The 72,089-nt window shown below is 28.4% G+C and overlaps 4 protein-coding genes across 4 annotated transcripts in view; 2 read left to right on the forward strand and 2 right to left on the reverse strand.

The window, feature by feature from the left end:
- Nucleotides 1-1,268: 1,268 nt before the first annotated feature.
- On the reverse strand, nt 1,269-4,315 carry LOC136090602 (uncharacterized). Its single transcript, XM_065817394.1, has 2 exons — nt 4,215-4,315; nt 1,269-3,788 (listed from the first exon to the last, which is right to left on the reverse strand). Exon 2 carries the CDS (start codon nt 3,780-3,782, stop codon nt 2,856-2,858), a length of 927 nt encoding a protein of 308 aa, XP_065673466.1. The 5' UTR covers nt 3,783-3,788; nt 4,215-4,315; the 3' UTR covers nt 1,269-2,855.
- A 15,125-nt stretch (nt 4,316-19,440) lies between these two features.
- On the forward strand, nt 19,441-22,263 carry LOC136090612 (uncharacterized). The gene is made up of 2 exons (XM_065817399.1): nt 19,441-19,522; nt 20,028-22,263. The coding sequence occupies exon 2, from the start codon at nt 20,034-20,036 to the stop codon at nt 20,958-20,960; it is 927 nt and encodes a 308-aa protein (XP_065673471.1). The 5' UTR covers nt 19,441-19,522; nt 20,028-20,033; the 3' UTR covers nt 20,961-22,263.
- Nucleotides 22,264-40,522: 18,259 nt separating this feature from the next.
- On the reverse strand, nt 40,523-41,552 carry LOC136091034 (putative nuclease HARBI1). The gene is made up of 3 exons (XM_065818018.1): nt 41,396-41,552; nt 40,871-41,108; nt 40,523-40,712 (listed from the first exon to the last, which is right to left on the reverse strand). The coding sequence occupies exons 1-3, from the start codon at nt 41,550-41,552 to the stop codon at nt 40,523-40,525; spliced, it is 585 nt and encodes a 194-aa protein (XP_065674090.1).
- Nucleotides 41,553-71,850: 30,298 nt separating this feature from the next.
- Nucleotides 71,851-72,089, forward strand: part of LOC136090607 (uncharacterized) — a 10,893-nt gene continuing 10,654 nt past the window's right edge. Inside the window, exon 1 of the mRNA XM_065817398.1 lies at nt 71,851-71,989. The gene's annotated coding sequence lies outside the window, so the exon portion shown is untranslated. The remainder of the gene's footprint in view (nt 71,990-72,089) is intronic.

A 72,089-nucleotide genomic window follows, 5' to 3' on the forward strand; every position in this document is an offset into this window, starting at 1 on the left:
ACGTTAAATACTGAAAATGAAAGAGCGCATTGCTATTTGTAGACATGCTGTGTGTAGACATTCCTTATCACTTTATATTTGATGATAAAAATTGTAAATGGAAGGTTAAACAAAGGGATGGTAATAAGGTGATAGTAAGAATACCTAAACATGTCAAACAATTGATGGTTTGTCCCAGGCTAATACAATCTTTAAAATGAATCAGAATCAATACATAATCAAATTATCATAGCCTAATACTTCTTGTATGGCTTCCAGTTTCATCAAATTAAATAAAAATTTCTCGCTTACCTTTAGCTGGTGGTGTAGCGATGTAATAAATCAAGTAAAACGAGGATAAAAAAATTTTTTCTCAATGTCGGAAAAACTTTTTTATACTTAACTTTCGTTACAAAAATAATATTTAAAAAGAAACCATTGATAAATCTAGTAAACCTAATCTACTTCCCTTTCAGCTAAAGTTAACTGTTATATTTAGTTTTGCTTAAGAGATAACTGTAGTTTGTAATCTTGCCCCATTCGTCATCTTTCCCCATGTTCCCCTAATATAATTTGTTTATATAATATAGTTATTAATAAATATATTATTCAAATTAATGATATTATATATTTATTAATATATTAATAATATATTTTATATATTATTAATATATATTATAAATTATAAAGGGACAAGTTTGGCAAAAGGGACATTTTGTCCAAGCCGGCAGATGTCCAAAGGGAGCTAGAGAAAAGGAAGTTATCTAAACAAAATAAATAAATAGGTTCTTTCTCTGAAATATAGAAAAATTTTGAGAAATAGAGGCGCCGACCTGGTTTTTCTGTCCCAGGTGGCGGAAAGGCCATCGACACCCATGCTAGCTATTTAGACTTAAAATTTAGTCGACTAAATTAAATTAGCTAAAGTGTTAGTCAACTATTTTTAGTTAGAGTAAAAAGTTAGTCGACTAATTTTAGTAAGTCTAAAATGTTAGTCGAGTAATTTTAGTTAAATAAAAAGTTAGTCGACTAATTTTAGTTAATTAAAAAGTTTGTCGACTAGTTTTAGTTGCAGTTTTTTTAGTTTAGTTAGTTACAATTTTCAGTTTTGGTTACGACACTTGTAATAATCCGTTTCTACTGAAATTCTGTAAAATACGGTTATGTTTTTATCAGCGTTTATTATTAGGTTTAGTGTGTTTTTTCTTCCTGTTTTGTCATAAACAGTTATGTTGTTAGCTTCCACCATTTTAACAATAATAACTAAAATTATTATTTAAAACACAAAATAAAAAATAAACTTCAAGCATTCTTATGTGATTTTTTAAAATCTTTAATTACTAGTTTATCATAAATAACGCAGAATATTTATCGTTAGTTCTGCGAGTTTGCATTTCTTCAAAAAGATTTTTCCGAATGATTCGGGTATCCAAAATATGGTTCTGCATTTACGTATGGTTCGGGTATCCAAAGAATAGTCCATATTTATAAATATCTCTGTTCCTTTTAATTTTTTTGAGTTCTTTAAAATACCAATTTTATCTTTAAGTTTAGGAATTTTATTACGATTGATCGAGTTTAATTTGCCCAATTTTTCCAGTCCTATGTGCCCTTTCGATAATAATGCTATTTACATTTAGTTTGCTTTCAAAAATACTTTAAATACGTTTTTGTATCCTTTTTTTAAATAATTAAATAAAGAATCTTTTCATCAGATTGATTCGAACTTTCAGGTTTACTCTCAGGTATTTATTCAAGTCGCAAGCATTTTCTTTTCAGTCAAAAACTACTTTTGCAACAAATTTTTTCTTCAATTTTATTGATTTTTTCTTCTTTTTCTTTATTTCTCTCATTTTTTCTACTTGAGAATCTTAGGAAAAGTCTTTGATATCTTTTTAAGTGCGTTCAATTTTTGAAACATTTGTTTTCACCATTTCAAATTTTCAAAATTATTTTCAATTTGTAAAGTTTTCTACGTTTGTTCAATTTGTTATTTCTTTCAACAGTCCATTGATTCTTTTAATTGTAACTTTTTAATTTCGATTTATAAGTTAAAGAATGTCTTTTTGCTGTTTTTTAAACTCAGAGAATATTTCTCAAACTAATTTTACAGATATTCCTGAACTTTCTCTACTTGATTGAATTTCTTTTTTCATCAGTATTTTTATTTTTTCCATTTTATTTACAAGTTAAATACCAATATGTTTTTATCTAAAAATACATATTCATGCATATATTTTTAAATGAAAGAATATATTTTTTAAATAATTCCGAAAAATAAATTTTTTTTTTCAAAAGTTCAAAATAACCACGCTGAAGAAAAACGTCCATTCACTTTTGTGTCTTACTCATTTGTGTTCATTCCATATACCGCCTGCAAACTCAATTTGAGGTAAAAACGTTTTCACTTACAGACGTTTGTGCGTAACTCTATCCAAATGGTATTTTACATTTACGTAAATTTAAATGACATATTTTTACTACATATACTTTTACATATCTCTATATAATTTTCTTATACTTCCTTATAAAAGCGACTCTTTCTTGCCATTAGCTCAATTTTAATGGCTGCCAAGAGTTCCATGTAAACGGAAAAAGTGAGCACTTTAAAGTTTAACAATAATATATATGACAATTTAATTCAAATACTTGAATTAACTTAAATTTTCGATTCAAGTCAATTATTTAAAGCAACTCAAAAATTGTTTTTAAAATTTAAATTAAGTTTTAAAAACAAAGATATAAATCAAGCTGTACTTTTCAAGAAAAAAGAAGGGACGAAAAATTTGATTTAACATTTTTTCGCTTTTAAACTTTTCGCTTTAACGAAACCCGCCACCGTTTCGATTGCATTTATAAAGTTAGTTTTAATTTTATCAACAGAATTCCCAATCTTGATGTTCCTTTGGGCGACATGCAATTATACACTTATCAAATCTTCCAAACTCGTCTCTGACTTGTCCAACAAATTCTCCAATTACGTTTCTTTTTGTAGGAAAAGGTTGACTTATATTATCTCTTTCACACAAATAAGAATCGTGTATTATTACATTATGCCTGACAAGCGGCCAAACATACAAAGATAAAACATTCTGATCATCTCCTTTTTTTACTTCCAACTGTTTGATAGGATCACGATCCATGCACTTTTCAGTACAAATTGTTGCTATTTTGATTCCTAGATCTCTGTTGAGTTCATTCCTATAACACCACATACCACCCAACATTGGTATACTATGTGCAGGATTATCTTTCATTGAATGAACCAGCTTACCTGATTCCAGCCAAACTTTAACAGCTTCACTTTCTCTTTCTAAAAGTTTTGAGTCCAAGTCTCTAATACACGCAACATCCACAGTTAAATCTGCAATTACTAAAAATCTCCACACCATTCCGTTAATACTTTCTAGATCGTCGAAGTTACTAACGTTAAAAAACTCTAAATTTTGATAACGCTCTGTTAATCTAGCAACAATAATTGGTGTTATTGTGTACTTGTCATGATAAATTCGAACTATCCAGTTTTTATATAAGCTATTGTTTGCTGCCTCTTTTGCAACAAGTTCAACATTTTGCGCATATCTATCCCAGGTATTGCCAAAAAGTGAGTAAGACAAAACGTTTACTTTTAAAATCATTCGGTTGTCCGTATTAAAGTCCAAATAGCGTTTATGTGTAATGCTGTGAATAGAAAATTTTAGTTTTTTAATTTTGAATTTTAGTCGATAAGTAAAGAAGGCTAACACCAGTAAGCAAAGAAGAATAGTCATCTTGAATATCTTGATCATCTTTTTATGCTCCATACCCTTCTGTTTATATTTAAAAAAAAAGGTATATAAGTAAAGTTTATTTGCGTTACCTTATTTACATAATAAAGCATATATATATTAATTATAAAAAAACTAACTTTTATAAAATTACATAAAATTAATCTATAATCTTTTTTAATTATAGAAACACGGTTTTTTAAATTTTGACCTGCTATTTAAAAAAGATTGGTAAGTTTTTTTTTATTTAAAAATAAAAGTATATAAATAAAGTTCATATAAGTTATATAGTTAACTATCTATTGTGGAGAAATAGCAAATCACGAGCGTAATAAGCTTATATTCTTTACCGACAGTGGCGTTTTAGAGTAAGAAAGCGTTCCGTAACTTAAGAAAAAAAAAATTGGTTCAAAGTGAATTTTACAAGCTAACTTATATTATCAATGTTATAAACGTTAAGATACTTACTGCTACTTTAAAATATTCGATCAGTTGAACTTAGCGTAGTTACAAACTTTTTTACAGCATATTTTCATACAAACAAACCTGATGCAGTTTTAATTGAACTGTGTGTGAATACTGTATACTGTTAACTATAAATGGTTTATTATTCTATGATTGAATATAATTTTTATTTTCGTAGTAACAGCTTGATTATTTCAATTACATTGACTTTTTTTATAAATTAATATGGAACCCATTTTTTAGTATGTAAAAAACAAGATGAGGAGAAACAAATACTTTATATAGTTTTTTTTTTTTCAGAAAAACTATTCAAACTGTCGATGAAAACACAATCAAAAAATCCTATTTTATGCTTAGCTTCAACTTCATCTCCATTGTTATTAAAAAAATACAAGAAAGACTGCTTTTTAAAGGATTAGTTGGTAATGTTCACTTAATGATGCAATAAAAGCCATAATGAATCAAGATTAGTTTACTTTAGTTGTTGAATGTTTAACACGGAAAAACTATACCAGGCGAGAGTTTCTGGTATTTTGTTATTTTCTAGATATTATTTGCAGTTCTCTGCGACAAGACCTAATGATCTTCTTTAGTTTTTATTTTTATTGATTTACTTATTTGTAATTTTTTTTTTCTTTTCTAAATATTGTATTAGGATAAATAATAAATATAAAATAAGAAATAAAAAATAAAAAAAATAAAAATAAAAAATATATATCAAAATTACAATAACACATAAAATTTAATTTAAGTATCGACACAAGATGAAAAACGGATAACGGATAACGGATGCCGCTTTCCAGCAAGCTGGAAAACAAGACTCTAATAAGCACTTGTTAAATAGTTTTGAGATTATAGACCACAGCTCCGGAGAACACTTCTGCAAGACAATAACAGGTATGTTGTCCGCGCCACAAGCTGTAGAAGAGTCTAGGCAGGAAATCACTTTAGATACAGAAGCTGGAGTGATACGAATGTCAAGCAATGGATCAACCTGTTTGTTGGCAATACCAGAAAGAACGCAACTAGTGGAATCAAGAGATGATATTGATGAAATGTTTTTAGCAAACAATTCAGCTTTGTCTTTAGGTGACAAAGTCTGAACCATACAAGAGAGGTGGAATTAAAGATTTACCTTTATTATTGATACTATTAAAGACTCTCCAGAATTCGCGAGAGCCTAATTTTTGGAATGAGATATAAGATTTCACGGCCTGTGTATAGCAGGCTTTGGCGTTAGACAAAAATTTTTTACAATGGTTTCTAGCAGTAATAAACAGACGTCTGTTTTCTGGAGAATTGTTTTGCTGATAAATATGGAAGTAACGGTTTCGATTGGCAATCGCAGCAGCACAGTGTGAGGAAAACCATGGAGGAGAGTGAGGCTTGACCTGGAATCGTCGAGAGGGAACAAAAGATTCCATGCCAGCCTGAATCCACGAAAATATGTAAGATATGCATTTGTCAACAGGAAGACAAAATCTTTTTTTGACATGTTATATAAGTACAATGTTTTGTCAGTAATTAATAAACCGACTCGGGTTAATAGCACTTCTGCAACTGCAATAGATAATATTTTTATTAACAATCTCTTAGAAACATCATTTGAGGCAGGAATATTTAAGACGGATATAAGCGACCATTTCCCAATATACATTACCATAAAAAATATCAAAGTTATTCCAAATGATCAACCCAAAATTTTATATATAAATAAACGCAACCTTTCAACTCATAGTAAAACAATCTTACGAACAAATTATATTTAGAGAATTGGAGTGATGTTTATAAAAGTCAAAATGCAAATGAAGCATATAATTTAATTTTAGACAAATTCCAAGAGATTTTTAAGGAAGCTTGTCCAAATGAAGTATTAAAAATAAAAACAAAAACACTTGCTAATCCATGGATGGATAAAACACTTATTAAATGCTTTAGAACCAAACAAAAACTGTATAATAAATTTCTTAAAAATAAAAGCACAACTAATGAAAAAAATTATAAAGCATACAATTATTTTTATATCGATCTTTCAAAAAAACTAAAAAAAGTTATTACAGTAAACAATTTACTAATTGTAAGCTGGATACTAAAAAAACATGGGCTGTAATTAATGGCATACTAGGAAAAAATCAAAATAAAACTTCTTCGCTATCCAAACGAATCAATATAAATAATAATGATATATTCTGTCCTAAAGAAATATCCAAATAGTTTAATACATATTTCACAAATGTTGGACTTGATCTAGCTAACAAAATTACAACACCCCTTAATTCTTATAAAACCTATCTAACACCATCAAATGATAAAACGTTGTATGATTTCGACTTGACATTAAAAGAATTTGAAACGGCTTTTTCTTCGATAAAAAATAAAAATTCATCAGGATTTGACGGTATTCCCAGCAATATACTAATTTCAAATAAAAAAAAGCATCAGTAGACCATTGTTCTATGTAGTCAAGCTTTCACTGGGCCAAGGAATATTTCCTGATGTACTAAAACTCGCAAAAGTAACTCCAGTTTATAAAAATAATGATCATGCAAATGTTTCTAACTACAGGCCTATATCATTGCTTTCTGTATTTTCAAAGATATTTGAACGTGTAATTTATAATAGAATCTTTGACCACTTAACAAAAAGCAATTTTTTTTATCCAAAACAATTGGGATTTCAAAAAAATCTTTCAACTGAACATGCGATTATTGAATTAGTCGATCAAATAAATAATGGCTTTAATGAAAATAAATTTACCTTAGGTATATTTATTGATCTAACTAAAGCTTTTGACACTGTTGATCATTCCATCTTGTTAGAAAAATTAAAGTATTATGGGTTAATTAATAAGGACTTCAATTGGATTAAAAGTTACCTTACTGATAGAACACAATATGTTCATAAAAAAGAATACGGAATTCTTAAAGTCCCCTGTGGAGTACCCCAAGGATCAATACTAGGCCCTCTCTTATTCTTAGTTTATATAAACGACTTAAGTAATGCATCAGTGAAATTAAACCCAATTATGTTTGCTGATGATACAAATCAATTTTCTTTCCATCTATAGTATCAAGAAACTTTATGCTGACATGAGCTTTGAATTAAATAAGATAAATGACTGGTTTCAAGCAAATAAACTCTCATTAAACGTTAAAAAAACAAAATATACATTATTTTATAAAAAGTCGCAAGAAGTAAACCTTCCCCTCAAACTGCCAGATCTTTTTTTAAATAATAAAGAAATAAAACAGGAAGACTCTTTAAAGTTCTTAGGGATACTTGTGGACAAGCATTTATCTTGGTTTCCCCATATTAAATATTTACAATCAAAAGTTAGTAAAGCCATCGGCATGATGTACCGAGTTCGTCCTTATGTTAATATTATATGTCTTAAATTAATTTACTTCTCTTTAATTCATTGTTTTATCAGTTATGCCAATATTACATGGGGCAGTACGCAAACTACTAAACTTAAAAAAATACTTTGTGTTCAAAAACATGCGTGTAGAACTATATACGAAAAAAAAGAAGGGAGCACACGAAACCCTTAATGCTTGACATGAAAATGATGAATATTTATGAAATAAATATTTATCAACACCTAATTTTTATGTATAAGTTTACAAATAACCTAACTCCAGTAAATTTTAATTGTAAGTTTAAAAAAAATATAAATGAAAAGTATTTCCTTAGAACAAACTTCAAATTTCTTTAAATTGCCTAAGAAACTAAACAAGTTTACAGAGTGTTCAATAGCATTTCGCGGACCAAAAATATGAAACTATTTAAAAAAAAAAAGAAGCTAAAAAAGATAATATGGTAAAATCATTAAACTTATTTAAGTTGCTAGCAAAAAAATACATTTTTAATTCGGAGGAATAACAAGAACTCCGTTAAGTTTTATCAAAATAGTTTTACTTTTTTATTCTTTGAAAAATTAATTGCACATATCTTTTGTAGTTATTTATGCAATGGTGTATATATTTTAAATCCTTGAGTATTTAAATTTAAAGTTTTTACATCTTACTTTTGTCTGCAGTTTATTTGAACATTTTGACAACATTTTATTTTTTCAAGGGGCTCTATGAAAAGATTGTGGTGGTATTGTATCACCCATATCTTCTTTGAGTCCCGGTCTGTTTTTTAAATTGTCTTATTTGTTTATATATTTCATTACGTGATAATCTTATGTAACTTATTTTATTAAACAACAAAATATATTCTAAACTGAAATAAAAAAAAAAAAAAAAATCTTTAACAGCGTGTTTCGCCATCAGGCTCATCTGGAAGCTTCCTGCAGAAGCCACATTTTTTTGCCTATGTGACGTCACTTTGTGACAAAAAACTAGGAAAACACTCTATAATAAGATTTTATTTAAATTTTTAAAAAAAATTCCTTCTATTAAAAGTATATGGAATATATTTTTATGGGATTTATTCTAATAAAGACAAAAACTATATTTATTACTATTGTACTATATTTGTACTATATTACTATTGTACTATATATTGTACTATATTTATTGTAACTATATTTATTACTATTGTAATAAATACAATCTCTTATCCGTAAAATGATATCACTATACCAGTTTTATATATTTTTATGTAGTTGTATGCAATATAATTAAAATTAATCAAAAAATGTCAGATAAATGCAAAATGAAACTTGACGCATTAAGGTTTATTTGCCACAAACCGACGAAAATGCGCAAAAAATTTTTGGCTTAACTTTCAGATTAGCGTTTAATAGCTGAGGCTATCATTCTTTAGTTTTTTAATTATAATCTTAAGAAAGAACTTTTTTATTTATGACTATATTTTAGTGGTCTAAGATCTTTTTAGTTCCATCTGTAGCGTTTCATCTTAGTTCCATCATATAGCGTTACGTAAAAACGTTTGTAAGTGTGTTTACACTTACAAAACGTTTTTAATGTAAACATGTTGAGTTTGCAGGCATTATGTAGAAAAAATCGCGTATTATATACCTATAAAATGAGAAAACTTTAAAATTTTATTTAAAATTATAGAAATCTTTTTTGCTATATTATTATTTTTATGCTATAAATGTACAAACAAGATTGAAAAAATTTCAAAATTTATTACGCTGAGGGGAGTTCTTAAACCCTCGAAACAAAACTGATGACAGCGCATTTAACTGCTGAGCTATCAACGAGATGCATTTAGCAGAAAAACAAACTTAATTATAAGTCTCTTATAAGCTCTACATATGCGGAAAAGGTGCGCATGTTAAATTTTTTGATCTTGAATGTTTTTTTCAGAATAGATTATTTTACTAAAAAATATTATAGTAAATAAGGAATAGGTATACAAAGACTCGGTATGGAATAGATGTTTATAGAAATGGCAGGTTTGGTATTTTACGGATCCGCAAAGCTAGGATATATATGGAAAAAGTATAGAAAAGTTCGGTATGGAATAGACTTTCAAAAACCTATATTTTCACGGGTCCGATCTTAGCTAGTTCAAATAACTATGAACGGTAGTGTATTAGAGTTTTTTTGAAACCACAATCCGTAATGATTTATATTTTGTCTATGTGAACGTAGGTCTATGCAAATATCTAACAACTAAACTTGAAGTTCTTTAAATTATTTTAAATAATTTTCCATTTTGTATATTTAATTTTACTTGAAAATTTCTTAGCGGCGATATCTACTTACCTTTGATTTATAGCATTTATATGCTACAAATTAAAGTTAAGGTTTTCTTTATTAAACTGTTGAAAGATGATATAGCATTCCAGAGTAGTTGAAGTGCTTTGCGTGGGTTCAAAAATCGCCTACACACTTAACTTTTTTTTAAAATTTTCTAGAATACAAAGTAAAACACTTTTTAAGGCGTATAAATATTACATCCATTACACATATAAAGATATTACATACTATATAATAGAGTAAAGGTTTTACATCCATACTCTAAAAACAATTTCACCTTCTTTGTTTGATTTAGTTAGAACTAAGTATTATCGAATCTGTCATACGTATTGCATATGGTAATATTAATATATTAATATAAACATATTAATCCTGGTTTTAATTTCATGACATTTTGTGTTGCAAAGTTTTTAGAATTGTTTAGTCTTTGTTTTTGCCATATTTCGTTACTTTTTGGGCACTTATAAACATTTGTTGTTTTGCTAACTTCGACTTCTGTTTCAACTATTTCATTAGTTTTACTTGGACTTATGTATGTTTCCTCTTTCTAATACCTGATTTGCATAACTTATTCTCCCTTGACTATTTGTGCCATAAATGCTGGTAGTGCCTCTAACTCCACCCCGAGTTCTACAGCTTCTAGCTCCTAATACTGGTGTTGACTTCTCTACTTTTGAAATTGCAGAAGTATCTACTTGAAAATCAGCATCATCTGATGACTCAGTTTATTCTGAGCTGTCTGTTGTTTCTTCAACAACTTCTTATCCTCTTCATCATCATCATCATCATCATCATTATCATCATCATCATCATCATCATCATCATCATCATCATCATCATCATCATCATCATCATCATCATCATCATCATCATCATCATCATCATCATCATCATCATCGTCATCATCATCATCATCATCATCATCATCATCATCATCATCAGATGTTAACTCTTCTTCACTTGATGGATCTCTATCAAGCAATGCAAACAATAGTTCCTGAGCCTGTTTAGCAGTGTATCTAATACAAACTCTTTTTTTATTTTCAGCCATTTCTAATATTTGTTATGTAATCTAAAGTTATCTAAAAATATCAAAGAAAAAGATTGAGTTACTTATAAAAAATGCCACATAGTGATTACTTATAATTCAACATCTAAGTTGTGGAAAGCGTAAGAACATTTTTGGACGTTTCGTTGTTTATTATTTTAATAGGAATTAATTAAGAATATTTTACAAATATTCTTAATTAATTGCTATTAAAATGCCTAATAATTAATATATTTTATAAACATGTTAACATAAAAAACATATAAAACTTTTTAAAAGCATAAGTTACGAAAAACAAAAGTTTCTAAGAAAAACTATGATGGGGTCCATATGGACCCAACATCATTGATGTATATTTTGAAAATAACTAAAAAAAGGAAGCAATGTTCAAAAAATAATTTTTTGGTCTTTGTACATCTTGTGATATTTAGCAGATACATAAAATTTTGAAAAAAATTTTCTAATTACATAAATATATAATGCAAAAACAAACTCTCGTGGGGTCCGCTTGGACCTCAACATAATAGTAGGGATAATGAGTTATATAATGGAAGGGTAATACCACATCAAATCATCCAGTCCATTGAACCATGTGTCTTCTTTTTGTGTTATATTTTGACACATTATTCCTAACTATAAAAAAATATTGCATGCAAAATTTCAGCTAAAAATGTTGAGCGGTTGACAAGATACTGCAATTTTAATATTGACCTGGTTTCCCAAAATGACCCGGTTTTCATAACATTCTGAAAAAACATTTTTCTTAAAAAAACAGGAAATAAAAATGGCAAAACTATGAAAATAAACATAGATAATGTTTTTTTGACGCTGAATTCAATAAATGTACTTAAAATGCTGAAATATAAAATAAACATGCTTAAAAGTTAATACAACAACTAGTTTCTATAAACCAACTTTGGGGCCCAATATCTCAAAACACCCCCGTCAAATTTTTTAAATCTAACTGGAAAAACAACTGAAACATATAAAACTTTAATTTCAAAGATGTGTTATTTTTTCAAGAAATTCCCAAACAATATTTGTAAATAAAATGAAAATAAGTTAATCGTAATTTAAAAAGTTACTTGAATAAACAAGATTTTCAAAGGTATCGAAGATGTAAGTTATTTTGACTGTGTTTGTAATAGTTCATAATATTGCTCCCATTTTACTTGTACTTCTTCTATTTCAGCATTTTTAAACACATAGTTTCTACCGGAACTAAAGCAAGCTTGTGGAACAGATAGTTTTTTCAATATGTTGGTCTTGGGAATAAAACACTAGCCATCTCTTTCAGGCCAGTTATATTAGATTGATGGACCTTTTGGGTGAAGAAATTTAACTTTAGCATCAACTTTTTCAGGTTGGTTTCAGTTACAATGCCGATCCACCACTTATCATCATAGACTACAGCTGCATAACCTCCTAAAGTAACAGTATCAGTTTGAAATATATCTTGTTTCTTTTTAAGATTGGATACGGATACTAATTATACAATTATCCATTATTGAATAATTAGTATCCGTACTACACCTCTTTGCCCCAACCCTGTTATCTCCAAGATGAATAAATTGATGAAACCTACGAGTACCAGGTAGAGTTGTTACACCAGTGTACCTTTTTTTTTGCTCTTTACGTTGCAATTGTAAGTCTAATCCCTTTATGTAAATGAAGTTAACAACCTTGATTTTCTCAATGCAAAATTCATACATAGCTTCTGAAGTGAGAACTTGGTTTCTGTATGGTCGTTTTAAACTTTTTTGTGCTGGTAATCTTGTTACAGTACCACCAATCCCATCGCATGGTGACTTTCCGTGGGACGTGGTAAAAAAGTTCCATTCCACTTTAAAGGCAAATTCGCTCTCAATTTTTGTACTGTCCTGCGCAACCATCAGTGAATAAATGTAATATGGACATATCGAAAAATTTTCTTTTAAATTCTGGTATGATTAGTTGAAATATTTTGTACACGTAAGTTACATCATGTGTAATGTCGTCTGATATAAAACAGTAAGAAATATGTTTCAGTACATCTTTATTATCTTTATAGTATATCACCAATGGGTGTAAAGAACATTGTTGGGTGTTCCAATGATAGATTTGTATTTCATCTTGGACTACAAAAGCATAATTTTCAGCAAAGTTGCCAATAATGATATTGTTTGATTGATCCATATTTTGTTTTAGTTGGTTAAGGTACTGTGATTGAGAGCGAGCAATAAAAGAATGAGCTTGTAGCTTTTTAAAGCAAGATACTAATAGTTCAACAAATGTTGGAACATCTGCTGTTAAACTCAATAGTTTTGCACGATCAGTAGTTTGCCATTGCTTGTAGTGTATCTCAAAATCATCTTCGTATTCTCCAAAAATCTCATACAAATATTTGGTAAGGGGTTCTTTACCAGGACAATTATCACACTGTGAAAGCATGCTTTCTTTGTTTTCTACTGAACAAATGGTTTTTGAAAGTAAATCCTTATACTTTAGTCCAATATTTAAGGCATCTACTAGCAATTTGGCATTTTGGTGATAAGAACAAACACAAATAGAATGTGTACCGCTTGCACCTGGCAAAATGCACCACTTTAGCCTAAGTGAAGCAAATTTTGAGTAACTTATTTGTATTTCTGGATTGTTTTCTTTGTATAATACATATAGTTCCTTTAAATTACACAAAAGCAGTTTTTTTTGTTTATGGACGTTCTTTTGAATGCTAACATAATCTTTTTTTCCAGGCATAGCTCTACATAAATCACTTGAGTCATGAAAAAATTTAACAGAATCTTTTATTTCTTTGTGTAAGACTTTACCTTTGTCCAACGGAGAGATAGCCAACAATCTTTTTTTATTAAAAATTTGTCTAGCCATTTTTGCTTGGTATTCTGTAACTGCAAAATTATTTTGTACTTCTAATATTGACCAACTTGGTCAATATTAGAAGTTCTTCATTAAAAGCTTCTAAAAAGTATATAGCTTCTAAAAAAGTATATATATTAAAATATTTAAATTCTACTTCTACTTACTTGTGATTTTCTTTGTATGTTTATGGAATGGATCACAGCATGCTTTCTGCCATATAGGATACATTTTCAAATATTTTGTAGTATGTCTTTCACATAACATTATTAAGTTTGATAGTTCAATGTTACAGCGTAATGATATAGTTATTTTTTGGCTTTTGCATGCATCTGATGTCATTAAGCCAATAGAACACATCTTATAATAAATTACTTAGTATGAATGTATTTTTTTTAAAAAAGAGAATTCTTCTTTCTTACTTAATTTTCAGTTCAAAAGAAAAAAATTTTAATATAGAAATAATTCAAACCTTTTCCGAATCCCTGTTGTATAATTTTTTACACTGATAGATATTGTTAATTTTCTTTATAGATATATTATAGTATATACAATTTATATATACATATGTCAACTTGTTAATCTGTTAATATTTGAATAAAATTTCACCAATAAATGCTGTTCTATACCTGAACTTTTTATAAACTAGTTATTATAAACTTATACAAAATATAGTTGTCAAAATATATTTTTAAAACAAATGCACATCAGTATCACACTTAATTAGTTTTTATATAATTGTTTTTATATAAAAACTGATTAAAATGTCTTTTTCAGTTATTAAGATCAAATAACTAAGTTATCATATAATTAAGACTTCCTTAAATATAACAAAGTTGTTTTTGTTTTTTTAAAGAGTCTATAAACCAAATTTAATATTTTACAGAACTCTATTTGCAAGTTTTTAAAAATAATTTATTGAAAATTCAATATATCTTTGAAACTAAAGTTCCATATGTTTTAGTTGTTTTTCCAGTTAGATTTTTTGTGTCTAGTAAGATTATAAGCAGCTAAAAACAATAACAGCAAAAAAAAAAAAAAATTTGGCGGGGGTGTTTTGAGATATTGGGCCCCAAAGTTGGTTTAAAGAAACTAGTTGTTTTATTAACTTTTAGGCATGTTCCTTTTATATTTCAGCATTTTAAGTACATTTATTGAATTCAGCGTCAAAAAAACATTATATATGTTTATTTTCATAGTTTTGCCATTTTTATTTCCTGTTTTTTTTAAGAAAAATGTTTTTTCAGAATGTTATGAAAACCGGGTCATTTTGGGAAACCAGGTCAATATTAAAGTTGCAGTATCATGTCAACCGCTCAACATTTTTAGCTGAAATTTTATGTGTCAACTTTTCTTTTTAAGATGCAACAGCCAAAGAAGTTTTTAAAAAATTTGAGAACCCATAGTTCAAAATTTCCTTAATTTTGGGTGATTTGATGCGGAATTACCCGGAAGTATAAAACAGAGGAAGTTCAATCGCACTGTAATGCCTCGAAACTATGCTTGTAACCTTTTGTTTCATAAACAAAAAGAAAACGAAATCAAGGCTGTACTTAAACGCTTTATCTTTACGTTGACCCAAATAGGTAAGTTCTTAATAATTTAAAGATACAGTATTTTGACTAAAGATAAAACAATCGAGTTACGGTTTCCAAAATCGTACATTTTTTGTACGACTTTAAAAGCGTCAGTTAGGCAAAGTTTCTTAAATTAAAGGAAGTTGAAATCTGTTAAACTTCGAAAAAAAGTTAATTAAACGGTTATGAAAGCCATAAAAAGTTTTAGCCTTAACTTTTAATCGACTTTAAAAACCTTTAAAAGTCGTTAAAACTTAACTAAAACAATGTTGAAAGCCGTAAAAAGTTGTAACTTTAATTTTAATTGACTTTGAAAACCTTTAAAAGTTGATAAAACAATGTTAAAAGCCGTAAAAAGTTGTAAATCAAAATTTTACGGTAACAAAACATGTATAAACTTTTTTACATTATATTTAACAAATTTGAAAACCTTATAACTTAGTGTACGTTATTTAACACAATTTAAACATTGTAAAACATCAAACAAATATGCCAAAGACCCATTGCTCGCTAGTTTGGCAGAACTTCCTGAAGGAATACAGTGGAGATAAGGCCTATGGTGTGTGTAATATCTTTAAGAAGGACCTATAAATGAATTCTGGGTCAACATCAGCCCTGAGTAGTCACCTGCGATCCAACCATAAGGATGAGTACATTGAAATGTGTCAGAATTAAAAGATACGAGATGAGGAAGAAGCTGCCAAGGAGGAAAAAGTTAAAGAAACAGAAGATGAATTGGAAACAATTGGCTTTCGTAACTTAGTTGAATAATGGATGTTACGATGCGATGCAGCAAAATTGTACAACTTTATATGATTTTTTATTGATGTAAACAAGGGTATCCAAAGTTAATCCAATGTCAACTTCCTCAATATCTCAACTTCCTGGTGACATGGAGCACGTGATTTACCTTTTTATTTTGCAAACTTATTTTTTTTCATACATTTTGCTGTTCATACAATAAATATACAAAAATTATTCCTTAAAAAAAAGAAAAAATATATATATTTATATAAACAGCCAGGGGCTCAAAGAAGATATGGATAACGAGAGTCACCACAATCTTTTCATAGAGCCCCTATGTGAGCTTTAACAAGCGAAATGAAAATAAAGTTATTATAATAAAGTAAGAAAAATATAATTAAAAAAAAACTCCGTTAAAATCTTTAAAAAAAATAACAAAACTCCGTAAAAAAAAAAAAAGAAAAAAACACAATAAGTGGAAAACTACTTTGAGTATATCAAAAAATTAGATTAAAAAACGATAGTGTATATGTTAAGTTTCAAAGCTGTCATTTGATTTCAAAATTTCTTTTTTTATATAAAACTTAAATGAATATACTGTTTTCACCATACTGAGGTGGTTATTTTTAAAACTGTTCCATATCTTAGGTCCTCGATATGTTATACTATATTCTTTGTATTTAGTTAGTTTACGACGTCGTGTGTATATGAGCCTCTCGTTTAATCTCAGAAAATAGTTATTGTTTTGATTTATCTTAAATTTTGTTTCAAAGTTTTTTGGTGTGAAATTTTTTAAATGATAATACATAAAGATCATGTGTTAAAATGTATTTATTTTGTATAAATTCATCATCTTCATTTCCCTCATTAACGGCTTTGCATGCTCAATTTTGTTTTTTCCGTATATAATTCTGCAAGCATGTGTGTGTACACTAAATATCTTTTTAAGTTTAGAGGGTTGTGTGGATGCCCACGCAATGTTACCATAATGGATATAGCTATGAATTAGGCTAAAGTATATTAACTTAAGACTTTGAGAATTAATTAAAGGACTAATTCTATACATTATACAAATAGTTTTTTTAATTTTTGATCCAATGTGTTTTATGAGGGAAAGCCAAGATAAGTTTTCATTTACATAGACTCGTAGGTACTTTAAACATTCTTGTTTTTTAATTTGTTTACTATTTATAGAAAGAAATGGTAATTTAAGTGGCATGTTTTCTTCTTGCGTTTTTTTATAAAATAATGTATATTGAGTTTTGTCTACGTTTATTGAGAGTTTATTAGCTCTAAACCATTTATTTACTTTTAGCAGCTCAACATTTATTTCACCATTTAGCGGATTAATATCACCATAGAACATAAACAAGGAGACAAAGCAGGGAGACGTTGCTTGCTAAGCAGGGAGCGTTGTTTGCTAAATAGAAGTGGAAAAATCTCATTGCTTACAATAAACAACATTGATTAAAGACCTCTCCTTATTGAAGTTTTTTAGATGTCCCACTTCTCCTGCGTCCTACTTCTCTCCACTCTTTCCTTTGTAGTTGACTCATAAAGTTTAATAGAAATTCTCAAAGCCTGAGTGATATTGTATCATATCATACTTATCATTTAATGTTTCAAATAGTATCGCAATTTTAATTCAATTGTGTGATATTGCTTCTGCAACCTAATTTTTAATTGCTATTGATATTTTAACTGATTGTGTGATATTTTTATTGTATTTTAGTTTCTCATCCTGTGTCGTTACTTATATTAAATCTTCTGTGTTATTGTAATTTTTATTTTTTTTTATTTTAATTTTTTGTTTCTTATTTTACATTTATTGTTTATCTTCATACAATACTTAAAAAAGAAAAAAAAATTACAAATGAGCATATAAATAAAAACAAAAAATAAAGAAGGTGATTAGTTCTTGTCGCAGAGAACCGCGAAAAATATCAAGAAATAATAAGATATCTAGAAAATAACAAAATACCAGAAATTCTCGCCTGGTAGAGTCTTTTGTTCTGTGTTGAACATTCAACAACTAAAGTAAACTAATCTTTACTTATTATACCTTCTATTATTAACAAAACATTATTAACTCATTATACCTTCTATCATTAACTAAACATTATTAACTAATCCTCTAAAAAGCAATCTTACTTGTATTTTGTTAATGATAAATTCAAAAGGTCACATTTTTATTTTTTTTTTTCTAATCGTGTGCGACCATTTGATACCACACAATTCTTATTATTATCGGTATTGCGTGGTATCAGACCGAAACTGATGGTATCGACATAAGTATAAAAAGGATACCACACGATACAAAATCATCCTTATCGACTCAAACAAATCAAAATCATCCTTCTCGGTATCGACTATCTTGTGTCTACGTTGTAGTGTTATTTATTTATCATTTTCATTTTGTCAACAAAATTATCTTTTTTCTTCATTTTCAGCTTCAATTATTTTTTTCGGCTTGAAAATGAGAAAAACTTTTTTAAATGCTCCAATTTTTTTTTTCGCAAAAATGTTAATTGTATCATTTTATTTTTTTAATAAATGAAATGCTAATTAAAATTTACTCTTTTGAAATTTTAAGATAGTGAGTAAGTAAGCCCAAATTTTTTACTGTTGGACAGGTTAAACAAGTTGTCGAAGGATATGACATATCCTAGGACACATTCCAACATCTATATCCGTGGAAGAAAAATGAAACAATTAACTGGCCTTCTGTTTAGGATATAAATATAAAGTTTGGAAAAAAAAACTTACGTAGCATATATGTTTCATATGTCTTATTTAGGTTTCTTATCACATATGTTTCTTCTCAGATTTCATATTTATATTCAAGTTTCTTCTCTGACTTCACATTTATATCCTAAATAGAAGGCCAAAGTATTGTTTAAGATTTTACTTCCACCGTGAAAAATATAACATCATATATATTTCTGTGGAAGTTCTACGGGCAAAGAGGCGAAGTTGTCCAAGGACATGGAGGTGAAGTTAAAGCCAAGCATAAAATAGGATATTTTGATTGTGTTTATAACTTAAGTTTTCTTGTTTTCAGTGACAGTTTTAAATAGTTTTTCCGAAAAAAAAAAAAACTATATAAAGTATTTGTTTCTCCTCATCTTGTTTTTTACTTACTAAAAAATGGCTTCCATATTAATTTTAAAAAAAATATTCAATTTAATTGAAATAATCGAGCTGATTTTAGAAAAACATAACTACGAAAAATAAAATGATGTTCAACAACAGAATAATAAATCATTTACAGTTTACAGTAAACAGTATTCACATAAAGTTCAATTAAAACTGCATCAGGTTTGTTTGTATGAAAATATGCTGTAAAAAAGTTTGTAATTACGCTGATGAGTTCAATTTTTTAAGCTGATCGAATATTTAAAAGTAGTAGTAAGTAATTTAACGTAGTTTATAATATTGATAATATAAATTAGCTTGTAAAATTAACTTTAAACTAATATTTTTTTATAAAGTGACGGAACACTTTCTAACTCTAAAACGCCACTGTCCATAAAGAAAATAAGCTCATTACGCTCGTGATATGCTATTTCTCCATAACAGATAGTTAACTATATAACTTATATAAACTTCAATTAAATATCTTTATATAATAATCTTTATATATAACTTATATATAATAATCTTCACATATAACTTATATGAACTTTATTTATATACTTTTATTTTTAAATAAAAAAAAACTTACCAATCTTTTTTAAATAGCAGGTCAAAATTTAAAAAACCGTGTTTCTATAATTAAAAAAGATTATAGATTAATTTTATGTAATTTTATAAAAGTTAGTTTTTTTATAATTAATATATATATGCTTTATTATGTAAATAAGGTAACGCAAATAAACTTTACTTATATACCTTTTTTTTTAAATATAAACAGAAGGGTATGGAGCATAAAAAGATGATCAAGATATTCAAGATGACTATTCTTCTTTGCTTACTGGTGTTAGCCTTCTTTACTTATCGACTAAAATTCAAAATTAAAAAACTAAAATTTTCTATTCACAGCATTACACATAAACGCTATTTGGACTTTAATACGGACAACGGAATGATTTTAAAAGTAAACGTTTTGTCTTACTCACTTTTTGGAAATACCTGGGATAGATATGCGCAAAATGTTGAACTTGTTGCAAAAGAGGCAGCAAACAATAGCTTATATAAAAACTGGATAGTTCGAATTTATCATGACAAGTACACAATAACACCAATTATTGTTGCTAGATTAACAGAGCGTTATCAAAATTTAGAGTTTTTTAACGTTAGTAACTTCGACGATCTAGAAAGTATTAACGGAATGGTGTGGAGATTTTTAGTAATTGCAGATTTAACTGTGGATGTTGCGTGTATTAGAGACTTGGACTCAAAACTTTTAGAAAGAGAAAGTGAAGCTGTTAAAGTTTGGCTGGAATCAGGTAAGCTGGTTCATTCAATGAAAGATAATCCTGCACATAGTATACCAATGTTGGGTGGTATGTGGTGTTATAGGAATGAACTCAACAGAGACCTAGGAATCAAAATAGCAACAATTTGTACTGAAAAGTGCATGGATCGTGATCCTATTAAACAGAGAGAGGTAAAAAAAGGAGATGATCAGGATGTTTTAACTTTGTATGTTTGGCCGCATGTCAGCCATAATGTATTAATACACGATTCTTATTTGTGTGAAAAAGATACTAGAAGTCAACCTTTTCCCACAAAGAGAGATGACACTGGAGAATTTGTTGGACAATACAGGGAAAAATCTGGAAGAATTGTTAAGTGTCCAATTGCATGTCGCCCAAATGAACATCAAGATTGGGAATACTGTTGATAATATTAAAACTAACTTTATAAATGCAATCAAAACGGTAGCAGATTTCGTTAAAGCGATAGGTTTAAAGGCGAAAAGATGTTAAAGCAAATTTTTCATATGTTCTTTTTTCTTTAATAGTACAGCTTGATTTTTATTTTTGTTTTTGAAACTTGATTTAAGTTTTAAAAACGATTTATGAGTTACTTCAAATATTTGAATTAAATTGTCATATATATTATTGTTAAACTTTAAAGTGCCCACTTTTTCCGTTGACACGGAACTCTTGGCAGCCATTAAAGTTGAGGTAATGGCAAGTAAGAGTCGCTTTTATAGGAAGGATAAGAAATTTATATAGAGATATGTAAAAGTGTATGTAGTAACAATATGTCATTTAAATTTACGTAAATGTAAAATACGCTTTTACATTTACTTTAAAATGGTATTTTATTAGTGTAAGCGTCTTTAGCACAAATTGAGTTTGCACGCGGTATATGGAATGATCATAGATGCGTAAGACAAGAAAGTGAATGGACGTTTTTCTGCAGCGTGATTATTTTGAACTTTTGAAAGAAAAAAAAAAAAGAAATTAAAGAAACATGGAAAACTTTACAAATTGAAAATAGTTTTGAAAATTTGAAATGGTGAAAACAAATGTCTCAAAAATTGAACGCACTTAAAAAGATATCAAAGACTTTTCCTAAGATTCTCAAGTAGAAAAAATGAGAGAAATAAAGAAAAAGAAGAAAAAACCAATAAAATTAAAGAAAAAATTTGTTACAAAAGTAGTTTTTAATGCAGAAGAAAAAAATCAAGGTACAACAACTGAAAGAGCGACTGAAAAGAAAATGCTTACGACTTGAATAAATACCTGAGAGTAAACCTGAAAGTTCGAATCAATCTGATGAAAAGATTCTTTATTTAATTATTTAAAAAAAGGATACAAAAACGTATTTAAAGTATTTTTGAAAGCAAACTAAATGTAAATAGCATTATTATCGAAAGGGCACATAGGACTGGAAAAATTGGGCAAATTAAACTTGATCAATCGTAATAAAATTCCTAAACTTAAAAATAAAATTAGTATTTTAAAGAACTCAAAAAAATTAAAAGGAACAGGGATATTTATAAATATGGACTATTCTTTGGATACCCGAGCCATACGTAAATGCAGAACCATATTTTGGATACCCGAATCATTCGGAAAAATCTCTTTGAAGAAATGCAAACTCGCAGAACTCACGACAAATATTCTGCGTTATTTATGATAAACTAGTAATTAAAGATTTTAAAAAATCAAATAAGAATGCTTGAAGTTTATTTTTTATTTTGTGTTTTAAATAATATTTTTAGTTATTATTGTTAAAATGGTGGAAGCTAACAACATAACTGTTTATGACAAAACAGGAAGAAAAAACACACTAAACCTAATAATAAACGCTGATAAAAACATAAATAGATGCTAAATAACATAAATAACAAATTTAGTATTGTCTGAAAAAAATTGGTGTCATCGAGACACTATTAATTTTAACTTTTAATTATCAGGATATAAACCCATACATCAATCGAGAGAAAACGGTATTGACGTGTACGTACCTGTTTTTGTCTAAAACTTATTGACTTTTAAGCATGTAGATAACTTCAGAGTAAAAGACGTTAATTGTGAGTCATTTATAGTGTCAGTGAAAATTAACAAAATATTCACTTTAAATATAAAATAAAAGTGGTATTGATATTGTTTATAGATATAGACGATATATTAGTTATTGACCTAGCAACCGATTAGTTAACAGATTGACTATATAATAGTTGAGTACGTTTGATGACATTGATTTTAGTGTACATAACTAAAATTTGAAGACATTTAGTTTAACAAAATATCCATAAAAGTGTATTGTTTTCTTGGCGTGATTTTGTCACAAGTTTTATAAACACGCCGTTATTTCTACAATTCTTTGCCGTGAATTTCCTCTGACCTTAGTCATTTACTATTAAAATGATTATTAAAATAAATAAAAATACATTTGTAACAGCATTCTATAGATTGTCAAATGATTATTAAAATCAATTTGAAAATCCCGCAAACTACTTTCTACGTCGCTCGTGTTATAAATACACTTATGCATCATAGGGTTTTTTCTATGATAAACAAGCCAGCTCGCGTGGCAAAACAACTGCATCCATTATTGATAATATTATTACTAATAGTTATACTAGGGCTAAAATGCGAAGTAGTATTATTAAAACAGATTTCGCTAACCATTTTCCAGTTTTTCTGATTACAATTTTTGCAGCCCTTGAGAAAAAAATAAAAACAAAAACTGTATATGTAAGAAAATAATTCATGAATCGCTCACAAAGTTATACGACGTCTTACAAAAAAAAACTTTAAACTATTAACTGATTGCAATGACGTAAAAAATGGCTACAAATTTTTTATTTGCGTGCTCTATGTATTCATACATGGAGACTGCTGGAGACTGGGGTTGTTATGCCATTCTTTAATAAAGATTTTTATCGATTGCTGCGTGATAGTGAAGATTTCTTTGGCAATATACCGTTTTGCAAACTCTTATAAATTTTATTTACGGTTCATGTTAGCCGAATTCCTCAGCCAAGGCAAAACGCGCACATTTTTTTGAGCTAGGAATGCTGTAACACTCTTAGTTTTATGGTACGGTGCCGACTCATGCATGAACATTTACTCTTCATTACCAGAGAACCATTCTTGGATCTGGAGCAGCAGCCTGTTTTCCAGTATTCCTTTGTACTGTTCCTGCCCCACGGTCCCTTCCACAATGTAGAAGGAACCCATACCTATACCTGAGATCACAGGCCACACCATTTCACTGACAGAATGTTTAACTTTTCCCATATATCAGTCCCGGTGGAATTTTTCTCCTACGCGACGTCGGAAAAATGAGCTTTTGTCCACCAAAATTTGAAATGTTGACTCGTCCGAGAAGCAGAAACTTAAAGACATCACAAAGATATTTTTAAATATAAAGCTATAATTTTTTAGGGTTCTTACAATATTATAAGTCACATTTACTCTACTCCAGTCTTCTATAAACATTTTGTGGTGTTTCTAGCCCATTCCAGTTCCTTTTTTTTTTTCTTGGCTTTAGTTAAGGTGTTTTTTTGGTTGGACGACAACCCATTAAATTCCGAGCCGTCCTTTTGGAGATGTTGATTCCTTCATTGTTTATCATTGTAGCTAGTTAAGTGACATTTTTTTTCTGTTTTTAAGACAGATGTCTTTGATTTTACGGTCACAATGTAGAATAATAATCCTTTTTCTGCCACTTCTACCAACGAGGTCTGGTGCAAGGGGCACATTTGTATCAGTTTTTTTTTTGATTCGGTTCACTACTGACTTGGAAACACTTGTTATTGCTGATTTCTTTCTCTGAGAATGCGTAGAGTAAAAAAGTAAAGTCTTTACTTCCCTACATTTTCTTGGGGTTAAGTCTGAAGACTTGTCTATGCTAAAAAAATCAATGAGAGGTAAGAATGATTACGAATGAGAATTTATGCATTAAAATTAGCAAAAATAATAAATTATTAATCATAAATAATTAAATAATTAACCAATACTACGTTTTGATAGTCCTAAACTCAAAAAACTTGCAAAAAGTTGTTTTAAAAATGAAAAATTGAACTTAAATTTTGAACTAACTCTAACCACGCTTTTCAACAATTGACTGAAATGTGTATTTAGCTGACATTTTGACAGATATGGCGAACTAAAAGTATTGCCACTATTTAAAAATAATAATAATGGTTATTAACTAAATTAATGATTAGAACTCTTCCTGATGATCCAGGAAGAGTTCTAACCAACTAATTTTTCCATGATTTTATATTTATTCAAAATAAGTTTATAAGTTTTACAATATAAGAATGAATAAAATATATTAAATACATAATGCAAGAATTACAAATTTTGTTAACGTTACAATAAGAACGCGGATACTCGCAGAAGATCATAAGATCTCGTCATCGAGAACCACCTGACCAGATTTTAAATAAAGTATAATCCTTTAATAAATCGTACATTAAAAAAAAAAAATCCGTTAAAATATCAACGGAGTTGACAGTAAATTCGTTAAACTCCGTAAAGTTTACGGATTAAATTGTTACAAAATAGGCAGTGTTTACGCGTCCGGCAACCGGACGAATATCTTCTGCACTATTTGTCCGGCGAAGTAACACGTGACTAAACAGACATATAGCGATGGATATGTTTGTCCGGCAAGCGTACCACGTGACCAACCGGACAAATAGTGATAGGGATATACCTACGGCGAGTATTTACGTTGGGTTACGTCAGGCGACACTAGCCGGATTACAAACTTGACAGCTATTCTTCTGGTGGATATAATACTGTCGGGCAGATGCTGATATTATCCTAAATAAAAAATCTTCTAAATATAAAGATCAGAATATAAAGAGTTAATAAAAAAGCATTATTAAAAAAAACAAAAAAAAAAACACCTCAAATCTGAAATTGATTTGCTTTTTTCTTCTTTATTGATTGCGTATAGATTAATTACACATCAGAGCTTAAAGTTTAATTGAATAATTTGAGGGAAATTTTGTCTTTGTCACAAAATTATTTAATCTATTAAAATGTATTAATCATACATTAAAGTAGACGTTGTCTACAAATTTAATAACGATATGTCCTTTTGTAAACTGTATCTACTTTAAAATAGCTCTGGAATAATGTCACATACAATATGTAAGTCTTGTCCATAAAATTGTATTTAACTAAAGTCCTTAGACTACGATCAAACATTAGTGTTGGCCTTACCTTTACAGCCGCAGGGGAAATTTTAAAAACAAATACCATATATAGATGAAAATGATAGCCGATAAAGACTTAATTTGGTTCAGTTACTTAAATTTTCAGTATTTTGCTACGGAGGTCTTTATAACGAAATGCGAGCAGACTACCAATAAATGATAGTCGGAAATTCAAATTAGAAAGTTCTCAAATTTTTTTCAAAGATCTTACAGAAGGTAAATTTTGCTAAGCTATCTGTCTCGAAAAACAAGGGTAAGGGAACCTTTTTATTACTTATGAGAATTGTATTTTAAAAATATTGTTATATCATGCAACATAATTTGAAAATGCAATCGGCGACAAGTATAAACAAGCGGCATAGCGCATCAAAAGAATTTGCAAACATTGGCGGAAGAGCAAACGTAAAAAATAAAATGCATTTAACAGCTGATATATATATATATATATATATATATATATATATATATATATATATATATATATATATATATATATATATATATTTAAACAATTTTAAAAAGTATGCTACACAATAAAGTGCTCAATGTTCTTAAAAGAACAGAGCAATTATACATTAGTAGAAAATCACTTTACAAAAATTTTTTCTATTTAACACTGTGTTTCATCAACAAAGATTCATCAGAAATGATAGATCAAATTAAATTAATTTGATCATTCATTTCTGATAAATCTTCGTTGATGAAACACAGTGTTAAATAGAAAAAATTTTTGTTAAGTAATTTTCTACTAATATATATGTAAATATAAAAATATATACATATATATATATATATATATATATATATATATATATATATATATATATATATATATATATATATATATACACACACTCGCAGAATAATGTTCACTAATAGGTTTAGGACAGTTAAAAACGTTTAACGCACTCAAAAAAATACTAAAATTTAATTCTTTAACGATTGTTATATTGCACCTTTTTGCAAATTTGTAATATTAGCTTATTGAGAAAAAGAATTTATTTGATCAAAAAGTAAAATAAAAGCATGTCCAAACGATAGCAACAGCTGTAATGAACATAGTTTACATCAACACAATTACACACATAAAAACCATAACAAAAGCAACCCTTAGGATGTGTGTGTTCACATTGCTTAATTAATGGATCATACGGAATTTACACAATATGCCGTTCACTATGCAACTATGTCACAAGGGCTTTTGCCATGTTGTGGAGGGTGATTAAAGATCCAAAAGGTGTCATATACGTTTTAATAATAAAATTAATTTTTTTTATATCGATTTTCTTGAAAACTGTTAAAATTTACTTGAAAATTGTTTAAAATACCTCTTTTATATCATAAAAACTTAGATTATTAAACATTACGCGTGCTAAACAGCCCTGAAAGCAGAATTTTCAAAACATTAAGAATACAAATATAAAAATGTAAGCAAATATAAAAATCTAATGCTTCTGCAATTCTAATAAATTTTAATCTCATATTCTAATGAATTCTAAACCCATATTCTAATGAATTCTAAATTCATACTCTAATGGATTCTAAACGCATATTCTAATGCATTCTAAACTCATATTTAAATGGATTCTAAACTTATATTCTAATAAATTCTCAATTCATATTTTAATGAATTCTACACTAATAATCTTATCTTAGATAATTAATATTCTTAAATAATATTTCAATTCTAATATTATCTAATTGCAATTAGTTATATGATCATAATCATTTTTACAACTGTTACATTTATTTTGTTTATTATGGTAATCAATATTTTACAAAACTTCAAGAAAAAAAAATATTAAAACACAAGAAGAATTATTAAATAATCATGTCAAATACTACAAAATTATTAATAGCAACTACAAACTGTACATTACTAAACATTCCGGACATGACCATTCAAGAATCTCATTTTCGGAAACATTTTCTAGCAGGCCTTGACAAATACCATGAAACCAATCTTCACAGTTGTTACACTGTACTATATCCCTAAATCTAATAATATCAGTTTTCTATTATAATCATTATTTGATTTTAAAATCAATCATAATAAATTTTAATTCAATAACTATTACTAATAGTTAGTTGTTAATGAGACAGTAATTTAAAAAAAAAATTAAACCATACATGAGAATTAAATGACTGATTAAATAGACTTTAGATTAATTACCAACTGACTTACCTTTTTTTGTCAAATTTGCCTAAAAGCATCCATAACTGCCTACAAATACAACGTATTTTTTTTTGCAAAACTTTACTGATTTTGTAGTCTAAGGAAAATCATTTAAATGATTTTCTGTAATGCTTTGAAGTAAATGCTTTCTCATCATATATGAATCAAATGCAACAAAAGAAGGATTTGAGCTAGTGCAAGCAATGTACTGCGCAAAAACTAATGCAAATAAACCACAATAGACACAATTTGTTTGCTGCTGTACTGGCAAAACACGTACTGTTAAAATATCTTTGGAACAGTTCACAATTGAACAAATTGTCTGATAACATGCTTTTTTATGTTTCCATGAAACATACTATCTAAAACACATACCTCATCTTTAGCACATTCAAAAGTGCTGATTGTCTGCCAGTGTAAAGCACCATCATGCAAAACTTGTATAAATGATTCATTTAAATAAGTAATTTTGTCCTAGAGCTGGATCTTGTAACCCACAAACAATTCTTATCATTTTTTGAACTGTGTGAACCACATTATCTGATAGCATCTTTGTTTGGCTGAAATATCTTGCAAATCAGCTGCAGAAAGATTCGATGTTAACAAGATGTCACATTTTTGTGTACAAAATTGATCCTCATTATTAGATGAAAGTTCAGCTGGATAAATAGTGCTAGATAAAGATAAAACTTAAAAAACTTTGAAAATACAAAAACGCAACACCATTTTATGCATGTAACACTTGCAAATAAACATTTAATTTCAAAATAGGAAACTTGTTGAAAAACAAATATCTAACTGCACATCATTGAACAGTTTTTTTTACATAAAACTTGATTACCTTTGATTGGATATGAAATTCATAGACTTATTATTTAAACAGCTTTTGCAAAACCAAGCTTTGCTCTTAGGAGCAGCCTTTAAACCAACACATTTTCTATCAAACCAACTTAGACAATGATCACAACATATCACAAATGTGTCACAGAGTTCGTTGTCACAAGCTTGGCACAGCCAAAGGTTCCTTTGCTTGATTATTTCAAGCCTACTAGTCAGATATGACCAAAAAAGCGAAGAAAAATACTTTCTTACTCTTTTTATTTCAACTGGCTCATATGTCACTTTTGTTGGAATTTTTAGCCGAGGTAGAATATAAACAAACTCAACAAGTTGCTCACCACTGAGGACTGATAACAAGATATTTGGCTTTATTAACCACCCAAGCAGCACTGAAGCAGAATTAAAAAATTATAAAAGCAATATATAAATATGTATATTTAGTTTATATACAATATTGAAAAAACTTTAAGGATTACGATATTTAGGTAATATAAATCTTTTTATTAATTAGGTATTGTAAATCTTATAAGATTATTGATTCTATCATTATATATTTTTTATTAGTACTTGCTTCCTTATCTGTCGGGGATATTTTTAAAAATGAAAACAACTTAAAAGTGGCGTCTCTCTTCCTTTTGGGTAATCCAATAACTTGTTTCAGATCCTTTTGGTCGCCCACGCCTGAGTATATGTGACGGCATTTTAATTAGGTAGGGATCTGGCAGAAAAAAAAATCAATTCTAAAAAAATGAACAATTATAAATTTCAATAACGTAATGAGGAAAAATACTCATTTAGAATAGACTTATCAAGTGATAGTGAGCTGCAGTGTTGTTATTCAACAACGGAGTTTGTAAATGTAAATGAAGAAGCACATTTACTTTTGACTCATTGGCTGATAGGCTGATTTTTTTCCTTTGACTCACATATAGAGATTGTGTATGAGGCTGAACCAAAAAATTGGAGATCAACTCATCACTAGAAACTATTGGATTTTGAAAGTCATCAGCTTCACTGATATCTAACACCATATCATTTATTTCTTTATTTGGAAAAACCTGTAAAGAAATTTTAAACTCTAAAATTTTGATAGCAAAATATCAAATTGCTTTCCCTGTGCTTCAATGCAGTAATTCTCTAAGATATCAAGAATGCTTTTCTATATTTTGCCTGTTGTGACAGAGGCTTTCTACAATCTTGCTGAAGATGAAACACTAATGAAATTTGACTGTAAATACTCAGTGGACTGAGTATTTACAGTCGGTTAAATTTTAGTTCATTTGAAAAAAATCTAATCACTACCTTTTTAAAACAAGGCACTCTTTAAATAAGCTCTCTCCACTATTTAATTGGAATCTAGTAATGTGTTTGTATGGCAAGCCCATTGAAGTATCAAAACTACAGTTGCATGAAACACTGGTAGTTTCCTGCTGAATTAAACCAGACTTCTCTGTAGCTAACAACTGTGCATTTATGTGAGTCATGGGGAAAGGTGTTACTAAAGCGGCATACTCTTCCTGTGAACTGGACATCAAATTAGTGGATGATTTATAAAAATCACATATGGCTCTATGTCTGCGCTCATTTTCTAATACTCTTATGAAAAAAATGTAACCATCCCAGAGTGTTTGGATATGACACTTTTTAACATCTGGTTTACATTTTCAACACTGTTTGTTGTGCTGTTCATTAGATTCAACTTTTTCTTTATTAAACCTTCAACCCACTGCATTCTTATGCCATGCCAATTTACATTAAAAAAGTCTATGAAAGGCTCCAATTTAAGAGCCTTAAGGTCTTCATAATGCATATCATAGGCAACCTTATTTTCAGAGTGAACTAATTGTTGCAGAGTTTCTAAGACAAGAAGTCTGTGCTCTGCCTTTAAACCTATTTTTTCAACGGTTATTTCTTATTACGGTTATTTCTTATAACGGTTATTATTATTGCGAAATGTGCCCAAGGTGCGAAAAAGACATAACTGAAGAGAAGCATTTGGAATTTTGTCACTAATCACATCTCTCTCAACCATATCTTTGTCTGTCACAACAACTTGAACACCACTGGTATCGTTATATTTTTTAAACATGTTAACTCTTCTATGATTACTCTCTCCTCATTAGCAACAATCCAGAGTGCAACAATTACTCCTTCCCTATTTCCATCGACACACATACAAAACATAAAGTGGCATAAGTTGTTAAGCTTGTATGTTGCATCAAAGAGAAGCACTTCAGGATATTATGCAAATAACTTCATTATCTTGTTTTCCTGATAATACAATGCCTGAAGTTGATTGTCATCATTAATAACAACCTCTGTCACAGAATCCTTCTGTTGAAGCATTTCACTTAATAGAGTTGTCAAATTGTTATCAGCCTGATTTTTAAAAGCTTGATTAATATTTGGAAAATCCTTAAGTGTAATAACTTTCCCAGTAGATTTCATCATATTGTGCTGTATCAACTTTTTGTTAGCTTTTACAGCAAGCATATGATTCATTTCATTTTTTTCATCTCTATCCAATTGACGCTGATGTGGGAGATGCATAAATGATTCCTGCAACAAATTTATTTCAAATTATTTTGTAATACATTATATCACTATTTTATAAAATTATTACAAGTAAATTACCTCTTTGATACAATGAGAGTGTTCTTCAATCATTTTAATAACTTGAAGTTTCTTCCCATCAACACTCAGTTGAAAGTTAATGCATGCTTCGCAATTTTGTCCGAATGTTCTGGAAAAGTAAATATAGCTTCAGCCAAAGCTGAAGCTGTATTTACCAATAGTAACAAGACTGTATACACTGATAATATATATAAGAAACATATTCTATAGCACAAACCATTTTAGAATCCCAAAGAAATGTTATAGGCTTTTAGGCTGTAGATAAGCCTTTTGGTCAGACCTTTTTTTATTGAAATAAAAATAGTTGCAAAAAAAAGTAAATGCAGTAAGCATTTACTTTAAGCAGTTGTAAAATTCATTTATATTTTTAAAAACTTTAAACTTTTTTCCCACCCATTTAACCTTCACTTTTTATTTCAACTTTTTTCGACAACTTCACTTTTTATTAACTTCCAAAAATGCTTAAGGATCAATATATATATATATATATATATATATATATATATATATATATATATATATATATATATATATATATATATATATATATATATATATATATATATATATATATATATGTATATAAATATATATATATATATATATATATATATATATATATATATATATATATATATATATATTTTTAACTTTGACTACTGAAACTGACCAACTCTTTAAATTTGACTAGTGAAACTAACTCTCTAAATGATGATAACCAATATCTATATCTTATCACTCTTCTTGCCTAAACCACCTTAATCTTTCCTGATGCATCCTATCACTTACTATTATCATCCTATCAGATATACTTACTATTTCCAATATTTTTTAGATCATCACTTCTTTCCTTATCATTTAGATTCACAACATAAATTTGATCATTAGCTTTGTTTGTTCCAGACACTATACAACATCAACCCTCACGACCAGTGTTTCACTATCACTTATCTTAATACTCTGGGTTCATGTAGTACATAACTTTCCTTTACTATGTAATAATGCACCTCATACTGTAAGAAACATAGAAAGTTTTGTAAACTTAGCCCATACTCTTGTCATAGAAACCATTTCTCCACCGGCTGATCCAATTTCATCTTTAAGATTAAAAAACTTTCCAACACACTTTATCTTTCCTTTACTATTTTTTTTCAATCTATTTTCTGACTATCACATTATGCTAAAATCCATTATAATATGATGACCACATTGATAATAATACTAGGAGCACATTGTTTTCTTAATATAAGGAAACGAAGCATTCTTCAACACTCTTTCTACACACTTCATATGGTCACTCTTCAGTATTTTTTACTTGCTCATTCTTCACTTTACAATACATAAATTTCTCTTTTTTATCTAATCTAAAACCCTTAGCTCTCATTCTATCTTTGCAATAATGTAATCCCAGTATTAATTCTAATTTGCCTCTGAAATCAAGCGTAAATCATTTATGAAAAAATTCATAATAATTTAAAGAAAAAATTTTAATTAAGCAATTTATGTTTATATAATTGAGTATAAAATAAACTTTAATCAATACCGAGCTTTACTGTAAATAATTTATTAAATTTGAGTAAACTTAGGTAATATTAATGATAAAATTATCACTGATAAAATTGTAATTTAATGCATAAAAGTAGATATAAAATTAAATAAGTTAGGCATACCTTTGCTTTAGTATTGTAACAGTGGTTGATTTAAACTTTTTAGGAGTTTAAATCAACCACGGCATGGATGCAGTTGAATCCTAGTTCTCCATACTAAGGCAGTCAGGAATATCAAGATGTTTTTCTGATAGAAAATGTTTTTTGAAACCGGATATAGTTCTTGTATTTCTTTTATAATGTTGGGCATGATATTTTTTCATGTTTTTTCTAAAGTATCCTGGATTTGTTTAAGTGAAGTAAATTGGTCACCCATATGAAATTCTGATGCCATCTTTAGATATGAGTTTGGAATTCATTATAATGTGCGTTTAGAATCCATTAGAGTATGAATTTAGAATTCATTAGAATATGGGTTTAGAGTTCATTAGAATATGAGTTTAGAATTTATTATAATTGCAGCAGCATTATATTTTTATATTTGCTTACATTTTTATATTTGTATTCTTAATGTTTTGAAAATTCTGCTCTCAGGGCTGTTTAGCACGCGAATGTTTAATAATCTAAGTTTTTATGATATAAAAGAGGTATTTTAAACAATTTTCAAGTAAATTTTAACAGTTTTCAAGAAAATTGATATAAAAAAATTTAATTTTATTATCAAAACATATATGACACCTTATGGACCCAAGAAGGATCCCTGGATATCATCAGTCGAGATACAAAAGCAATTAGAGCTGCCTGAATCGGACCGAACAATCAGAAGACGTGCTGTTGAAACCGGATTGTTTTCTCGACGCCCTGCAAAGAAACCGCTGGTTTCACTAAAAAACTAGAAGAAAAGACTCCTGTTTGCTACATCTCATATTGACTGGAATGTGCAGAAATGGCGAAATGTCCTGTTTAGTGATGAATCGAAGTTCAACATCATTGAGAGCGATGGTATTTGTCGTGTACGTCGACCGGCTAGATAACGCCTCAATTTACGTTACTGCCATAAGACTGTGAAGCATGGTGGAGGCAACGTAATGGTGTGGGGTGTTTTTCTGCTAACGATCTAGGTCCATTACATCGATACGATGGAATAATGGACCGTTTCATGTATAAAAATATCCTGAAAGATGTTATGTTACCTCATGCTGAATGGAACATGCCAATAAATTGGGTTTTTCAGTAAGTCAACGATCAGAAACACACTGCAAAATTAGTCAAACAGTGGTTTCAAGACAACCACCTATCGGTGATGGATTGGCAGCCTCAATCTCCGGATCTCAACCCTATCGAGAACCTGTGGGAGATCGTTAACCGCAGAATTAATCGTGAAGGTGTTCGTAATAAGGATCAACTGTTTAAAAAAATCCAAAAGACCTGGGCAGCGATTCCACAAAGTTTCATTGATCACCTGATCGAATCTATGCCTTGAAGATGCAAGGTTGTGATCGACAACAAAGGATTCGCCACGAAATATTGAAAGTGAAATACAGCTTGGTCAACATTTTGTCGAGTTGCACTTGTTTTGTCCAGAAGAAAATCAACTTTCTTTAATACTTTTGAATAATTTATTACTTTTCGTGTACAAATAATGAACTTTGTGATGAATAAAATTTGAAGAACTTTGTCTCTAAACAGTTACATAGTTATTTCTCTAAATTGAAAAAATGCAGCCCTTTATATAAAGAAACTAAATTAGCATTATTTGGTTGCACTCGTTTTGTCCGATTCTATATATATATATATATATATATATATATATATATATATATATATATATATATATATATATATATATATATATATATATATATATATATGAATATTGAATGTATTTTATTTTTTACGTTTGCTCTTTTGCCAATGTTTGCAAATTCTTTTGATGCGCTATGCCGCTTGTTTATACTTGTCGCCTATTGCATTTTCAAATTATGTTGCATGATATAACAATATTTTTAAAATACAATTCTCATAAGTAATAAAAAGGTTCCCTTACCCTTGTTTTTCGAGATAGATAGCTTAGCAATAATTACCTTCTGTAAGATCTTTGAAAAAAATTTGAGAACTTTCTAATTTGAATTTCCGACTATCATTTATTGGTAGTCTGCTCGCATTTCGTTATAAAGACCTCCGTAGCAAAATACTGAAAATTTAAGTAACTGAACCAAATTAAGTCTTTATCGGCTATCATTTTCATCTATATATGGTATTTGTTTTTAAAATTTCCCCTGAGGCTGTAAAGGTAAGGCCAACACTAATGTTTGATCGTAGTCTAAGGACTTTAGTTAAATACAATTTTATGGACAAGACTTACATATTGTATGTGACATTATTCCAGAGCTATTTTAAAGTAAATACAGTTTACAAAAGGACATATCGTTATTAAATTTGTAGACAACGTCTACTTTAATATATGATTAATACATTTTAACAGATTAAATAATTTTGTGACAAAGACAAAATTTCCCTCAAATTATTCAATTAAACTTTAAGCTCTGATGTGTAATTAATCTATACGCAATCAATAAAGAAGAAAAAAGCAAATCAATTTCAGATTTGAGGTGTTTTTTTGTTTGTTTGAGTTTCGCATGAGTTGCGCTGAACTTACGCTAAAATTTACGCAAAAAAGCAACCATGTTAATTTTTTGTTTAAATAAACCGAGTTTAGCAATTTTTTTTAAAGCAAGTGTTTTATCGAATTTTTGTGAAGTTGAATAAATAAATTGTTGCTAATTTATATATATGTATATATATATATATATATATATATATATATATATATATATATATATATATATATATATATATATATATATATATATATATATATATATATATTAAAATATCTTATAAAATAAGTAATAACTTAGTATTTGATGTTTAATTATAATATTTAAAAACTTTTAATCTTGGTAGTTATGGAAATATTTACTAGTTATTTTTAATTAATTATTATATTTAACATTGTAAATATAATAATAATTAATTAAAAATAACTAGTAAATATTTTCATAACTATTACTATATAACAATATTATTACTAACAACTGTTGTTAACACTGCCAGTTTTTTAGACAATAATGATCTTAGAATGTAGTTTAATACCGCTAACAGCCTTAACAACTTTAAAAGTACTATAAACAAATTTACTATAAATAATTGTTTGCAACTTTAAACAAATAATTCGTATGAGTCAACTTTGAATACAATTTACAAGTAAGTCATTTAATATTCGTAATAAGTTTTATTTAAATAATTTCCATTCGCCTTCTATTCTTATATAGTATTATGGACTATTACCAGGCGTGGACACAGAAAGAGTACTTTAAGTAATTTTACTTGAACGAGTGCGTTGTGGTGCTATGCACAAAATACCCATATAAGGGTCATTCTATATACATCGATATACATCACATGTAGTGAATGGGAACTTTCGGCTTCGGCCGAAACCGAAACCGAAATTTCTGCTTCAACAATTTTTTTACTTTTCCTGTTTCGGCCGAAATTTCGGTTCAAACCGCAACCGAAATGAACCGAAACTTTTAAAAGATTTTTTTTAAGTTTTAATATAGAGTGGAATCATGACAGTTTCCTAATTGTAATTGTTTGTTAGTAAATCAATTTTTAATTATAACAATTGTAAAAATTTTAATTGAAATCACGTTACATAATAGTTTTAAGTTACTATTCCCAAACATTCTTAAAATGAATTAAGGTTTAAGTAAAGCAACCCAAACTAATAGTTTCATCAAAAGTTTCTCAGTGCTAAATTTTACAATGAAAAATAATCAATAAAAAACTGTTTTATGGAATCATTTTACCGTGACAGTTGATTTCAAATACGGAACTTGCAATTTGAAAATATCTCGTGGATCGAACAATCCAAAACTTCAATCACTTAGCGGACTTTCATCACATTTAAGAAGTGGTTTACTCTAAAAAATCTCTTAACTCAAAAAGCAATACAACTACCAGCAGTCCTATAAATCTCAAAAATTGATTCAAACTTCAAAGAAGGTCCGAATTTTCTTGTGCGACCGTGACGCAGTGGTTAGAGCGCTTGCCTTTTAAGCAGGAGATCCAGGCTCAAAACGAGCTTCGGATATATTTTTACGTCACGACAATGAAGGAGACGTGAACTTCCTGGTTAAATGCACTTCCGCGGTGCTCTGTGACAAGACCTATAGGTCTTCTTGGAGCACCTAAATAACAAAAAAAAAAGTTTTATAGATTTATATTAGAAAACAACATTAAAAGCAAAGTTTGGTTTGGCAAAAGTAGCAAAGAGATTCCTTAGACCTCCATTAACATCTGCCAAAGTTAAAAGGTTGTTTTTAACTGCTGGAGAAATTCTTTCAAATGAAAGAAGCATAATTTTGCCAGAAAACATGAAAAAATATGTATTTCGCAGAGAAAATACTTCAATTATTACCTTTAATTATTGAAATGTCTTAACATATTAGAGTTTTTATCAAACTATGTTACATGGTGATTGGCTAGATATATGTAAAATAGTTTTTTTTTGCTTTAATTTGGTGATCATAAAAGGTTTAGGGATTTTAAACATTCATTTTCAAATTTCGGCCGAAATTTCGGTTTCGGCTACGGCTTCACTGAACCGAAATTTCGGTACTTTCGGTTTCGGCTCAAATTTCGGTTTCGATCGATCACTAATCACATGCAATATACATCACATATAATCCCATGCTATTTTATATTATTACGTAGACTTTATGTTTCATATGAATAAGTTTTTATGTTTATATAATTTGTTATTTAAAAGTTTATATGTATTTTCATATGAATGAGCCACAGTTTATACCATAAAATATTTTCAAACAACATTTACGTTTGTTGGTTTATATTTTTTTTAATTGTTTAACTATTTTAGTTTGTTTAAATAACTTTTACAAATAAATAAAAAAACGTAAATAAAATGAAGGTTTTAAATTGTTGATTCAATGTGTCAATACAAAAGTTAAATAATTTAATATATAATGCATGCAATGTATACAACTTTTAATTTATTTTTTTTAGTTGTCTCAAAACTAACAAAAGATGACTTATCGTCTAAAATTGCCGACCAAGTTTCTGTTGTTGGTTCTGATAGAACAGTGCAACAGTGCAAAAAGAAATTATCCGATCAAAAGTCGGACAGTAAGGCAAAGGCAGCTCGTATTTCTTCTAGTTTATATAAGACAGGAGGAGGTGAAGGCAACAGCAAAGAACTGAGCTAAATTGATCAAGTATTGATCAACAAAATGCCTAAAGTGCCATACATGGTATATTGGGTCATATATTATAGTTTACCTTTTTACCTATATTTTTTTATAATTTAGCAAAATAGGTTTCTGAAGATTAGTTGAAACTTAAACTGATGTTTTTTTTAAACTTTAAATCCTCAACTTTCAAACCTAACTATAATATTTGTAAAGAAATTTGAGAAAGTTTTATATGAATTACGGTTCGTTATTTTAAGGAATTCCAGGTGGGATTGACACTTATCGAAAGCTGTGTCTAGTAGATCCCAATGAGGAAGTTAATTTTGACATAATAACGGGAAACTTTGTACTGCAACCCGTAGAAAAAATGGATACTCAGTTTATTGAGGTAAAGTAAATTATTTAGTAAAGAATTATCTTATTATCGTGCGCTAAATGTTTATAACAGCAGTTGTAAATATATATTAAGATATGTATTTACAACTTTTACTTTAATTTACAGTCAAATATGTTCACTTTAACTTTTTATTAAAGTAGCTGTTTAATGCCATCTTATTTTAGACAACAAATATCAAAACTACTTCTGAAATGTGTAAGATAGAGCAATTTAATGAGTATAGTAAAATATGTATTCCTCAACCAGATGAGAAAGAGGATTGCATCAGGGTAAATCATTTTTTATAAAAATCACAAATATAAAAACTCATAAAAAAGTCATTATTTGTAATTGTTCATTTTCAGCAATCGTTCTCTTGTTTTGACTTGATTAATAATAATTTTTTTTTTAACCTTTTGTTTAACAACAATTTACAACGATTAAGTTTTATGTTATCAAAAGGTTTTGTATTGTTCAACAAAAAAATAATATAATCATTCAAAAAATCTAAATTTTTATAAAGAGAAAAACTCCATTGCGAAAGTCTTTATCTTCACTGGCTAAATTGTCTTCATCACCATTCTCTCAGCTACAGACTACGCCTGATCGCTCGACAACTAAAGTTCGCCTAGCAAGTTCTTCCCCATCTGCGGATCCTGCGTTAATATTACAAAATAAATCTGCCACTGTAAATTCGTTACTAAAAAATAAGGTTTATTTTACAAAATAAGTTTTACGATGTCCTAGATATTAAAAAAAAAATGTGATATTAAAAAAAGTTGCTTTTCTTCTTAAACATGGGTTTTATTTTTTTTTTTAAAGTTTTTTTTTTAGTTCAAAAATGTTTTTAACAAACAAATTACATTATTTTGATTGTAGTTTTTAAACCTAAATAGGCAATTAAGAAAGCAAAAGTGCCATTAACAATTCCTTTTTTATATATTGAACAAGCTTATAATTTTTATTATGCCTGCCTATTTTAATTATATCTAACAAATATTCTTTATTTGTATAAATATTTTAAGTCTTAAATTGTTTTTTTACTGCTTTTTTAATATCTTATTTTTTAAATAATATAGGATAACCGATATAAAAAACGGGTAAAAAAAACTACTAGTCGCAAGCTGTCGTCATCAAATGTTGATGGATATATGACAAACATGTCAAAAATCGGAGAGGAAGTTGTTGCAACCGGACAGAAAATAGCTGCTGTTCTTAGCCGTTCTATTCCAAGCGATAGCCTATTCTATGAAGGTATTTCTGAAACATTAAACCGTATTGCAACTTCAGCCGAGAGTTTGGCCAGCTCCGCTAAAAGAATTGCTTGTTCACTGGAAACGATTGCTGTGGTTGAATCAGAAAACAAATAAACATATGATACATTAATGCATTTATGAGCTATTACTAACATAAAAATAAACTTTAGTTTTGTTTTTTTATTTTAATAAATAACTTTTCTTATGAGTAATATGTATGAACAATAATCATATGTTAGAATATAAGAATTTAACTATTTGAGGCTTTTAGATAATATCTTGCTTTGCCAGATATTCCTAGTAAGTTAACCTAAATAATCTTGATTCCGGATTAGGGTTTCATTAAGTGTAAAAAACCATTGCTTAATGCTTAATGAAAACTTAAAATGCTTTTCAAATTCAAAAAACTAACCAAAAAAGTAACAATGCTTACTTTAAGAAAACTTTAACTTAAGCTAATAAATTTCATTAAATTTTAAACTAATAATTTTTTTTGAAATTAAAGTACAGAAAATCATATACAAGTACAACATTTTAACAATGCATTAACGCCTTCGATTTGCAAATATATAGTTTTTTGCTTGGTTTCTTGTTACAATACCAAGTCGAACTTGGCTTGCTTGTGTTAGTTCAGGCTGAACATCATCTTCTTCATACTCAAAGTCAATGTCATCTGGAACCATACCCTGGTTCAGCAAAAAGAAAACCAGCATTAGGATCATACTCTAATGTCTGTTTTAGTATAGAGTTAGAATAAATAAAGGCATCATGACACAATCCCGGATACTTGACAACAACATCTCTAAACATTCCATCGTAGTCTACAACCACTTGACAGTCTAAAGCAGGATATCCTTTTCTAAAAAATAGAAGTAAAAAATATGGGCGAATGTCAAGAAATTCCTACAAGTCTTGAGATCAGTTAATGAAAAGGTTTTTGGTATAAACCTACAGCAATACAATAAAAACAAGTAAAAAAGAAATCAAACAAAAATGATTATTTAAAAATGAATTTACCTGCAAATATATGCTGGCTCATCAGCCCCAGACACTCCTTTGATTTGCATCATTGTGCCATCTATTATCCCAAGAAGACCTTTAACTCCATATGATTGAAGATACTTTTTCTTGGCTTCATCTATATCCTCTTGATTATCATACCATTTTACCAGGTGAAAATAATGCTGAATGAAAAACTTGCAAAATTGGTGAATTATGCGACAGCAGCTTGGCTGACTTACATTAGAAGTGTCATCTATAATCACCATAAAGTAAACCATTATAAAAAAAAAGCTTTTACAGAAGTAAACTTCAAGTTTATATGCACCGCCATTAACATTTATTTATAAAAGTTAACTAAAACAATGACAATAAAGAATCATAAGAGTTAATATTTTTTTGGTATTGCTAATAGTATATGCATTGACAAATTACTCTTACCAACAACACCTTGAAAACTCCCAGTTGATAAAATTCTTAGAGAAATCAACACCTTTGCTTCTGGAGAAATCGGGTTACTTCTTAATGTAATGGGTCACAAACTGTTGAGAAGAGTGTTGATAATTTCTGCTATATTAGTTTTTGGCAAACGAAATTTTTTTAGACATTCAACATATGAGTAATCAGATGTTGAAACACGCTGAGCTTCACGCCATATTTGATCATCACCTTGTTCGGCTAGAATGATTGGAATATTCATTTTCATTAAAATTAAATAGCTCTGTTAAAAAAATCAAATGGATTATGCTCATAATACTTAATGAAACAAAAAAAGTTAACTCTGCATCTACTTAAGAATTAGTGTATACCTTTTTTAATATTTAAACAAAGGAACAACTTAAAACTTTATTAATTGCTAGATATATATAGATATAATGTTGAAATACTTTACTTTACAACTTACTTTTACCTTTCACTTAACTTTACAAATAAATTATATAAAATTATATATTGGTAATATTAATACATACTATATTAATGTTACTATGTGCTAATAACAACTTTTTTAAGGAACAGGTTTAAAAAGAGGTGTTGTTGGAAAGTTCTTGAAATATTATTAAATATGTTTTTGAATATTATACAAATTACGTTCACAAATGGTATTACAATGTAATAAAAACAATAATAATGAAAATGAAATATCAAGCCTTTGTAAATTTAATCTGAAATCACATGACTTTACAATTGGAAGGATTATTTTTAATACATTTAGTTGCTTTTTAACAGTAAAATTTAAATAGGTATAACTAAAAATTGTGATAAAGGGAACAATAATCGTATTCTATATCTATGACATAGAAATCAACAAAAGTAAACATGCATTATAATAATATAACATCTAATTAATATATGAATTATGACACAAAAGCTATATATGCATTTTGATAATATACACCATTTTTAATTTTTAGTGATTTTAACGTTACGCCAAAGTTAAGGCAGCAAATAGCTAACGTAACTTTTCTTGCTTAAATTGAGCTGAGCAAGTTTTTAAAAGGTTTGATGAATACCATTTCAACTTGGTGAATACCGATTTTTTAGCTCTGAACTTAGGAAAAAACTTACGTAAGTTTTGTTAAACACTTTTGCGCAAGTTTCGTGAATACGCATTTCACAGTTTTGAACTTACGCCAAACTTACGCAAAAAAAAACTTTGGTGAATCCGCTCATAGCTTTCTATTATTATTTTTTTTTTTATATTTTTGTTATTAAAAATGTAAAACAAAATATTTTTCTATCAAAACAAACTTCTTTCTTCAAAAGTGCTTTATTATATGTTTTAAAAAAATTGTATTTTAATATGAATATGAATATGATAGAGGATATGATGTTAATATGCTATAATTGATTTTATTATTAAATCTAAAAAACACTTCATACTTTTAAAAATAGTTAGGTTAAAAGATTACCATAATTTTTGAATTAAATTTTCTCTAAAATAAAAATCTCAAAAAAGTATTTTGGGTATTATTGTTAGGCTGTGGTTTTCCTTTTTGCAATAAACAAATTAAAAATTATTGTGTTTTAAGTCATTGGTTAAACATTGGAAGAATATATTTATATTTATATTATTTATATTTATATTTATATTTATAGAATATATTTATGTTTATATTTATATTAATATTATATAATTATATTATAGCGGTGGAGTACTTTTTTATGTAAGAGAAGGAATGCGGTTTATCAATAGGCCTGACATGAGTATTTCTGATGCCGATAAAGAGGTTTTAGCAATTGAAATTTTAGCCAAAAAAACTAAAAATATACTTTTAAGTTGCTGTTATCGCCCACCATCTGGTGAAATAAATAGTTTCAAGTCCTTTTTAATTACTGATATTATAACAAAATGTACAATAGAAAAGAAATTAAATTACATTATTGATGACATAAATTTAGACGCATTAAAATATCACGTAAATTCCAAAATTAATAGTTTTTAAAATGATTTTTTTGAAAACGGTGCAATTCCGCTTATTAATAAACCAACAAGAGTAACTTTAAAGTCAGTATCTTTAATAGATAATATTATGACAACAGACACTTTTAATGAATCTCTTAAAAAAGGTTTCATTAAAAATGATGTTTCAGATCATTTTCCTATCTTCTTTTCAATAAATACTGATATTGAACAATTACGAATAAAAAAACAATTTATCCTAAAACGCTGTTTCAGTGAAGTAAATATTGCATCATTTAATGAACAACTATCATTACTACATTGGAAACATAAATTTTTCGTCGGAAGCAAATGTGGTTTATAACTCATTCTTTAGAACATTCTATGAAGTTTATGATGCAAACTTTCCACAATACAAAGTTAACTTAAACAAAAAAAGCTTAAAATCACCATGGATTACTAAAGAACTCAGGAAATCTTCCAAAGTTAAACAAAAATTGTATATAAAGTATTTAAAGTCAAAAACAGATAAAAATAAGGAAATTTATAAAAATTATGCAAAGCTTTTTGAAAGTCAAAAAAAAAAACTTAAAAAAAAAATACTATTCAAATTTATTAGAGAAGTTTATGTATAATGCTAAACGCACATGGCAAATTTTAAATGAAATTACTGGCAATCAAAAAATTAAAACATGCAACTTACCAAAATTTATTAAAAACAATGATGATTTCTTATATAATCCTAAAGATATAGCAAATCAAATAAATAATATTTTTGTAACAATTGGTCCGAATTTAGAAAAAAATATTCCAATTATAACTAACACAATTAATGATCTTAATCTTCCGATAATATCTATACTTAATAACTTTGAACTTTCGATTAAAGAGTTTGAATGTGCTTACAAAAGGCTAAAAATCAATAAATCGATAGGCCCAGATCAAATAAATGGTAACGTTATAATCAGTTCTTACGAGATCATAAAAACTATACTCTTTCAGGTCTTTAGTTGTTCAATTAAACAAGGTATATTTCCTGATCAACTAAAGATAGCCAAAGTTACACCAATATTTAAAGGGCAGGGGGGGAATTATCAAGTATAACTAATTATCGTCCAACTTCTGTACTTTCTGGTTTTTCAAAGATTTATGAAAGGATCCTTTACAATAAAATTTATGATCATCTTTCTGAAAATAAAATACTAAGTACAACCCAATATGGGTTTAAAAAACGTAATTCCACTGAACACGCAGTGCTTCATCTGACTAGAAATATTGCAGATTCGTTTGAAAAATTACAATTTACTCTTGCAGTGTTTATAGATCTATCAAAAGCCTTGGATACGATAAGTCATGAGATTCTTATTAAAAAACTAGAAAATTATGGAATCTGTGGTAATTTTCTAAAATTATTTAAGAGCTATTTAAGCAATCGTAAACAGTATGTGCAAATTGATGTATCCTCTCCAACAAATTTACTAGATATAACATGTGGTGTCTCCCAAGGGTCAATACTAGGACCACTTCTTTTTCTCATTTATATCAATGATCTTTATAATGCCTCAAATTTAAAAACAGTAATGTTTGCTGATGACACAAGCTTTTTTTTGTCTAGCAATAATATCATAACACTATTTAATGACATGAACATAGAGCTAATTAAAATTTCAAAATGGTTTAAGTCTAATAAGTTATCAATTAACATAGAAAAAACTAAATGGACTCTATTTCATCCAAAATCCAAAAAACATCTTTTTCCAAATGATATGCCTCAAATATATATAGATAACATTCAAATAAAACAATCAAAAGTTATACTTTTTCTTGGTGTTTTTATTGATGAAAACCTTATGTGGAAAAATCATATTGAAACCTTGCGCAACAAAGTTTCAAAAATTATTGGAGTATTATATAAAGCGAGAAGTTTTGTAAATAGACCAGCATTAATTCAACTTTATTACTCACTTATTCAATGCCATCTAAATTATTCAAATATCGCATGGGGCAGTGCTAAAAAAAGTCAATTAGATCCTCTTTATCGGCAACAGAAGCATCTAGCACGACTAATAAATTTTAAAGATCGTTTTACTCATGCAAAACCACTTTTATTCAAAATGAGTATTCTTAATAAATACCAACTAAATGTTTTTAACACTCTTTGCTTTATATTTAAATGTAAGATAAACTTAGCTCCAATACCTTTTCAAAATTTATATGCAATAAAACAAATATGATCTAAGAATAAGCCCAAAAACAAATATGATCTAAGAAATGACAATTTTATTTATCGACATTATTCGCATACAAATTTTGGAAGGTCTCTTATATCTTATCGCGGAGCTTATTTGTGGAACCCAATAGTTTTAAAAAATTTTGATTTTTCCCAAAGTTGGAATTTTTCCTCTTTTCAAAAACAAACTGAAAAAAGTTATTTTCTCAATAGAAAATATTTTCGTGTTCTTCTGATCTCGTTTCTCTTTTATGAGTGTTTCTAAATGTAATTTAAAATATTTGTTTTTACTTTTTGTTGTTTTTTTAATCGGTATTTTATTTGTATGACGGTTTTCATAAAAACGGTATTTACTGATTTCAAATATTTTATTTTATTTTTTTATTGTTTAGTTAGACGGTGTTTTATTATTGAGGTTATTTTATTTGTATGAAGGTTATCTTAAACGGTATTTACTTTTTATTTTATATTTTTTTGAAATAATTGGTTTATAATTTTTGTATTGTTAAACGGTTCTCGGTGACAGGTTCTTATGATCCTCTTCGAGTTTCCGTATTCTTCATTTATTATGTACCAACGACACTTTTACCAGAGAATATTGTTAAATGAACAAAAAAAAAATTTTGCCGGCATAAAACGTCAGATCTATTTTCTTTAGCCGTGTTTTATCTATTATCGATATTACGAGCTGAGATGTTGAAGTGCCTAATTACATAAACTTTTTATAGATATAGGAGTTTGCAGGAAAATCAGTAAATGAGTGATTTAAAGTCTTCTTAGAAAAATATAACCCTGAGCTTGAGTGCCCCGGGGCCCTCAAGCTCAGGGGGCCCTCGAATTTTTACCAGAAATCTCAATTGAACTGAACTTTTGAAAAGTTCTCCTATTTTCAAAATAAATATGAGAGGTTGCAACTTTCAACCTTACTTTTATCATGACAACTCAGTTGAGAGAAATTCAAAAGTTATGCCTAGGGAATTCCCCTAAATTCTTTCTGTTGGTTGACAGTGTTGTCAATTTGACGGATAGTGATATGTGCGTCATTCCCCAACGACACTTGTAGCGTATCAGTCTGTGTCTCTTTCCTTTTATTTTACTTTTAACGTCGTCAGTGAATAAACAAAAACATTTTTAAACTAAAGCCGACAATTATTTTATCGCGCGTTAACGCACTTTTAATTTGTTGTTATTATTATTTTGAAAGTCTGTTGCTCGTTGCTTTTGAATACATACACAAAACCCTGGGTTGACCCAGGCTAAGTCACAGACGGGGGTGGAATGTTAATAAGTAAGCTACTGGCTGCTTGAGGTGGGCCTCATCACGCGTTTTAACCAATGAAAGCATTTGTTGTGAGCCTTTGAGAGCTGCAGCGCGTCAATTCTAAAAAAAATTTGTTTAAAATATTTAAAATTATTTTAGTTTATGTGATTATTAAATTATCAAAAGAAATGTTATTTCATATTTTTATGTCAAGTTTATTTATAAAAATTTCATTTATATAAATAAAAAAATTAATAACTATGGACAAAATAAGCTTTCTAAATAAATATGTGCACAATTATACTTAACATAATCGGAAACGTTATTATAGTTGTATATTTCGTTTGCTGTTGGAAGCAAAAACATTCATAAAATTTTAGATCGTTTTTGAACGTTTTTGACTGAATAAGAATGTTAAAAAAAAATACTAATATCTTTAAAAAAACAACAACACAAAAACGTTATCTTAAAAAGATATTGCGATACGTCATATACTGAAACTGCTATGAGTTAAACATGCATGGAATAAATTATCAAGTCTGCAGATTGCGGCTAACATTACAGCCTTCAGGACCTTTTCCAACAGACATTTACCAGAACAATAGGTGTTTTTTAAAATCGTACTACGAGTCGTGTTTTAAATTTGGGCCATTTAATCGTTTTTGGTTGTGTTATTCCAAAATACTAGACGCTGCCTATTGTCAACCCTGCTGGTTATGTGCTTCACAAAAGAATAATGTATGGTGTACGGGAAATCGAGAATGGAAGCATTCATCTAAAAAAATTAAACAACACAGTTGTTCGAGTGGCTATTCGGAAGCATGTGCTGTGTATGAATTTTTGGAAAAAAAACGATACTAATACTATCGACAAGGAACTTGAAAATGAAATTCGCAAAAAAGCATCATTTGAAAAACAGTTCTTCAAAGGTTTTTCAATATCATACTTACCCTAGCAAAGAGTTCTTTGGCTTTGAGAGGACATCAAGAAGACTTAAGTCAGGAAGGATACCACTGAAATTTTCTGTCCTTTGTAGAGCTTGTCGCCTAATACGATCACATTTTGCAGCAAGTTTTGGATAAGCCGAAAGGTAATAATAATTTTTAAACATTGTTTATCAACAAAAATACTGATTTAAAAAAATGTGTGGGGCAAGGCTATGATGGAGCCAGTGTGATGAGTGGTGTGTATAATGGTGTTGGAATCTCCTGTCGAAATTCACTGGCGAATCAGACACCACTCTAAAAAAACTAAATCCGACTAGATGGTCCAGTAGGGTCAATACGATATCTGCGATAAAACTTCGTTATTTCGATATTATCAAAGCATTATCAGAAATAGTTCTAAAGAGTCCTAATAAAGATGAGCGTAGTGAACCAGAGAGTATTAAAACAAAAATGCTTGATTTCGAGTTTGTGTTGCTTTGCAAATTCATGCACAGTGTATTGAACGACATCAATTATGTATCCAAAACTTTACGAAAATGCGACATCAATTTGGGCAAGGCGAGTAAAGTTTTAGCAGAGACCAAAGCAAAGTTGCAAATTTAAACAAATGATTTCGAATTATTCAAGTGCAAAGCCAAATGCAAAGTGAAACTGCAAGAAAATATGGTATTGATACCCATTTTCAAGAAAAAAAGTCAAAGAAAAGTTAAAAAACATTTTAATGAATTAGCTGCTGATCACCGGTTTCCAAACCGAGAAAAAATATTTAAAGTTAAGATTTTCAATAGTGTACTAGACAGTAATATCTCAATTAGATACACATTGTGTATCTAATTGAGATATTACTGTGTCTAGTACACTATTGTGTACTAGACAGTAATATCTCAATTATTAGTGCAGTCTGTCATACATTCGATTTTCTAACACCAATATTTTTATTACATGTTGATGAAGCAACTTTATTACATAATTGTGACAAATTTCAAAGAAAATATTCAGATATAATAGGCCCTAGTTTGTCACTTCAATTTATTAATATTTACCAACTAGTTTTACCTCAACTAACTCAAGCATTGACTGTTCACCAATTATGTAAGGGAAAATGAGCAAATATGGAGGCTAGAATGCGACCTAACGGAAGTATTTACAGCAATATTATTATTCTCTACAATTCCTGTCACTTCTGCAGCAGCTGAATGGTCATTTAGCAAATTAATAATAATAAAAAATTATTTAAGAAATAAGATGGGCCAAGCTCGACTCCGACATTTTACGCTAATACCAATTGAAAACAAAACTGCATCAAGCCTGGATTTAAACGAAGTCATAGAACTTTTGCGAAAACTAAAGCTAGGAAAAAATTTTAAATATAATTACTATTTAGTCAGTTGGTAGGCCCACTCTTTATATAATAAACCCTTGAATCTTCTCTATTTCGTTTTATTAACCAAACCTACACCAAGTATTAATTCTAATTCATGTTGTTACTGTTTAATATTTTTATTACCTCCCCTGAAGTGCACCAAAAAGAGCTTAAGTAGCTTAGCATTTTTAAAGTATTTGTATATTTCATATTTTTATTGGATAAAACTTAATCAGTTTACATAGCAGTGGGGCCCCTATTTTTATTTTGCCCCAGGGCCATTGGTTACCTAGCTACGCCACTGGCTCTTACTGATTTTTTTTATATTAGGAAAATAGCAAATAAATCTTTTTTTCTTCTTTTTTAATGTCTAAATAAAAATATTTATATGATTGTTTTTTATTTATGTATTTTTATACATCAATCAAAAAAAGGCTACATAAGCAAATAAAAAAAAACAATAATATAAATAACTTTAATTAAGATGGTAGACCACTATTAAAAATCGAAAAAATCATTTTTTCAATTTTAAAGTTTTTAACTAATATAACTATCATAGATTACGAATTTCATATTAGTTTTATATAAAAATAAAGCTAACCCTATTAAAAATCAGTTTTTTATAATGCGGATTAGACGTTTTCATAAATTTGTCCGTAGCAACGGATTGTTTATTTCGTTGCTATGTAGCAAAACAGGAAGTTATCCAACAAAAATCCAATTAAAATTAAGACAAAAAAACTTCATTTGTGGTGACTGCTACTCTAAAACTACTTTTTGTTTATTGTTAAATGCTTTTGGTGCAGTGTGTTACATGGTTTTTAACGGATTTTTTCAGTAAATGTCTAATTACTTTACAACAACCACAACTTTTTTCGGCTAATTTTCTGTCTTCTATACTTTGGTTAAATAATAACTGAAATATTTGGAAATAAAGATAAAAGAAATATAAAAAGGTACAGCAAGAAACACAGACTCTTCAGAGGAAACCAACATAAATCATCAAACGTTGTAGCTGAAAAAAATCTAATTTATAAGAATTACAATTCAAATGTAGCTCTGCAAAAAAAAAATTGAAGATATTGTCATCCTGTCAATTGTCACTTTTTATTTATTTACTATAAACAAATATTTAATTAAGTTGATAAGAGTTAAAATTAAAACTAAATTGCAAACCAAAAGAAAAACTTTTTTTTTCATGTGTTTTTTTTTTAAATGTGTTTTTCTCAGTTCTTTAAAATTTACGGTAAATTTTAAAAATTACTTTGAGGTAATTATCTCTTGATTCTCTTAACTGATTTTCACAAAAATTTCAGGAGTTGTTCCTTTAGTTAGTATGGATGTCCCCTACCACTTTTATTGCATTATGATAACTCGATAAAAAGATATTAAAGTTCAAATATGGTCAAAGTTGCCCTTTTTGTTATCGAAGTGTTTTTTTTATTTAAAAAAAACTATTTAATGTTTTTTCTTTTGTTTTGGTACAGGATCTTTTTCAATATATTAAAAGCAAGTCTGAAAAATTTCAAGTTGATACCATACCTAGTTTTTGAGATATTCACCGCAACAAAATAACCCTATTTTGGGGTTTTCGGGACCAAATTTCTTAAGCCATTTAATGATCAAAAAAAAATTGTCATTAAAATGTAAATTTTAATCAACTTATATAAAAATAATTTCTAAACTGTAATTTTTGAAGGATATTTTTTTATTAGTGGTCTACCACATTAAAACTTAAAAAAAATTAAAAGATTTTTTTTTTAATTCTCCTTAGGGGTCCATAAAGTACGTACGCTCAAGAGGGCAGTGGGGAGAGGGAAAGTCTTCAAAAAGCGTATGAAAACGTATTGGGGAAAGGGTTCAATTTAAAAGTACGTACTTCAATTTTCTAATTTATCACAATTAACCAGCTAATTAATTGAAAAGTTAAAATTCAGGTCCTAGTTTGCCAACATAAAAAGATGTCTGGTATATGGAGTAGACGGTATAGTTTCCCTATATGCACACACATGCAGTGCCATGGCTAATGGGTTGGAGGCACCCCAAAAAAACCGTGTCACTAGGGTCTCAAAATCTTCCAAATTTTACCGCTAGGTTTTGCTAAAATAAAAAGCTCTTTAAATTATCAAAAGAACACAAAGTTTGCTGCTTCCCTTTCTTCCAATTAAGGGGAATGGATACCCTCGGCACTAAGTTATAGGCTTTGTTTTCGAAATTAATGATCTCGCGTAAGACTCTTTTTTATAATTACACAATATTAATCTTAATTTTTCTTGATTGTGTAGAGAATTAAATAAACCTTTAGAACAAACAAACTATATGTGTCTAGAATGAGAATTTATGTACAAAACAAGATAAATTGTTAGGCATACTCGCAAGCCGCTGCCAGAGGCTTGCGGTAGTGAAAGAGTTAAACCATAACTAAATGTAAATTAAATATAAAACGAACAACTCTATTAAACCATTTGAACTAAATATAAAACAAAAAACAGCATTATCAGTAGTGGATCAAGCATTTTTTGATCTTTGAGATAGCTAACTTCCAGACATGGAGCTAACTCCAAACATTTGTATGTTTATACTTATTTCAAATAATGAGAGTTTGCGAAAAATTGCGATGATTAGAGGCTGCGAACAAAAAAGCCCCAAAATGTGTGCAACACCTGCACCAAATGTGAGAGCAATAAGTTAATGAAATATTTTTTGTGCTATTCTCAACTAGACTTATATTCATCGATAAATTTTAAATTTCATATTAAAATATTTTAGCTTTCATAAATTTAGTTATTAAAGTTTAAACCCCCTCAATTTGGGGAGTTGTAAATTTTATATAGTCATTATTTTTAAACGCTGAAAGATAATACTATGAAACTTAAAATTTATCGATGAATATAAGTCTAGTTGAGAATAGTACAAAAAATATTTGATCAACTTGTTGCACTCACGTTTTGGGCAGGTGTTGCAAAAGTTTTGGGGCTTTTTTTTCCCAGCCTCCAGTCATCGCAATTTTTTGCAAACCCTCATTATTTGACATAAGTATAAACATATAAATGTTTGGAGTTAGCTCCATGTCTGGAAGTTTGCTATCTCAAAGATTAAAAAATGCTGGATCCGCCACTGATTATACTGCCATTATTTTTTCTCTGCCAGCGAATTCTAATAATCACAAAATATGTATGATTGTGTCATGATTTTGGTAAATAGTAAAAGTAAAAAAAAAATGAAAAAAAGCAAGTAAAAAAAAAACTATATATATATATATATATATATATATATATATATATATATATATATATATATATATATATATATATATATATATATATATATTTTAGGTACGTGTTCAAAATTTTGAAACTATTTAAATATTTAATTATTATACATCATTGTAAAGAGCTTTAAATCAGTATTACAATGGAGAAAATTTCATAAAAAACGAATGATTCTACTAAAAGTTGTGCCTATTTAAGTGTCAAAAATTCATTATAAGGAATGCTTAAGAAAAATGCAACCAACTCAAAAAATTAGCGTTCGGCTTACGGTAGTTTTAAAATAGAACTTCATTGTTTAGTTTTCAGCGCATTACCTTGTCTCGATTGTATTTTTATTCAACTTATAACAGAAAAAAATTAATGTTATTTAAATAAAAAAATTATTTTTATTAACGAATTAAAAAAATTATAAATAGTAATAAGATAAATCAATTTTTATACGATTAAAAATTTTATTCATAAATTCATTTATTTTATAATTTTTTACTAAAGATAATACTTATTATATAACACTTTACATATATAGGCTTATATATTAAAACGCGAAGTCCATTTGTTGCGTTATTATAAATGTACATAGCCTTCTAGAAGGTAAACAGTGAACTGAAGGAAAATAATAATCTCTTTAATTATATCTATTTTTTGCAAGTGAAAAATATGAATTGAGCAAAAAGTCGGGAAAGGATATGATTTATGCAATCGTAAAAGTTTTAGGGAACAATCAAGGCTTTCCCCACCGTACCATTTCCCCACCGTACCATTTCCCCACCGTACCTGCTTTTGCCACCGTACCATTGTTATTACTCAAGCCACATAAATTTTCGACTTAAGCCATGATAGATACTAAAAAATACAATAATAAAAATTGTTTAATTACTTTGACAATTAGCGATAACATTTCATGTTATTATTTAAAGAGATGAAGACATGTATTTAGAAAAAGCGCATCAGAATATTTTTTGTATATCGCCTTGATTAACATCAAATAATACGCCCACCCCAATAAATAAAATGTTTATTTGTTTTAAAACATACTTCGTAATATAAAATTTAAACTCAATTAATTGTTTTTCATATGCTTATTAATGTTTTTAACAGAATTGTTGCTATAAAAATAGCCTAGTTTTGAAGCAAATCTAGCGTTAACATCCAAAGATAGAAAAAGTCGATCCTTCGAGAATATCTAAAAAAAATAGATTTTCAAATAAATATATAAATCACCATAGCAAAGCCATTATTAATAGAGAAGGCATATGTCCTGAAAAATAAATATCTCATTTGTTATAAATATGTGATCACTGCATAATTTAATCTTATAAGTATTAATTAACCTCTTTCCTGACTTATTAAAGATCCTTAGAAGCAATAGTCTATTTTTCAGTTTTCCTGCTCTGAGTTAAAACCTAGCAATGATAGATAAAATACATCAGATATTTAAAATAATTACTAAAAAAACCCATCAAAAATTAGGAGAAAAAAAGGTTTTTGTTTTAAGTTAAAAATAAACTAAAATAATTTCTGATGCATAACACATTATGCCATTAAAACAGTAATATTGATGGAACCAAATGAATTCTTTGATTTGTTGCCTAAAAAAGAAAAGATATGGTGTATAAAAATAATAATCAAAAAAACTGATTTCTATACTAATTGATTTATACTACTTAACACTAACATCTTGGTGTCCATGCATGCAAAAAGTCATCTTTCTAAGTTGAAACAGTATATCAAAAGCCAGGTTATTGGCTCAAAGCCAGAAGTAAATGAGGTTTGGTTTCCCATAGCATGTTGCAACTAAGTCAACCCTGGTTGTTGAATGTCGGTAACTTCCCGACTACCTAAAATAAGATCTGATACATAAAATTAATCAATGAAAGAATTATTAATCTTTTCATAATCTTATCAACAACAGCAAAAAAAAGAGAGTGAGGGGGTTTAATATTCACATTAGGCATTGAGAAAATATTGCTAACCAATACACTAACCTAATATCTGTAAATGAAAGCTATTGATACAAGTACATAAACCATATTATGATTTACAATAACAGATACCTTATTATAATCAATTTGCACCACATTTTTTTATGATATTACCATATTACAACTGATGATGTCTGCAGATAGTTGCTCATTTCATACTTGACAGCATCATCATTCTCATTTTCATTTGGTTTCCAATAAGAAACTATGTATATACCACTGTTCGTCTTTTTAATGCTAAGAAGTCTGCCAAAATATACATCTTGGCTGTTAATGTGTAGTCTGTTCCCTCTGTAGCATGGTAGCAGTCCTCTGGGCAGTTTGTGTTGGTCCAAAAAGGATATAAAACCCTTTGGGTCACCTTTAAATAACATAAAGTAATTATTTTAAAGAGCATAAGGAGCATGTGAAATAAGAAACATTTATATGCTAATAAAAAAGATATTTTAGATTTATATATCTTATTTCACAAAATTACATTGTATTAAAGTAAAAAGGTAGGATTAAGATTATACATGTACCTTTTGCATCCTTGTAGCAAAGTTTGTTTAGCTGTAAAACAATATTTGCTGCAATGCAGTCTATTCCAGAAAGTTTTCCTTTAGAGGTCTCTAATGCTTTGAGTGAAAACTTGCACAAACTGGTCATTGTGTCCAAGGGGTGAAGGTGACAGTTTAGTTCATTTAATGATTTCTTCCAAAAAAGATTTAACTTAGTAGCTGTTGCACGGTTTGTTGCTACTCAGTCACTCATTGTGTTAGTTATGTTTCCAATAATAGTACTTCGCGCATCAGTGAATTGTAGCTGGTAGAGGTCACTATATAACTTGGCAAGATTATCAACAGATTTTGTAATGTGACTCTGATAGTCGTAAGCTGTACCTCCAGGAAGTTGATTTATAGCTACAACCATGCATACAGATTCTGTTGTTAAGTGCACAACATTTACATGAACACCCTCCTGTGTTGCTGCATCAAAACCAAGTGTCAGATTTTTTGATGAGAAAGCTATTTCAGCGGTCAGTAAGTCTGATATTACACCTAGCTCATGCATCATTTGTTCCACAGTTGTGCAATGCAGAAAGTGACTAAATCGAAAGCCAGTGTGTTCTCCAAGTTTACTGAGCAGAGTTGGAACACTATGTGTAGGAACTTAGCACACAAGCATGTCATATATAAGTGCTCCAATATCTGCTGAGTAGCATTTTTGGTGTTTTGTGTTATTTGTTGCATTTGCTCCACTTTTTCCTGTAAAATAAGTATGTCATTTTGCAGTACTAGAATTTCGGAACTTTTGTCAGCAAGTTGTTGGCTTGACATAGCCTTTTGATAAGATAAGTTGCTTTGGGTAAATGTCAACTGTTGTTTCAAAATAAAAATGTGATTTTGAAGTTTCTTTAACTGTAACTTTAAATACTTTTCCTTTAACTTTTTTCGAAAATTAAGGATTGTCTTTTCTTTGGGAGCAATAATCTGATTTAGATATTTTAATTGGTATTGATTTAGATATTTTAATTGGTATGGCCGGGCCTTTGCCTTTTCTTTTAACTCTTTTAGATCCTCTTTATATTTTCGTTTTTTATTTGCCATTTCATTGCCAAAATGGTTAACCTCTTTTGCAAAACTTTTTTGTAAAGTTACAAGCTAAATAATTTTTGGCTTCACCATAAAATAGATGATTCTGTTTAGGTCCCATAATGCTCTAAAAAAAATTTTAATAATCATATTACTTTAATCATTATTACACTTTTTTTTTGAAAAAGCTATAGGGTAAAGGAAGGTATGTTCGTGATAAATTAACTAGATGTGTAATTACAAAGTCAATTTCAGTAATTTTACTTAATTACTTTAATTGATTGATGTACATAGAGTAAAGTCACTAGAATCTATGCAGTTTTGGGATTTTAAGTCCTTTGATAAGTTTTTATAAAAGCTCAAAAGTCATTGAGAAAAGTTAGGTAATTTTGTGATATGATATTTAATTTCGTGATAGTGGTTAGGTAATTTCGTGAATACACAATAATATTTAAATTTTTCTTTATTAATTAAGTATAACATCTGGTATAATATAACAAAAAATATCAACACTTGTTTTGAATTCATAACTATTCAATCAGACTTTAAGTTCATAAAATATAAATATAGTCAGGCTTATAAGTTAACAAAATTATAATAATACTTTCATTACTTTATATTTATATATAAAAAAAATATACTTTTAACATAGGTAGCTTAGAAAATAAAATAACAGACCTACAAAAAACTCTTAATATAATAACTATAATATTAACCATACTTATATCTGATTAACTTATTTTTCTAAATCACATTCTTGTTGACAACATGTATCACACATAAATACTTCACCAATGTCCTCATATGTTTGACAACTCTCATGATAAGGTACTAAACAATAGGAACACTGCACCCTTTTTTTTCCATTTTTTTTTTTTACATCACTGTTGTAACTTTTTTTACAAACACCGCACTCCCAATCACCATCTTTTGAAGCATTTTTATTTTTTTTACTTTTTTTAGAACATACAGGAATAGAATCCTTTGAAGTTAATGGAATAGGTTGATCAGGAGGAGTCAGACACTTTGCACTTGAATCCCTTTTTGGCCTATTAGGGTTAGGTGTGGTTGGCTCTACAGATGGAATAGTTAACAATGTTTGTATAGCAGTATTACTGTGTGGTTGAATTTCTGTACTTTGAATCTCTCTGTTTGTCAATTGAGATGGAGCTATTGCTTCTGGAGGAATGGCATTTTTATTTAAAGGGCAAATGCCACTTTTTTTAAATGCATTTTCTATATTTTTTTTAGAAAAGCTTTTAATAAATGCTGGATTCAATATTGTATGAAAAGTTGTCCGATTTGGTTTTTCTCCAGGATTTTCCCTCATAAAGTCATTTAAGCTAGTGGCCCAGTTTGACTTAAGTGGCTTGTATATTCCTACATCTAGTGGTTGCAAAAATATTTGCAGATTCGTATAGAGAAAGATATTATTATCATTTAACTATATAGTTATATCGTGCTTAAAACAATTTTTAATGTCATTATATTTAATAAAAGAAACATGATTAAAAATGTAAATTCATTTGAGGTGAAAACGTTAAGAAAATGTGTAACTGCGATAAGGAATCATAAGTTATAGGAAGTTAAAAAAAAAACAAAAGTTTTACCATTAAATCAAGCATCTTTTCTAGTTTAATATTTAATAAAAATAATTTACTTACCTTAAAACACAAGTCTGGAAATAAAAATGTTGGACAAGTACTCCAAACAAATGTGCTGAACGCACGTTAAATAATGCTAAAGAATGTACAAACTGATAGTAAACAATTGACGTATCACACGCACCCAACGACTATTTGTGAATCGACAGTAGTACCCCGGGGTACCATTTGACGCAATTTCGATGTTTTTGACTAATAGGTATGTTCGCTACAAATGCCGAGCGAAATATCACGAAATTACATATATCACGAACATACCTTCCTTTACCCTATTACATGCAACAGAAAAAAAAATCACTTGAATCTTATAAATACATAGAATAAATATATAGCATAGTTTTTTTTTTTTTGTGTGTAAACCATGTTTTGAATACTTTAAAAAAATCACCAATATTTTTAATAAAGTTTCATTCTTCTAAAAAAACAACTTTTAAATGAATAAAAAAGTTCAAATACACTAAATGCTCATAATCGTGAATACCCCCCCCCCTCCCCCACAACCTCTACAACAGTAGAATATTTGGTACCTTTCCTGCGTACAAAAATAGAGTATGAGCGTGTCATTATTTTTAAATGAAATTTGGCAGGTACATAGAAAATAGATATATAAAATTGACTGAAAAGTTAGAAAAAAAACCCATTATTCCTTCAATGTCAATTCACTTCCAGAAAAAGAACGAAGTTTTCAGTAGCAATGAAATCACTAAAAACGTTAGTAACTGCAACAAAAAAAAAAATTTGCAATAAACTTACAACACTCTACTTTTAAAATATTATCAAAGTCAATATAAAATTCTGAAAAAAAAAGACGAGAAAAATCCATCCTTATGACACCTACTTCGAGCACGCGGTGAAAAAATGGTCACAGATTTTATCTTTAAAATCGGTGCCGTAAATCGCAGATACGCACATACCTATATATTCATATAATTTTTTGCTAAATCACAAATATTTTTTGTCATTTAGTACAAAATTATACAAATATTTGATTTTCTGATTTGTAGTAGAAAATATACTTATATCCTTAAAAAACAACAACACAAAAACGCTTATATCTTAAAAAGATATTGCAAATATCATCGCAATATCTTAAAAAGATGTTGCGATGACGTCATATACTAAAACTGTTATGAATTAAACATGCATTGAATAAATTATCAAGTCTGCAGATTGCGGCTAACATTATACAGTCTCCGAGAACCGAAAAAATGCAGTTGGCGAGCTTCGACTAAAACGTGAATTTTAAAATTAATGGTGTGCAATCATAATTTAGTTTTAATAAAAAAAATTCAGCCCAAACGTTTTTTTAACCATTTTCTTAAATACGAACACAACTTGTCTTGGCACTTAGAGATCCCTTTAAGAAACATGCGTCAACACTCTCGAAACCTCTAGCATTCATATTCAGCCTTACAATTGCATCGGGCGCAACACTAAATAGTTGGAGCAAAGCAAACATAACCTCTTTGTTTATGAAACGCAACCCATATGTAGCATTAAACTACAGACCAGTGTCTTTAACGTCAGTTCCATGCAAAATTTTGGAAAGATGTATTTGTGTAGTAATCACTGACCAATTGCAACTACATGATGCTCTATTGCGACAACAGCATGGTTTTGTAAAGAAAAAGCTTGCGTATCCAACTTAATGGAAACAATGGATTTTTTGACAACAAACATGGTGTGCAAGTTTCCAATCGACATATTATACCTCGATTTTAGCAAGGCCTTTGACAAGATACCACGAAATTGAAACACTAGAAACACTAGAAAAGGTGTAACGTTGTGCAGCTGAACTGGAACAGAATCTCAAACATCTGTGTTATGAGGAGCAACTATCTAAAATGAAATTGATTACGTTGGAGACTAGGCGTTTTCGCGGCGATCTAATACATTGCTTAAACCACACAAACTTGCACCGTCATTACGAGCATTGTCATTACGAAGATCGTCATTACGAGCACCGTCATTACGGACCAGCATCAGCAAAAATGTCATAATTTAAGAATTGAAAAAGAAAATGTCAAGCATTCTTTGTCTTGACAAGCATTTTTTAGTAACCGTATTGCAAATGAATGAAATGCATTACCGATTCATGTGGTGAATGCGCAGTCTTTGAACTCTTTTAAAGCAAGACTTGCAGTTTTATATTATAACTTTGAAATTTGTTTATCTCTTTTTTTTTATATATATAGTTTTGATTTTTAACAAGTTGTGTATTATTATAAATAAAATAAACAGTGGTGTAGGCTGTCATAACGCATTTATAACCATATATGGGCGATACCAGCGTTACTTTGGGACATTTTAATTTTCTTAATGCCAACCTTTTGTTTATATATTTTTTATCTTAAAAGATTAGATGTTCAAATAGTATTATCCCGAAATCATTTAATTGTTCCCATAAATATATATAAAATTCTCTCAACAATGAATTGTTTTGGAACAATATTTCATTATATAGTGTGTTACTTACGGGACTCAAAAAAAAACATTACGTTAAACCTGTTAATTTCATTTGAATACTTCAAGTGAATTATTTTATCTATGTAAACGCGCTTAATAAAATAGGTCAAGTATTTTTCATTCAATACAAAATTAATTAAAAGAAACTTTTATCAATTTATATAAGCATTTAAAATAAAATTATTTAGCGTTACTTACGGGGACAGAAATAAACGTTACTTACTTTTTAATAAGCTTATTAACAACTATAACAAACAGATTTTTTTAGTATGAAGAATTAAAGAACTATCAAATAATTTCTATACATCAGCAATATACTACACAGACATTTGTCTATATACATATATTTCTAAATATTACATCTGTATACTACATGTATTGTTATCTATAAGCATATTACATAATTTTAGACATGTAATATATATTTATGAAAAAACTTTGTGTGTTTAATATTCATCATAAGCATCAAGAAAGATAATTTGTCATCTATTATTTTTTTCGTAGCATATACTTCTTCACTCCAATTTTTGGAGTAGCTGTAGTATTTTAAAAGAAATTATTAAAAATAAGTAAAATTTAAGTCTAAAGCTTATTTTATTGTCCATTTTATGTGTATCCTAACTTTATACATTTAATAAAAATTCAAAAAACTAATTAACAAAATACATAAAAACCTGCATTCCCATTAATTTTTTTTCTTTTTTTTTTTGCAACTTAGATTTTTGGAGTTGTTGTTTCTTACTCAAAGGAATATTGTTTTGCTTGTAGTCAATCAATTGTAGTCAAAAAAGAAAAATTAATGAAAAGTGGAAATCCCTTTTACATAATTTGATTTCTGAAATACCTCTTGTAGATTTAGTTCAATGCTTCTTTGATGAATATGGTCTGATTAAATTAAAGAAATTTGAAAATTTGGGTTAGTATTTAAAACTACGTGATAAAAATCTTCAGCATTGTTAATAATAGCTTTTCTAGTTTAAACCTGATTAGAAGCAATTCTTTTAACAACTGCTTCTAAGCCATCTATAGGTCTCTGTCCATGACTAGTTGCACTATAGTTCTATTTGATGGCAATCCCATATATTTTTTGGAGCTTTTGAGTACCTGCAATAGTAATTCTGTTCTTAAATTGGCTTGATGGACCACCTATCCAAACTCTTAACTCAAAAACATCCTTCGGTAGGCTTTGAATTAACTTATCAAAATATACTAATGATGTTTCTTTATCATGAGTAGTACAATTACTAACAATTGTATGACAGTTTTTCGTATTTGGAAACCAAGTCACAGAAGTAAGATAGTTACCTGCTTTTGATTCTAGTGTGTATTTTGAACCTCATCTTGAGAAAAACATTTGTAATTTTCTGCGTAATCCGTTTGTAAAACTGCTATTCCACTTACCTCTTTTGTGCTGTTTTTGTCAGATTCTAAACTTTTGTGCCGTTGTCTTTTAATAAAACTGTGAGTTATAAAGCTAGGCATCAATAAGCACAGATGATCGTACAAGTGCACTACTGAAGTGCTTTGAATTAATTGTTTCATCCTTCCATTATCATCTTGTCGCTGTTTCTACTTAACAATTTTTTCCAAATTATCACTATCTCACTGCAATTGATACTTTTTTTTGAAACCACCATCTTCATGTTTACAGTCACTAAACAAACATGCTGGATCATCTGGATATTGAAAGCAAGAGTCTACAAATTTTTTAAAATGGAGGGTATGTTTGCACTGCAAACAGAAAGTTTTTTCTGTGAAAGAATTACATTTTGATGATAGGTGCACGTGCATAAATTAAGAATCTTTAAACATAAAGTAACACAAAGATAACTTGAACTTTGATGGTAATTGAAATTTATTTTTCTAAAAATAACTCACTTGAGTATGGAATCGCCTATATGTGTTTCGCAATTTATTTCGCTACAGCATCTATATTACTATTATTACTATATTACTATTACTAAGATGTTATGGCAGATTTACAAAATTATTCAACTGAAATACCAATTTTTTTAGAAATAAAAAGAAATTAAAATTGTTCACTTAATTTGAAAACTGCAGATGAACCTTTAACATAGTGTAAAAGTATACAATACTTGCCACTATTCACTAGTAAAGACATAGAAAACTACAGGAAAAAAAAACGATAAAAACAAAAGTATTGCAATAAAAAAACATTTGAAAGACTTAAAACGTTTAAATCTAAACAATATATATATTATTGGATAGTGTTTATATTTGATATAACCTAACGTTTATCATTATAAAAGAAAAATGCAAAGCAAGCATGAAAAATGAAATTCGTGACTAAAATGTTTATATTGGCAGACTGACTAGCACTGTTAGAAAAGCATATTGCTTGTGCCCTGCTGGAAATAGTGGCTATTGCAATCACGCGATGGCTTTATTATTTAAACTAGCAGAATATTCGTTAAATTTATTTGAGTATGTAACTGAAGAGAGTGCTTGTACAAATAGATCAAGGAAATGGGGCATTCCAAGTCATAAAACTAAAACAATTAAAAATCCTATTATGTTTACAAATGTTCAAAAATTTGAGAATAAGCGTGGCATTAAACCTACTTTATATGATCTGAAGCGAATTTTAGTTTTACTGAAAACATCTTTTATCTTTTGGAAATTCTTCAATTGGTTCTTCCTAATCTTATCAAATCCAGATAAACGAGAGCTTTGAACTTATCATTAATATTGAAAAACTTCAAGTAATTTTTATTAATGTGTCTAATATCCTACCTCCTTTACTTTTTGGCTTTTATAATAAAAATCATTACTATTTACCTCGCAACTGGGAGCTTATTAAGAAAAAAAAATTTTTTGTTATCATTAAAACTATCTTTTGAACAAAGTAAAAAGTATGAAGCTGATACAATTACACAAAATAAAAATCCACTGTGGTTTAATCTAAGAAAACATCGCTTAACTTTAAGTATTTCTCATAAAATTTATATACGCAAAAGACGAATTGAAACTCTTGTTCATCGGTTAATTAATTACACACGAAAAGTTGATTTGCCTAAGTTTATTCAAGAATCTTTAGACCACGTGCTTGTTTATGAGCCACATGCACGAGAGAAATATACTAAAGTTTTTAAAAATTAAATCGCAATATTTCAGTTAGGCAACTGGAATTATAATTCACCTAAATTTATTTTGGTTATCTACGAGTCCGGACGGTCTTGTATATGATGATGAGGCTGAATATTAATATGGTTTAACTTAAATAGAATGTCCTAGAATGAAAAAGCACTTGTCTATTTCCGAATGTTTGAAAGACAATGACTTTTATAATGGATTAGATAATTGACATTTTAAATAAAGATGACCATACTGGTTATTATACACAAATATAAATGGCAATGGGGTAAGCAACTCCCAGTTTTGTTACTTTGTTGTGTACACATTTGAAGGAATCGCTATTATAAGAAAACCTATCGACAATCATTTTTAAATTTATTACTAAAACAGATGATTTTTACATTAACTATTTTTTACCACAAATATTGGACAATAATAGTAAAAATAAATACCAAAGAAAGTGTATTACCCTCTATATACGAGTAAATGTTTTTGCTGTTGATATTGGTTTTTGAGAAGTGGTGGCAGAAAGTTACATAAAATACAAGTGACTGTTTATAGTTGATAAATTGGACCGTGAATCACGATAGGAATTTCATTATTTAATTAACGAAATTTCTAAATGAATTCTTAATGATGCAATAGTTTGACTTACTGAACATCTTCTTTACTTAGCTGCAGGTATCCATTTAAAAAAGGTGATATATTTAATTTAACATTGATTGGGTTTAAATGGTCTGAAATGGTAAACCAACAATGGGCCATAACTGAATCATTTCGTTTCATAGTTCTTTATTAAGGAAACCCGATCTTACAACAATTTCTTTGCCTGAAATAAATCCATGGTAAAGTTGACTTACAAAAGTTATTGCTCCTAAAGAAGAAATACCCAACAATCATTTGTAAGTTACATGATGTTTATAAATAGAGAATAAAGAACTCTGGTGTCTCAGTGATAAAGGTTTCTGACAAAACAGTTCAATACAATCAAAAATTCATCTTGTTGACAGAAATATTATCTTGAAACTTTCTGGCATAAACTCATTAACTTATTTACGTGAAGGCCAATAATAGGCACTCTTCCCAAAAAAAATATAAAAAGTTCGTCTATGTTATTAAATAACAAGATGTTGTTGACTTTAAAATTTTGAATAATCAAGATGTGTGCAATTGTAAATCTATTTTTTAGCCACATTAAAATCATAAATAACTGATTTTCTGTTTTTAATTTTTTTTGTGGACCAGTTTTTGCCTGATTCCTTAACCTGTGCATTTTTCCAGATAATGCTGAGTACAATTTAATACACAGCTCATGTTCAATGTCAGTATATTTTTGGAGCAGTTCTTTGTCTATTGACATACTTTCATAACTTAGTATATATTTACTTTTATATTGATTAAGTTGATTTTTTATTTTTAGAATCAAAAATGCTCAACTAAGATTTCAACTCATGTTTTAATTTTTCCACTAGATCAATTTTTTTTGTAGTTTAACACAACATCTGCAACCTTTCTTAACATCTCTCAACCTCAAAATCAAAAAAAGTTCTTTATTGTTAATTTTAAAATTATTGTCTTCATTTTTAGAAACGTTTTTAACATCAAAGTTTTTGATAAATTTCCTTTTTTTTTGGTGAACATCGTTATTGTACATCAACTTTTTTTTTTTTAATTAAAAATAGATGGAAATGAAATGTCTTTCTGCCAATAATGGACAAAAATTGAATATCTTCATTTTTAAAATGAAGCTCGTATACTAGAATTGTTTCCCTTATAACAAAATTATCATTACCACCTTTTCTTCTAAATTGAAAAATAACTTTTGCCCACTTATTACGACGAGCAGTATTCTGAGGTATTTTTGAAAATCCAATTCCTGACTATTTTTTTCAAAAATTGTAAAATAAACTTTTGCATTATGGAATACAGCATTAAGCTCCACTTCCTCCTCCTTTTTTTAAATGCAGAACAGGCGAATTCACTTTAAAATATGAATTTAAAATAATAAAAACTACCATATTTTATTTCTTACGTTTTAATCATTGAGATACTAGTCGAAAGCATTGGCTACGTTGGTATTGTTTGGTACTGATAGTATCATTTAGTATTTGAGCTCGGGTCTCCACGAGAATTTTTAATTTATTTTTACAAACGATTAGTAATTTGAAATAGTGAATTTGTATAATAACTGAGATGTAGGGGAGAGTGGGGAGAAGTAGGACATATTTCTAGAATAGTTTTAATATCTTTTTTGTATAATGTTTACTGCACTAAACAAGTTTTAACAAATAAAGTATTATTCGGGCTGACTCAATCCCCTATGGTTGACAGCAGGTTATAATAAAATATATACTTTAAAATTTACTATTTTTAAACTGTGTCATTGGGGTATGCATCTTTTGGAACTGTGTTATTGGGGTAAAGTGGAACAGCTATGGAGTAAATTGGAACAAGCAAGTAATTAACAACATATTAACAAAATTATTAATTAAAATCTATTAAAACTGTAAACTACGTTGTCTTCCTCAAAATAATCAAGAGGTTTCCACAAAATATATACACTAAAGTTATATGACAGAAATTTTTTTTTCTTTAATTTTTACTTCAAGTGCGCCAAGAAGTCCATCCTGTCTTATCACAGAGCACCGCGGAAGAGCATTAAAAGGAAGCTCACGTCTCCTTCCTTACAAAAATTAGGGATTATTATTTTTTTTTTCCCTACTTAACCCCAAAACGAATCGTTTTTTGAAGGTACTTTTCGAAAAAAAATTTTTACCACACGCAGGGAGACAAAGCAATGTTTGCTAAATAGAGGTGGAAAAATCTCATTGCTTACAATAAATAACATTGATTAAAGACTTCTCCTTATTGGAGTTTTTGAGATGCCCCACTTATCCTGCGTCCCACTTCTCTCCACTCTCCCCTTTATAATTAACTAATAAAGTATTTTTTTTTTCTTTCTCTGTTTTTTTATATAATACAAGATTTTACAACTTCGTAATATAAAATTTCAATAAATAAAATAAGTAAAACAGATAGGGGCTCAAAGAAGATGAGGATGAAAGTACGTTTTCGCAATCTTTTCATAGAGCCCCTATAACAAGATTTCAAAAAAATATCGTAATATGTTACAAAATGTGTAATAAAATTTCAATAAAATATCGTAATAAAACGCGTAATTCGCTAATAAAATTGATAAGCAACCAACAAAAGTAGAAATAAAACAAAAACAGATTTATGAGAAATTATTTAAAGTATCATTAACCAAAAACGTTTCTTATATTTAAAAAAATTTTTTTTTTGTTAAAAACTTGAATGAACTTAACGAATTTACCGTACCTTTGAATCCTTTTTGAAAAGTATTCCATACTTTTGGACCTCGATATAGAATGCTGTACTCTGAATATTTGTTTATTATCCGAGGCAGTTTATATGTGTTGGACATATTTGCTCTAAGATTATAGCTATCATTTTTATTTATTTTAAACTTGTTATTAAAGCTTATAGAGGAGATATTGTGATTATAACGATACATGAAAATTAAATGCTGGTAGATATTTATTTTAAACACATTCATCATTTTCATATCTTTCATTAAGGGCTTAGCGTGTTCACGCCTTTTTTTTGAGTAAATGATTCTGCAGGCATGACTATAAATTTTTTTAATCTTTGCCGCTTGAGTACTTGCCCATGAAATGTTTGCATAGCTGATGAAGCTATGAATTAGCCCAAAGTAGATTAATTTAAGACTATTTTTATTGACGTAGGAGCGAACTCGATACATCAAACCTATTATTTTGGTGATTTTTGACTGGATATATATTATATGTGGAAGCCAGGATAAATTTTCATCAACAATGATTCCTAAGAATCTTATATTGGATTGCTTATTTACTAGTTTATCATTTAGAGATAGGTTAGGCAACTTGAGAGGAAGATTTTCTTCTTGTGTTTTTTTGTGAAATAGTATATACTTTGTTTCCTCAGCGTTAAGTGAGCCTTGTTGTGAGCCGGCGTTGTTTGCCTTAAACCAGTTGTTTACTTTACACAGTTCAATATTCATGTCTGCATATAATTTCTTGATATCATTGTTGGTGAGAAATAAGTTTGTGTCATCTGCAAACATGACCGAGTTCATTTTTAAAGATGCATTACAAAAGTCATTTATATATATTAGAAAAAGAAGTGGACCAAGAATCGATCCTTGCGGGACTCCACATATGACATTTAATACTCCAGATTGGGCATTATTTACATATTGTTTTCTGTTTGTAAGATAGCTTTTAATCCAATAATAAGTTTTATTTATTATTCCGTAATGCCTTAATTTATCTAAGAGAATGCAATGGTCCACTGTATCGAATGCTTTTGATAAATCAAGAAACGCTCCTAAAGTAAATTTATTATTTTCAAAACCATTAGTTATTTGATTTACTATTTCAATGATTGCATGCTCTGTAGAGAGATTTTTTTGAAAGCCAAACTGATTTGGGTAAAAAAAATTGTTTTTAACGAAGTAATCATAGATTCTATTATAAACTACACGTTCGAAGAGTTTTGAAAATACAGAAAGTATTGATATAGGCCTGTAGTTTGTAATGTCAGAATGATCATTACATTTGTATAATGGAATTACTTTTGCCAATTACTAAGTACATCCGAAAATATCCCAGAATTTAATGAGAGCTTAAGTATATGAATCAGGGGTCTATTAAGACTGTGTTTGTTTGCAATAACTATATCACTAGATATCATCAAATCCTGGAGCCTTTTTTTTTTTAAAGGAGGCAAAGGCTGCCTCTAATTCTTCATAGCCTAATTCATAAACAAGCATGATAACGTTATTCGTGATTTTAAGATAGGTTTTAAATGATACAGATGTTGGTACAATTTTATTAACAAGATTTGGACCAATATTTGTAAAATATTTATTGAATTCTTCTGAAATTAGTTTTTGACAAAATATATCGTTATTTTCAATAACAATTCGTTTAGGAAGAGAAGGTGAATTTAGTTTTTCTCTTCCCATTATGAGATTAATGATGGACCATGTTTTTTTGCTATCAAGTTTGCATTTGTTAATTTGATTACTGTAATATTTTTTTTTTGCATTTTTAATGAGATCTTGGTAAAAAAATTTATAATTTTTGTAATTTTTTTCATTTACATTGTTTCTATTTTTCAAAAATTTATTGTAAAGTTTTTGCTTTTTTTTTGAGCACTTTTATAACGATTTATCCATCCACGGATTAGCAATTGCTTTTGACTTAGTTGTTATTATCTGTTTCGGACAGGTTTCATTAAAGTACTCCAAAAATGTACTTAAAAAGGCATTGTAAGCTTCATCAGTATCTTTACATTTATATACGTTGTTCCATGTTTCATGTTTTAGTCTACTTGTTAATTTATTAGTGCTACTCAATTTTAAATTTCGTTTTTTTAAATGTATAATTTTTGAATGACAATCAGACATAGATTTAAAGTTTTTTATTTTTATGAATATCGGGAAATGATCGCTAATATCTGTCAAAAATATACCGGTTTCAAATGTCGTTACTAAATAATTATTGATAAAAATATTGTCTATTGCTGTTGCAGATGTTTTTGTTACTCGCGGTGGTTTATTAATAGTTGACAAGACATTAAATTTAAAAAGCATATCAAAAAAAGATTTTATTTTTGAAAATTTTGTGTTACAAAGAGCATCAAGATTTATGTCACCATTTATATATGTCTTATTTTCTTTATTTATTTTCATAATCGTATTTTTGATAAAAGTTTCGAAATTTTTTATTTTTCCACTCAGTGGACGATAAACACATCCAACTAAAATGTTTCGGTATTTTTTATTAATAATTTCAATGAAAAGGCTTTCATAATTATCATTTGAAAAGCATAGTATATTTTTTATCTTGAAAGCATACTTTTCTAAGACATAAATTCCTAATCCTCATCCTTTTTTCCCATTTCCTCTTGATTGACTTATTAGTTTATAAAATGGTAATATATAATTAGAATTTAATTCAAGAGAACTTTCTGTATCATGCCAAGTCTCTGAAATAGATATTATGTCGAACGTGTAGTTTAAAATATTTAAAAATTCTTTAAGTTTATCAAAACTTTGCTGCATGCTTCTAATGTTTATGTGTAATACAGAAAATGAGCCATCATCTGCTATTACTTTAAATTCAAAAGGATCAAAATACGTTGTGTTAATTAAGTTCATTTGAGTTTCTTGAAAAATATTTATATTTTTTTCTGATAGGTTATTTATAAAGTTGTCCTCAAAAAAGTATAAATTTAAATTCTGAAAATCTAATTTCTGTGGAAAAAGCGCTGCCATTTTTTAAAAATGTATAATTTAAAAATATTTAATATAATTAAAAACTAAAATACTCAAAACGCTTACTTGTTTACGCATGTCGGAATAACATCTGTGTTGCGGGTGTTTCCTCGAAATTTGTGAACAATAAGTTTGTTGTAAACAACTTTTGCAAAATAGCCATTTTGACGATGTATCTTCGCCTGATCAAAAAGTTCCTTTCGAATTTTTCGCGTGGTAAAACTAAAATCTTCGTTTAGAAAGATATTAGTTCTTTTTAATTTTGTTGCTCTTTCCAAAATTGTTTTTTTGTCCTCGTAATCCCGGAGCTTCAAGACAATTATTCGCTCTCGTTTATCATTAGCTACGCCCACTCGATGAGCCCGATCAATTAAAATATTTTTTTTAATACCAAGATTATCTTTAAATAGTTGCTTTACCTTTTTTTTTTGTGATTTCCCAATTCTTTTCTTCATTATTTTCAACGACCCCGTCAATTCTTAAATTGTTTCTTCTGTTACGGTCTTCAATATCAACGCTTTTTAAATTTAACTCAATATTCTCAGAAGATATTTTACCCTGCATTTTTCGTACATTTGATAAATTGTCGTGAACTTTAATAATTTTTTCCTCAACTGCTCTAGCTTTATCGTTGAATACATTGCCAACAAAATTTAATCCAGATTTCATTTGTCGAGTTCTCGCCGAACTTCTTTAAAACTAGATTGAAAGTTATCAAACCTCTCATTTATGTTCGATAATGCTTCATGAAAAAAAGACAAAATTGTTTCTTTTTGAATATTTAGTAGCTCTCTCATCATAGCAATCGAAACTAACTCTTCTGATTTAGACATATCAATTTTTATTTAACGAATTAAAAAAATTCCAAAAAATAATTAACTGTAAGAAAACGCGTCTGTTCACCACGATGTTCGCCACGAATAACTTTATAACGTAAGTATAATAGAAATTCTCAAGGCTTGTGTGATATCTTAACTTATCATATTTATCATTTAATATTTTAAATCGTATCGCAATTTTAGTTCAATTAATTGTGTGATTGCATCTGCAACCTAATTTTTTACCTGGTATTGATAGTTTAATTTAATTGACATTTAATAGTGGTATTGTTTTCGTATTTTAGTTTATCATCTGGTGTTTTTTTTTTTTTTAATTTTTTAATTTACATTTATTGTTTGTCTTCTTAGAATATATAAAAAAGAAAAAAAAATTACAAATGAGTAGAGTAAACTGGGGTAAAAGTAAACGGTTTAGCTTCAGATTCAAATATTTTTTTAAAGAAAAAATATTTTATGTTTATTTTTTTTATTTTTTTTTCTGTTTTAAAGAGAATTTTTTTACATTAAATAAATATATAAAACTTAAGAAAAAATAATTTGAAAATCTTTAAAAAAATTGATTTATTCGAAAAAAAAAAACATTTACTTTTCCCCTTATAATTGAGGAAAAGTAAACTAGTTAATTTTTATTAACAATTTTTTAAGATATTAAGAAAGTTAAAACTAAATAAGGATATTAAGTAAATCAAGCAAAATTAATTAAAAATAAAATGAAAATTAATCAGATTAGTTTTAAACTTAACTTTTAATAAGATTAGTAATATCATTAGAAGTTAAGTTTACAAAAAACTATTTTAATCAAATATACGAAAAAAACTATTTATTAATTAAAAATAAGAGTTGTTTCATCGGCAGAAGCAGGTCCGCAGCATTTTTACATGCAAAAATCGTATCTATATATCGGCATATTTATAAGCGATATAGCGGGCCATACAGTAGCTATTTATTTAATTTAAAATGTAATTTAACTAATTTAAAACGTCAAATAATTTTTCCTGCAGAAGTGGTTTTCCAATGGACCTGCAATAATATTGCATAAACTTAAAGTGGTTTTAAAATACTTTTGCTGTAATATTATGTCAATTAAAAACAGTTTCCATGACGACCTCGTAATAATATGCAAATTGAAAGTGGTTTTCAATAGTATTTGCAGTAAGACTGCGGTTTCATGCAACTGTATATTTTACCCTTGTTTGTTAGTAACTATAACCCTTTACGTTGCAAAATTTATTATTGAATAATTATTGAGCATTAATTTCATTTAATATTATTATCAATTTCAAACATTTTTACTTATATTTTAAGAAAATCAAAAAACGAAGTTATTTTTAACACCCATCAATAAAATGTTTACTCCTTAAAAAAAAAAATGTATTTTCTCGAATAAAGTTCGCGTTGCCTGTTACAGTACAAAGACCAGAGAAATGATTGCAATTATTAATATTTTAAAACTTTTTTATGTATAATAAACCTTTTCTTAAGGCGCGCTTCTTAACGCGTCTCGTTTAGTAAAGATATAGCTTTTGAGACCACGAGGTATTTCTCAACTTTAATCGAGCCGTGCAGGTTTCTTTTGAACTTCTTTTTGCTTCTTTTTGTGAATGTTTTTTGAAGATAAAAAAACAAAAAGAATTTAAGTTTTGATTTTTTTAATTTTTTTTAATTTTTTAAAAGCTTTTAAAAGATTTTCAGTAAACAAGTAAGTGCTAATTTGTTTTTTATATTTTTTGTTTACTTTATTATCGTTTTTGTGAAGGTCTTATTAAATTCATTACAAGTATATTCAACACAAATTTGAT

Source organism: Hydra vulgaris, chromosome 14 (genome assembly GCF_038396675.1).
Source record: "Hydra vulgaris chromosome 14, alternate assembly HydraT2T_AEP".
In the NCBI taxonomy this organism is placed as follows: Eukaryota; Metazoa; Cnidaria; class Hydrozoa; order Anthoathecata; family Hydridae; genus Hydra; species Hydra vulgaris.

Coding starts and splice junctions, on each gene's coding strand:
- LOC136090602 (XM_065817394.1), bottom strand. CDS start 3,782: ATGGAGCATAAAAAGATGATCAAGATATTCAAGATGACTATTCTTCTT.
- LOC136091034 (XM_065818018.1), bottom strand. CDS start 41,552: ATGAATATTCCAATCATTCTAGCCGAACAAGGTGATGATCAAATATGG. Junction 41,109..41,395: donor TATCAACACTCTTCTCAACA/GTTTGTGACCCA, acceptor TGGTGATTATAG/ATGACACTTCTAATGTAAGT. Junction 40,713..40,870: donor GAGCCAGCATATATTTGCAG/GTAAATTCATTT, acceptor TCTATTTTTTAG/AAAAGGATATCCTGCTTTAG.
- LOC136090612 (XM_065817399.1), top strand. CDS start 20,034: ATGGAGCATAAAAAGATGATCAAGATATTCAAGATGACTATTCTTCTT.